The sequence below is a fragment of the Humulus lupulus genome, chromosome 6, assembly GCF_963169125.1.
Source record: "Humulus lupulus chromosome 6, drHumLupu1.1, whole genome shotgun sequence".
NCBI classification, from domain to species: Eukaryota; Viridiplantae; Streptophyta; class Magnoliopsida; order Rosales; family Cannabaceae; genus Humulus; species Humulus lupulus.
Window position 1 is genome coordinate 212756602 of NC_084798.1, and position 60948 is coordinate 212817549.

At 34.4% G+C, this 60948-nt stretch overlaps 2 protein-coding genes and 1 long non-coding RNA gene across 3 annotated transcripts; 2 read left to right on the plus strand and 1 right to left on the minus strand.

Annotated features, from left to right (window-relative positions):
• The first annotated feature begins 25259 nt into the window (after window positions 1-25259).
• LOC133785973 (secreted RxLR effector protein 161-like) lies at window positions 25260-25934 on the plus strand. The gene has a single exon (XM_062225184.1). It carries the CDS (start codon window positions 25260-25262, stop codon window positions 25932-25934), a length of 675 nt encoding a protein of 224 aa, XP_062081168.1.
• A 2030-nt stretch (window positions 25935-27964) lies between these two features.
• LOC133783167 (uncharacterized) lies at window positions 27965-38137 on the plus strand. The gene is made up of 3 exons (XR_009870783.1): window positions 27965-28169; window positions 30126-30230; window positions 37777-38137. It is a non-coding gene; the product is annotated as an uncharacterized LOC133783167 (long non-coding RNA).
• A 3052-nt stretch (window positions 38138-41189) lies between these two features.
• LOC133785974 (receptor-like protein 6) lies at window positions 41190-43883 on the minus strand. Its single transcript, XM_062225185.1, has one exon. It carries the CDS (start codon window positions 43881-43883, stop codon window positions 41190-41192), a length of 2694 nt encoding a protein of 897 aa, XP_062081169.1.
• Window positions 43884-60948: the final 17065 nt, after the last annotated feature.

A 60948-nucleotide genomic window follows, 5' to 3' on the forward strand; every position in this document is an offset into this window, starting at 1 on the left:
TTGTGCAAATCTAGCACAAAGAGACTTGAATTTCCTAAGCATGGAGGAATGTTCCCACTCAAATTGTTATTTGACAAATCAAAGAGATAAAGCCTACTGAGATTGCAAATCAAATGTGATATTTCCCCATCCAATGTATTATTTGAGACTGAAAAAAAATGTGTATAAGGTGGTGGGATTGGAAGATGACCTTGAAGTCGGTTGGAGTGGAGGTTAATGTATTCTAGATTCTTCCATGGAATCTGATCTATTTTCGTTAAAGAGTTGTGAGAAATATCTAGGAAATCCAATGAATCCTTACCCACATTCCACAACCATTGGGGAACACTGCCTTCAATTTGATTGTTGGAGAGATCCAAGTTTCTTAAATTTTCTAAGCTTCTTAAGGAGTACGGGAACTCACTTATACCACATGAAGACAAATATAAATAAAAAAGAGTATTGGGCAAAGTATCATTATTATTACTGTTAGATACTAGTGATAAGCAATTATTATAAAGATAAAGAGCTTGGAGCTTTTTTAACTTTGAAAATTGATCAAATTGAACAACACCACTCAAGTTATTTGAGGAAAGATCCAAACCCGTGAGATTGACTTGCTGAAAAATTGATCTTGGGAAAGAACCTTGTAAGTTATTAGAAGATAAAGAAAGATCCTCCAAAGAATTATGTTGGAATTCCTGAATGCTACCACTGAATTTGTTGGAACTTAGATCTAAATATTGTAAACATGGAAGGGAATATAACCAAGATGGTATTGTCCCATTAAGCTCATTATCAGATAAATGTAGATATTTTAAATTTAATGGAGGAGAACTCACAAATTGATGTTTTGAAGAGACACAAAAAAAAAAAATGAATTTTTTGTTGAGTTACTACAAATTTCTGGAATTGGGCCTATGAAATTATTCTCTCGAATATCTAAAAGGGTTAGTTGTTGTAGATTTAAAATGGATGACCATGGGAAATAACCATCAAAATTATTGGAAGAAAGGTCTAAGAAAGTGATTTGTGTGCAGTTGTCAAGCAACGCGGGAGATAGTCGTATGAAATTGGAATTAGAGAGAGACAAAACTTGTAAATACTTAAACCTTCGACAAAGGTAAGGATCTACCACGACTCCGGATTGAGAAAGATTCAATGCTTTAAGTGGGCTGCTCCAATTATATTGTGGAAAAGAACCATTGAGATATGAGTTGTAACTCAAATCAAGTTGTTGAAGGTTTGGCAAACTGAGAACATTTTCTGGAAGTTTCCCCTGCAAATAACTCTCACTAAGATTAAGAGATGTCAAAGAAGTTGACAGATTCATAAAGGAATCAGGTGAAGTAGAAGACATATCAACATCATTAAGAAACAATTCTTTGAGATTTGTTAGGTTTGCTAGAGTTCTTTTCCAGCTAGATGTCTCTAGTTTCAAATCATAATTCCTACTCAAGTCAAGTGTAACCAAGTTGGACAAGTGAGACAATTGGAGAGGGGCATGACCAGTGAAAGAGTTATAAGTTTAGTGACTATTTATGGTTTGATTTTTTTGACTTGTAATCTCGGTTGAAAGAGTTTGTTGGTTTTTTTAATTTTTATTTAACTTGTATAAGAAATTTTACCTCATTAATCTTATTTGTCTTTTAGGTGGTCTATAAGCCAATTTTTTGATCGCTCGTGCTTTTCTTGAAGGACTTTTTTGGGACTCAAGTGATTGATTGTGTCAAGTGGAAGCTCTTGCTTTGTTTTCTCAATTGTGTAATTTTTTTTCTAATTTTCTTGGGATAATTCTCTCTTTTGTTGGTTGCTTTCTTAAAAAGTAGCTAATAAATTTGTTTATATGTCTTTTGGCTAGACAATAAGTTAATTTGATGGAAATAATTCACCCATTTAGTTTGTTCTCTACAATTCTATCTATGGTGATTTAATTACTTTGTTTTTTTTTTTTTAGAAGTGTAAAAACTTGAATAAGAATGGATGACCTCAATGTATTAGATTGGAAACTAATATGGTATTTTATTCGTTATGTCTTCTTATTATCTATCATTAAGACACTATGGACCTCATTATTAAACATCTCAAAGTCTTCCATGTAAAACAAAAGTATACATAACATAACCACTTTAATAATTGTTTGTCTAAACTTTTTTTTTGGGGTTTGGAAATATTGATTCATCCTATCTTATTCTATGCTAGACTTTTTGACACATCTATTGATTGTAGTAATATTGCTATGGTCTAAGACGTGACTTGCATTAAAGACTTTGATGTAGAGTTTTTTCTTTCTAAAACTTGACTGTATGAAGTTTTGTTAGCTGAATTTTTTTAGCTCGTGATAGTTACTTTCACTCTATCCATCGAACTCACTGTTTACTTTATCAAAATTATTTGAATGGATTTTTTTTTACCTCTAATTAGCACTTTTTATTAAATAAAAATCGAATGAGAAATTTAGGGTTGTCATCATTTTAATTTGTGCATGTTCTTGTTAAGTAAGTATTGATTTATATATAAAATTTGGAGTAAACATATTAAAATTTGGCCGTCACATAGAATAATATATTAACAAAAAAAATTTATAAAATTACCTTTGAAGTAAGTTCTTTACTTTTTACTGCAGCAACTGATTTTCCAATTGGTTAAACACTTTGTTTAATAAGATTTTTGAATTTTGACATAAAATTTTACTTTCCAATTCCATTGCAAGGGCATATATATATAGACAAGTTCTTTGTTTTCTATTTTTTTTAAATAAATTTATATATATAAAAAAAAAGCATGAATTGTTTTCAAAAGGTTTCTTACCATTGATATCATATTTTGATATCATGATCACTTCAATTAGTAATCACTATTCTCGATAACCATTTTTTGTTGAAAGAATTTGGTCATTTTTTAATTTTTTTTATTTATGTGTGTTATTAAAGAAAATTGTTACAAGTATGATTAATAAGGATTGAATTTTCTTAGGCCACTTCAAACCTAACAATTTAATAATTTATGCTAGAAATGATAAGGCTCATCCAACCAAGTATTTGTTTCAAATGGTGACTCTTTTGGCATAATATGCACATCTATTAATTGGCTCTTTCAACATTTACTTTTGGGACTTTGAATTTTCATTTCATATTAATTAGTTATGAATTTGTCAAAGTCTTTTCAAGTAAAACAAAAGTATTATCATTGTGGAATGGGACATAACAATATGACTTGATCATATCATCAATTATATGAATCTTCTAACTTATATTTTGGGTTGGAAAATTCTTATGTGGACGAGTATTATGTGGTGTAGAAGTAATGAATTTGACATCCACATACATTTTAAGGCCTTGTTTGGACCATATTTTTGAAGCTGCAATTCACTAAGAATCAAGAGTAATTTGATTTGTCTTTTCTATTTTTAAGAAATCTTTTCCTCGTATAGAAAAGATAAAAAAAATGTGTATTTTTATAAAGACAATTATTTTTTTATGTGATTAATTATCTTATTTGCATATTTCATATATCTCACTAAACAGTGCAGTAATTAAGATTTTCGAAAATGAATATGGTTCTTATGGTGAATTAGATTCGTAATTGGTTTGTTGAGTCAACTGAGAGAGTTGCTCAGGCAAACATGTTTCCTTGAAATATTGTCTATTTTGATTGTCTTTGATTTTACATAATCAATTTGATTGCTGTGAAGGTTTTTGATTAGTTATTGAAAATGTATATTTAATGTTCTTAATATTTTGGTTAATATTTTTATGAACTTAATGTAATATATTTTATTATTGAAAATATTTGATTTGAATTGAGTTTATGTTTATTTTGCATAAATAATAATGCATTATGACAAATATGAAGAAAGAAATTAAAAAGAAATAAAGATGCAAGCTTTGAAAGAGAAATTGACATTTCTGAAAATTGAAGGCCCACAGAAATATGACATTTTTAGGGAAAGAAGCCAAAAAAATAGAAGTGACATTTGTACAATGGATCCTCATATTGATATTTAAGGCCAGTTTGGCATGAATTTCAAAATTTAGAGTTGTTTTAATATTTAATGAGTTTAATTTTATTTTATTTTTAACTTTTTTTAAAAAAAGCTCTTAAATTATTTAGTGGCGTATTTCTAAAGTTACAGTAAATGATATTTTCTATCAAAACTAAATCAATGTATGTTTTTGTTGGTTACAGTTCTTTTAAAAGTTTTAAATGGTATTTTTTTCCCTATATTGAGATAGTACTTTTTCTTACCTTTTTGATATGCATGGAAATGAAATATAAATCTTTTCAAAAAAGAAAAAAAGAAAAAGAATTATAAAAAATTCATTAAATGAAAAAGAAAACAAATTTTTTTAACGTAAATGGTGATTAGTTACTTACTCATATCACGAGAACCTCTTGTGATGAGTAAAACGATATAAATTGTTATATTATTTTATATAATATAATATTAGATTAAACAATGTGACATAATGTGATTTGTCACACTTTTTAATATAATATTGAGAATTACAAAATTTGACATATGTGTATGTCCAAATGTAACATATTTGGAGTTACAAAATCAGTTACAAATTTGTAATTCTGAAATGCTAGCCAATAATGTGTAGATTGAGAGTTATACATTTTGTTTGAATTTCACAAAGTCATAATGTGATATGATTGTTGACGATATGATTCTAACTCCCATTATGTGTATAGAGGTTACAAAATCAAGTAAGAAAGAATTTGAGACATTTTGGAAAAAGTGGAAAATTTGGAAGGCTGAAATAGCACGCTGGCCCCGGCCACCAGCATCCCAGACTACGAACTGAGAGTTAGGGACTAGCAGTCGCGGCCGTGAATGTCACTGGCTGCAGACGGGTGTGCTGACAGCCAAATCCCAATTTTTTGTTTTTCAATTTTGAACGGTTTTAACATCCCAAGTAACTCTCAAAACTTCATTTTAATTCCATAAATATCCAATTAAACATTGATAACAACCAAGCAGGTTAGTGGAATTTGAAATTCAAAGGATGTCTCAAAACTCTATAAATAGGAATAAAATGCTCACTTGCATGAGACACAATTTTCTATCCACAAAGTGTAACGACCCGACTTTTCTTAACTAGCCCCACCGAAATACGACTATGACTATCTGGGGTCAACTGGACCCTTACAGTCAACTTTGGTAAAAATCAAACATTAAGAACTAAATAAATTTTAAAGTAAACTTTAGAAAATTTTACATTGGAGTACTTTGAAATAAAATAGTGATTGGATGGGATCCCATAGTTTTAAAAACAAAACGTAGTTAAACGTAACTTAAGAAGTTGTCTGTGGCCATAGGGCCTTCTTTAAATAAAACTAGTAAACATGAAATTGATAAAACTGTTACTAGACTTAGCGGAAAACTTAAGAGAACCCTGACAACCCTGCAGGTCGGTTGTTTCACAGTATACATACTTCAGACGGAATCCCCTCCAGCTTATTGCGCCGCTCCTTAAGCTTTGCCCTTACCTACACACACAGAGTAACTGATGAGCTATAGCGCTCAGTAAGGAAGCTAGCTACAACTTATGATTCTACTAACCAAAACAAGCTTTGCATAACGAAAATGCACAACTGGAAATTGTAAACTGAGCAATATGTCTAGCATATTCACATAAGTCAAAGTATTGCATAACATACTGAAAACATATAACTGAGCCATCGTGTTATTTGTGGGGTCTTAATCCTCGTGTGGCCTCCGCGGCCCAGAGAATACTCACCTCCCGTGCCAAAGGGGTACACTCCGCTAAACACACGATGACTTTACTGACTTGGCAGCTAACCCTACTACACGACTGCATGGGATCCACCCTCACAAGGTTTCCCTTGTAACTGAGCCATCGAGTTATCTGTGGGGTCATGATCCCCGGGTGGCCTCCGTGGCCCATAGAATACTCACCTCCCGTGCCAAAGGGGTAGACTTCGCTAAAACACGATGACTTTACTGACAAGGCGGCTAACCCCACCACACGGCTGCATGGGGTCCACCCTCACAAGTTTTCCCTTGACAATCACAAATATTGCACATTTGCATTCATGATAACTTTATTGTACTAAGCACATTCAAACCTGATAGATGGGTACTATTATGCACATCCAGTCATATTATCACACACACACACACACACACATATATATATATATATATATGTGACGACCCTAAGGTAGGGTACGTCCGCCACATACTCGTAATTCGCCACATACTCGTAATTCTAGGGTTTACGAGTATGTTAGGCACTTGAACAAAATAATTAAATTAAATAATACGAAGAAATACAGACAAATTCAAAACTTTTATATAAACTTATTAATAGAAATTATTACTGTTAGGCTAAGTTTAGCCTACTTTTTTAGTGTCTTGATCATTGTCTTTTTAATGGTTTATGTGTTTTTGGAGCAGATTTATGCTTGTTTTGCTTGATTTCAGGTTTAAGCATATGTTTTGGGCATTTGGAGTGGATTGTGGAGAAAATATGCTAAACTGAAGGGTTATTCAAGTTTTGCTGAAATTGCATTAGGGCCGCGGCGCTAATGTGTATTAGAGTCGCGGCGAGCCCTTTTCCAGAAACTCAAGATTTCGAAATTTCCGAGTAGGGCCGCGGCGCAGGAATTGGCGCCGCGGCGCTGACGTCCGTACGCCTCAGAATTTTAAGGGCAATTTCGTCATTTTGGGAAAGATATAGAATGAGGTCTTCATTTTGAAAAGGGGATCGCGATTTTGACAGTGGAGACAGACAAAAGGAGAGAAAAGACAAGAGAAGACAGATTTTGGGACAAGCGTGGGCGATCTCCGACAACTCCCCATCTAGTTTCATCCTCTTTTTCTTTGATTTTTCCTATGTTTACATTCAGTTTGATTATGGATATGAATATTGAGATTATGAACTAAACTCTTATTAGGGATTTGATGGATATTGACTGAGATCACCCCATGGTTAATGTTATTTGATTATTTCTTCTTGCTTGTTTATGAAATTTGTTCATCTTTATGCTTAATGTATGTTTGAGATTGATCACCTTAAGCATGATTCATGATCCTAATGTGAAATCTGAAAAGTGAATATTAGGAATGCTCTAAATGAATGAACATATGTTTTGATGCGAAACGAAAGTATTCCCATAGCTTATGTGACTTATGGATTATTACTTAAAGCGAATTGATTGTTGTGCTATCTCAGAAATGCAATAGTTGACAATGCAATTTAGAACCTAAATGATCTGAAAAGAGTTTAGGTAATTTTATAATCTGTCATTTCATTGAAAGAAGAAGAATAGTCAACTAGCGTTAACAATTGGGTAATCGAAGCAATTGAAATCATATCCCTATCTTCACATCCATTGTTAAACCCTTAATTTCTTATTTGTTGATTTTGCTTGTTTAGTTTTCTGCATTTTTATTTAAACACCAAATTTTATTGTTGCCAAATAGAAATATAAATCCAATTTTGTTGGTACTTAGCTACAATTCCCTTGGGTTCGACCTCACCTGTGTGAGTACTACTTGTATGATACGTGCACTTGCGTGTATTAAAATTTAACCAACAATTACACGTATGAATACTTTAAATTTAATGTAGCCATATGAAAACTCTAAACCACTATTGTATTGCCACTGAGTCCGTGCTCCACAAGTTGCTCAACAGCTAAAGCCACACCTGGAAAAATGTTGGAAAATAACATAATGAGCTAACACTCAGTAAGCAAATCTCATGCATACACATACACATGAATGTCGTGAGTTTATAGTGCACATATACTAATATGCTGACTTATATACTTATGCATTTCATTTATTGCTCATGCACTTTCAAACTTTACTTTTATGCTCTTTCTTTTAGTTTCACATTTTTATGGGCCCGATTTCACTTGTGCACACTGTTTGATTCGGCCAATACCTGCAGGGCTTGTTACACATATCATATAGAATCTCATGGGTTCTCCTCCGGCTAGCCATCATCGCAGCTAAGCTCATCATAACACTCATTTCATCGTTGTCATAGCTGCCATACTTATTACACATATGGAGGAGAAAGACGGAAACGTGGCAAACATATCTGAATGGTCAACTCTGACCTAGCCCACACTAGGGGGCAGCCACTATAAGTCTTATAGACCTCCGTCTTCTTCATTTCACTTACTTAATTGCTTCATCAAAACAGTGGCACCCTTTTTAAACATCTTATTATCACTTTTCTTAAGCCTTGTGTCATTAAAATGCTCACTTCACATAAGACATTTCATAATTTTCCTCATATTTATATGCATGGTCTTATATCACATAATAATGTATCACATAACTGTACATGCCATGCATACATGCTGATGATGAAATGCCAATGTTCATGTTCATGATTCATGTTTGATGGTATTCAATCAAGGCATTGTATCACATCTCATATAACTCAAAACATCTTTAGTCATAATACACGAAGCTTTGGGTTGGTGGCATTGTTATACCTTAACGTAGAGCTATGGCTCAGGTCTAAGGTTTCCAGCCTAAAAACTTAAACGCTTCATATATCATAACATATAACAAAATCATGAACATAAAGTAATCCACATATCCATCAACATAAGAACACCTACTTGCACATAATTCATATCATTCTTAACCAAGTAAGGCATCTTTCACATATCACGAAATTCATCAATTACATATCACACAACACCATTATGATATTCATATAACCATTCTTCACATACGTATCATATGCATCATCATCATCCCATACTTAACTCATTAGATATACACAATCAATGTAGTCATACATCTTACACTTAAGCACAAAATGTGAGATTTACTTACCTTAGGTCCTTAGCTTATTTTAAAATTACTCAGCAAGAGTCAATCAATCAAATCCATACAAATTCTATTCAAGGCACATCATTTATTAAATTCTATCAAAATCGTAAATATACACTATTGATAGTGTATATTAACAATACCATAAACTATATGAATGATAATAATAATTATTATCAACGTAATACAAATAACTCTTTATATAAAACATTGCTCATTTAATAATGTACTCTCATGATGATAATAATAATAATAATAATAATAACAACAACAATAATAATTATCATCTATAAATAAACTTATTTTAATAATAATAACAAAATACCTCAATAACAATACATATATGAATGTATATATTCAAATAGTCATTTTATAAAAGAAATCATATTTTTAACATAAAATTGTAATAATCAATATAATGATAATAATATAAATATAATCAATATTATTATTAATTAGTCATAATATCAATTCCAGTGATATAATAAATATACTTTCTCCAAAATTCACCGGTCTTACAAATATCAATAACTGTAAGAAACTAATATTTGATATTATTTTAATATTCAAATATTAATATACAATAATAATGGTTAAATAATAGGTTTACTATAAATCACACTTTTCATATATATATTTATATATATATGTATTCTTGATTTACTTAACAAAATAATAACAATAATAATTAAAATTAATTAATCATAATAATTTACATATTAATGTAAAATCAATTAAATATGTATTTTTATAATTTATTTAATATTTAATATTTTCTAGAAAATTGGACAGCACAACGGCTATAAAGTGGACAATCCCAAAATCAAAACCTGTATAAAAAATACATATAATCCCAGACAGCCAGTATAATTACAGAAAAATATTCCATATATCAAGAATATATAATTATATACTATAAATACACATAATAGCAATTACTCTAATCAATCACAATTAAATCACAATATATAGGTCAAAGAAATTATACCAAAATGATCGGGTTCCACAACAAGTCAAACGATGGTTTTCTGAGACTCAAAACGTACTTCGAAACCTCGAACACTAAGTTTCGACCGTCGGTCTACGGTGGATCGCGGTGGCTCGTGGTGGGCCCACCTCCCAACTATGGTAGATGTAGGAAAAAGTTATTGGGTTTTGAAGCCCACAACACGAGGAACACGATGGTGGTGACGGATTGGCAAACGGATGCCTGAGGTGGCCGAATCGCAACTTTGAAGTCGCGGGGTGGCCGAACTTAAATCGACCAGTTGAGGTGTTTAATCGGCGAGTGAGCTCTAGATTCCCGCGTAGTTGATAGTTCGGAGGCCTCTGAATCCAACGGTCCGGCGTGTGGCTATAAACGGTGACCGCCGGTGGACGTTTGGTGGTCGGGCAGACGCACGCACGCGATAGAGAGAGAAAGAGAGAGAGAGAGAGAGAATAAAAATTTTCTGAGGAGAGAGAGAGAGGGGCTCGGGTAAAAATAAAGGCTGAAGCCTTTTATTTTTTTTTATTTTTTTTATTTTTTTTAAATTACACTTGGACCCAAAATACTAACATTCTTTTCAAATAAGCCATTTAGCAAAACTTTCTTAATTTTATAAAAATCCCCAATTAAAATTATATGACATTTAGGTCCAATACTTGACTACTCAAGTTTCTCTCTCTTTAATCTCATTAACAATATAAAACCATATTTTAAATACTATTTTTCCATTAGTATTTCTTAAATTTGTAAACTTTGTACATTTTACGTATTAAAACTCTGATTTATAATAAAAATTTGTATTATAAAAATGTTGGATATTACAATATATATAACAACTAGAATTTAACTGGCAGCATACAACCATGCAAACAATTCACTAAGATCACAACAAGCTAAGTTACTCTTGGTGTATACTTCCTTACCTCTTGTCCTTAGCTTTCGCGAATTATGTCTTTGTGAGTATTTCCGATCGCGTTTAGACTCTATAATCATATTGGGACAATATGTCTTAGTTTATGCTTACTAAGATTTTAAATGTATATAAGGGAATTTAAAAACAAGAACTGAAATTCCCAACCCTGGCCCAAACCCGAGCCCTTGGGGTAAAATGACCATAATACCCCTCTCAAAATCCTGAAATCAACTTAGAAAATTATTATTTTCCGATAATAATTTTATCTTAAACTATGTCCGAAATTTCAAGTCAAAACTCTAATTATTTCTTAAAATTATGTTTTCCGATGCTTGAGTCCAATTCACGAGCCCCGAGCCCACCTCTTGACCTTGAGACTTCAAATTGGTAATATTGTACTTCCTAAAATATTTTCTAAGTCCTTCAAAATATTTCGTAGGTTCTAAATCATCAAATCTAAACTTTGAAACTAACTCCCAAATTTAGAATTTTTCTTGAAGCTTACATAATAATTCCTGAGCCTAGCTTGTAATAAATTATTATACTTGGACAATTAGCTAGAGAATTTTTATCCTTAATTCTCAATAATAAGATTTTGATCTTAGAGTACCTGATCCCAAGCCTTGGAGTAACTTTCTAAAGTTTCGGGACCAAATACCACTTTTAGTCCCTTTTGGTTACAAATCTGTAACTATTTGTAACCAGTTGAACACATGCACACCACTACATGCACACGTGACCACCAATGGTCACCATCTTCACACACACCTTCGGCCTCTCCCCTCAAGTCTTGGCCGACCCCATGGTTCAACAAGAAGGCAATCATGGCTTCTCCTCTACACCACCACAACCATCCTCTCGGCCACCACAACCACCCCATCACCACCACCGGCCTTTCCTCCCTTCCCACGTCGACCATGGAGCCAAACTTCCATATCCGCCTCTACCACTCATCACCCATCACCAAAACACCCCCAAACTTCAAGCCTTATCATATTAAACCATTCACAACCCCTTAATGAAAGTTTCTAGTCCCTAAACACAGATTAAAACTATATAAAACACCCCACAAATTCATAGCCATCCTAAGAAATGAAAACAAAAAATCGGAACCGTAAACTACAAAGGAAATCTATGAATTTGTACCTCTTACTGTGGCCGGTTCTTGATGGTTCCTTCTTCTCCTCAACTTAGTCCACAACGCTATGAACAGAAAAAAACCATTTGACATGAATTTGGTACTCAGAATCTAAGAGAAAAATCAACGCAAAGTAGGTTCGGACTTACGTTTTTCTTCTAACTATTCTTGTACAGAACTTCCAATAACACTCCCTTCTTTCTCTTGCTTTCTTCTAAAATCAAAACAGAGGTTCTAAGGACGTTATTCATAGACTCTTAGTGAATAAGTCACAAAATCATAGTTTAAAATGATTCTAAGATTTTAGTGGATTCCAAACACATAGTCTAAAGCGATCAACTCACACTTTTTTAATTAAAATAATATTCACCAAATATTATTTTAATTATTTTTCATCTCTTAATAATAATAAAAAAAATTCACAGAATAATGTTTACATAAAACACAATAAATAAATAAAAATTTCGAGTTATTACACAAAAGACTTGGCTGGAAAATACACCAAAATACTTGATAATTCCAGAGAGCTATTTCCAAACTTGAGAGTCCCTTAGTGCTTAGAGAATATGAGAAAATAAGCTTTTGGACACTTTGGTGATCCCCACTACTCTACACTTTGGTTGTGTGTGTTAGAGTGTTCTTGTTATTTTTACTTTGTTTTCTATTTACTATTATTCTTATTTCTTTCTTCATGTTCTTCTTTGTTTTTTATATTTACATGTACTATTTTTCTTTGAGTTTGTAATCTTCTTCTCCTCTACTTCTTCTACACCCCTTCTATTTATTTTTATTTTTAGCAATTGGTGTGACAATCTAAGCTCAGTTATGCTTGCTGCGAACCTAGTCCTCCACACTCGAACCAAGCACATAGAAATTGATCTCTACTTTGTTAGGGACAAGGTGCTGCAGCATCAGCTTTTGCTCAAGCATGCTCGTGCACTTGATCAAGTTGCCGACTGTTTATCCAAGCCCATTTCCGGCCATCATTACTCAGATTTGAAAGAGAAACTCACTGTGGTTTCCTTATCCACACTAAGTTTATTTGAGGGGGTTGTTAAGGAGTAGCTATTGTGTTAGTTAGTTATTAGTGCTTGTCATGGTTTATTAAGTTGTTAGGTTCGTTATTGCTTTAGCTTAACAACTTCTTTAGTTTTAGTTGTAACCAACTCTACTGATTGTATATGAGGGGTTGATTCTTTTTTAATCAGCTAAGTCAATACAATACAATTCTTCAATTCATTCTTTTTGCGAGAAATCTAATACTATTGAATAATTAATTAAAGATTATTTGAGAAATGATGTTCATACTTTGAAGTTATAAACAGAAGAAAACGGAGAAAAACAGGACAAAGTTAAAAAAAACAGTTGAGTTAAGAGAAAAAACAATTAGTAGTCAAAACCCAATTTGGATTTTCCATCGGTCATGAGAGGATACAAAATGATGATATGAGGATGAGTGGGGATGATGGTGATAATGAACATTTGTTTACAAAAACTAACTAATTATTACTCTAACTTACACCAAAGAATTATTTTATAAATTAATTCCACCCATAAAGACAAACAGAAGAAAAAAAAAAAAGGAAAAACAGAGTAAAGTTGTAAAAACACAAAAACTACAGCTAGAACATGAACATTATTACAACATGAAACTAAATATATTGAAATCTAAATAAATAACATTGCTCTACTATGACCACTTCGCAAACAAAATTGCTCTTCCATTTGAGAAAAAATTAATATAACCTATGAAGATCCCAAACACAAAGCCACATCCATACCCTAATAGCACAACTTTCCAAGTAAATCTATTTGCATCCTCCGATTCATTTTCTTGCTCCATGGTTGATCCTTCATATTCCTCATTGCATGGTTTGGACAGTGGAAAACCACACAAATCTAAATTTCCTTTGAATGAATCACTGCTAAAAGTATTGAACTGCTTACCATTGGGTATTGGTCCCACAAGTTGGTTTTCTGAAAGGTTTAAGATTTGGAGCCATATTAAATCGGTCAACTGCAAAGGAATATTCCCACTTAGCTTGTTAGTAGAGAGGTCTAACCACTCAAGGTTAGTCAACTTTTCCAGCGATGATGATATGGTACTTCTTAACATATTATGAGAAATGTTGAGGCCCTTGAGCGACTTAAGCCTTTCAAGCAACCCTGGAATCTCTCCAATAAAATTGTTGCAGGAGAAATCAAGACTTACAAGGATAGTTTGGATATGCACCAACTCTAACTCATATCATTTCATGGTCACTGTTATAGAGTCTTGGTAATAATCATCTCCCATGTACTTCAGTTGGACATTCTCTGTATTCATCATAGCTTTGAACATGACAAAATATTTTGTTGGAAGAGCACTGTCAAACTCATTGTGGGATAAATCTATAATCCTTAAATCAGGAAAATGATATTTGGTTTTAGGTTTTCCTATGAGACCATAAAACCTATTAGATCTCAAGACTAGAACACGTAACATTGGGAGAGATTCTAGCCAGTGAGGAAATGAGTCATTAAAGATGTTATTTCAAAGATCTAGAACTTGAAGATTTCTACAATATTCCAATGATCTTGGCAATCGTCCTTCTAGATGATTTCCATTTAGATTGAGATTTCTCAAAGCACTTCCTTTCGAAAATGTGTCGGGTACAGTGCTATACAATTTGTTCCTAGCAAAATTCAAGACTGAAAGTTGTTTGCTAAATTTTCCATGCATTCAGGAATGATGCCACTCAAATTATTAGAAGATAAATCAAGCACCACAAGGGATGACTTGTTGCAAAAGGAAGTTGAGATCTCTCCCTCAAATTGATTTTTGGCTACTGAGAAGAACCATAGAATTGATGATGAAATAATTGGAAGAGGTAGTCTTGAAAACAAGTTGGAGCTAAGATCAATGTATCTTAGCCAATTCCATGGAAGTGGCTCTATGTGTGTTAACAAGTTGTGAGAGAGAGTCAAGTTGTTGAGAGAATTGTTTCCCACTTCCCATAACCATTTAGGAACACGTCCTTGAATATGATTATGGGAGAGGTCTAAGCTAGATAATATTTTTGAAGATTTTAAAATGTGTGGCAACTCAGTAATGTTGCAAGAGACAGGAGTAAATACTCAAGATTATCCAGACCATAGATTTTGGAGTTTCCAAAAGTCACTGAAATATTATTAGAGGAAAGGTCAAGATATGCTAACCTTTTGAAATTTAAAAGCTTTTCCAATTCCAGAGTACCACTCAACTTATTTGATGAAATATCCAAACGTTGAAGGTTTGGACTTTGAAAGCCACCAATTATCTCCCCAGTGAATTTATACACCCTTTTGCACAACTCCTAACCAACTTTCTTAACTAATTATAAAATTCAATATGAAATTGCTACTGCTCTAGAGAAAATTAGACATATTAGATGACTCAAAACACATATTAAAACAACAATTATTCTTAGTTCTCACGGTTTACAATTCAATGACTTCGATGTCAATTTGTGATCTAATACAACATTGCAAAAACAGCAATTAACAGCAGAAGTGTTTTCCTATTTTTCATAAACAAGTTCTTATCATTTTCCTCCATTTGCAGTTCCTATTTTTCATAGCTTTTAATAGTAATTTCTGTTCAAATTCAAATCAGAGCATTTGAAACCTCAAACAATAAAACATGTTAGTTTTCAGTACCAAAACAGTTGAAAAAACTAAAGACTAATATAGCACCATTAAATTTCAACTTCCTCAAATGAATAAAAGGGAAAAAAATAAAAAGAAGAAAAAACCACCTAAAGGAAAGTGAAAAGAAGTGTTCTTGCTAGCTCAACAGAATAGAATCACTGAAACACATATCTAAAACTTATCTAAAAAAGACAAAAAAGATCAAATCACTCCAGCCCCATGCCTCTTATGAATAAATCTGGATGCAAGTTGCAGTTAAATAGTAGAGTGGCATACAATTCTTACTAACAATATCCTAACAATTCTATCCTACAAGATTCAATTATTAATGAATCTAGAAAGAGATGTAGCCATAAGTTAAAACCAGCCAAAAAGCTACCTGCCTAGTTATATTCCAAATTTTCTAATGAATCACCAAATACTAAACCCCAAACTCTTAATAACTAAGTCATATGTTGGGGGAAAATAAAAAGAAATCATTACTAGTTCACAGCAAACTTTTGATGCTATTAGAAATTTGTTATTCATGAAATCAGAAAGTAAATGTACAGCTAAAAAAGCTGACTAAACAGAGCTTGGTGCAAACATGGAGGATATTAAATAAACAAAAAACATAATTTTTATTTCTCATATACGTACCCAAAAGATAGAAAACTCATCCATAAGCTTAATAACCTAAAAAACAAAAGCATCAAAGCTAGTAAAAATTGGTTGTTGCTGAAGTACTAGTATCAAGCTACATGAAAACGAAATTTTAAAAAATACAGTAAAGGTGTCTAATTTGTGTACCTGAGAATGAGTGAAACAGCTGGTGGGTTTGAGGTATTTCTCAGAATAGAAGAGGCTCCTCCATTGATAGAGCAAAGAGGAACTTGGTACAGAGAGGAAGAGGCTCTAACAGTGACCTTCATTGCCAGAAATAATGCAGATTAGAAAAAATGTATAAAATCACAGCTATCTCCTACTTCATGAAAATATCAAATAATATATGTCAAAAGAACTATAAAACACATACATATCATATTTTTACGGATCAAAATCGCCGTCCAAGGAGGTGAGGGCCGGTGTCGCAGGGAGGAGGAAGTAGAACTCCGGTTAGCTTGAGAAGAGGAATTTGCCGAAATGGATGGCCTTTATATATATATTTTTTATTTATTAATATTTTAAAATCTGATAATGTGGCATTCATTAATATTAGAGTAATATTAACTTAATACATATAACAAAACCTAAATACGAGGAACCCATTGTCTTCCTCCTCTCTCACGTCTCTTGACCATCCTCAACAACACAACGTATTTATTGATATTTATTTTCTTTTACTTATTTCTACAATAGTTTCACTTTCACTCGTTCTCTTACTCTCTTAATCTATTTGTTTTGAAAAAAATATAAATGAACCAATGGAAGAATCAACTGCATTTTGTCAGCCCTCATCAAATCGTATAACTAATATCATTTTTGACATTGAAAAATAGCACTAACATAAATTAGTCACTTAACCATATGTTCTTACTGTAATTTGATTTGGCCACTTATTCTTTTCTTTTTGGCAACATATATATTTTTGGCATGGAGGTTTCTTTAAAAAAAATCAAATTGGTGGAAATTGTTTGTTTTTGTTGCCATTTCCTTCGTGGGTTAGTGTTCTCATGTGTGTGTGAGTGTGTATATATTGTTGGGAATGCTAAAATTTTGAAAGGGATACCAAATTCCAGGCAGTATTGGTAGGATATTACATGTCGAATAGTTAATTTTTGGGGGTTAAAAGATTATAAATTGCTATCTAAAATTTTCAGTTACTAGCTTTTGTTGTTTTTGACTTACTTATCTAATTTATTTTTAGTTAAAATTTTCAGTTGAATTGGCAGAAGTAGGAGCTTCTGTAACACGGGGCCAAAGTTTTGGTGCTGTTGAAAATGGCTAGGCATCAAGTGATATTTATTCTCTCGTATCTGGAAAGGTGACTGAAGAGAACGAGGAGCTTAGGATCTCGCCTGTTTTGGTGAGTACATATCTTAATCTGCTTTATTCATTATACATTGTGTGGAGATCTTTCCTACGAATCCTAACTAACCCAACTGTATTAGCTGTCAACTAATCTTGGCAACCTATATATATGTGTGTTGTTGTCTTTCATTTTAAGGAGCGTGAAAAAGAGAGTGTGAAAGAAAGAGGAGAGAAGATGTATTGAATGAAAGAGAGAATACAGAGAAAGAGAATTTGAGCTTGTGTATTGTGAGGACTGAGAGAGAAACACAACTGTTAGAAAGTGTTTGAGATTAGAACCTTAGAGAGAGAAAGGTTCTTGGGAGTCCTGAAGTGCTTGTTCTCAACTGTAATTGTATTCAGAGATATTGATGATGATGATAGTGGATCAAACAGGATGTAGGCCAGATTGATCTGGTTCGAACCTGTATAAAAATTCTGGGTGTTCTTCCTTTATTTTTCTGCATTTATGTGATGCCCCACATCACTATGGCTGCTTTCTGGAATGACGACTGGCCTTACAAACCAAGACAAGTCTTTCCAGCGTGCTTTGTCCTCACTCGCACACTTCCACATCACTATGGCTGCTTTCTGGAATGACGACTGGCCTTACAAACCAAGACAAGTCTTTCTAGCGTGCTTTGTCCTCACTCACACACTTCCTGGGAAAACTTCCCAGGAGGTCACCCATCCCTAGATTACTCCAGGCCAAGCACGCTTAACCATGGAGTTCTCAAGTGATGGGCTACCGAAAAGAAGATGCATCTTCCTGATATAGGTAGTACCCATCAATCCATTTAAGCCCTCTTCAACTGTGTAGTCCCATACCTACATAGTCTTAGAATCATTACACTTGACCTTCCCCAGGCGGTGTGGGATTGCACAGCTTACCCGGTCTTTCCCCTTACGGATCACGGGATTCTGACTGTCACAATTTAACTTTTGATTACTAGCATTTCCTTATAACTAATCTGATATATTAGTTATTGCAATTGTTTATGTCATTGCTGATTAAATTCTAAGAGTCTTGATCACAGAAAACATAAGAGTTTTCCTACAATATCAAAGCCAGGTTTCACGATCAAGAGGAGAGATCAAGATTCAAAGATTCCGCATAAAGAATTGTTCAAGAACAGAATCAAGAAAGTATGTCAACAATGGCAAAGTTTGAACTGGAGAAATTCGATGGCACCAATGATTTTGCCTTATGGAGAGAGAGTTTAAAAGGTATCTTAGTGCATCAAAAGGTGGCTAAAGTGCTCGGAGATCAAATGTAACGACCTGACTTTTCTTAACTAGACCCACCGAACACGACTATGACTATCCGGGGTCAACTGGACCCTTACGGTAAACTTTGGTAAAAATCGGACGTTAAAAAGTAAATAAACTTTAGAGTAAACTTTAGAAAATTTTACATTGGAGTACTTTGAAATAAAATAGTATTTGGATGGGATCCCATAGTTTTAAAAAAAACAAAATGTAGTTTAAACATAACTTAAGAAATAGTCTGTGGCCATAGGGCCTTCTTTAAGTAGAACTAGTAAACATGAAATTGATAAAATTGTTATTAGACTTAGCAGAAAACTTAAGAGAACCCTGACAACCCTGCAGATCGGCTGTTTCACAGTATGCATACTTCATACAGAATCCCCTCCAGCTCATTGCACTGCTCCTTAAGCCTTGCCCTTACCTACACACACAGAGTAACTGATGAGCTATAACACTCAGTAAGGAAGCTAGCTACAACTCATGATTCTACTATTCTAAACAAACTTTTCATAACAAAAATGCATATCTCGAAACTGCAAACTGAGCAACACGTCTAGCATATTCACATAAGTCAAAGTGTTGCGTAACACACTGAAAACATATAACCGAGCCATCGTGTTATCTGTGGGTTTTTAATCCTAGTGTGGCCTCCACGGCCCAGAGCAACCTCACCTCCCATACCAAAGGGGTACACTCCGCTAAAACACGATGACTCTACTGACTTGGCGGATAACCCCACTGTACGGCTGCATGGGGAATCCGCCCTCACAAGGCCTTGTACTGAGCCATCGAGCTATCTGTGGGGTCATGATCCCCGGGTGGCCTCCGTAGCCTAGAGAATACTCACATCCCGTGCCAAAAGGGTAAACTCTGCTAAAACTCGATGACTTTACGGACTGGACGGCGAACCCCACTACACGGCTGCATGGGATCCACCCTCACAAGGTTTCCCTTGACAGTCATAAACATTGCACATACATTCATGATAACTCTACTGCACTAAGCACATTCAAACACGATAGATGGGTACTATCATGCGCATCCAGTCATATAATCACACACATATATAACATCTAGAATTTAACCAGCAATATACAAACATGCAAAAAATTCACTAAGATCACAACAAGCTAAGTTACTCTTGGTGTATACTTCCTTACCTCTTGTCCTTAGCTTTCGCGAATTATATCTTTGTGAGTATTTCCGATCGCGTTTAGACCCTATAATCATATTGGGACAATATGTCTTAGTTTATTCTTACTAAGATTCTAAAATATATAAGGGAAATTAAAAAAAACAAAACTGAAATTCCCAACCCTGGCCCAAACTCGAGCCCTTGAGGTAAAATGACCATAATACCCCTCTCAGAATCCCAAACTCAAATTAGAAAATTATTATTTCCAATAATAATTTTATCCTAGGCCATCTTCAAAATTGCAAGTCAAAACTCCAATTATTTCTTAAAATTCTGTTTTCCGATGCTCGAGTCCAATTCACGAGCCCCGAGCCCACCTCTTGACCTTGAGACTTAAAATCGGTAATATTGTACTTTCTAAAATATTTTCTAAGTTCTTGAAAATATTTCGTAGATTCTAAGTCATCAAATCTAAACTTTAAAACTAACTCCCGAACCTAGAATTTTTCTTGAAGCTTACATAATAATTCCTGAGTCTAACTTGTAAATTATTATACTTGGACAATTAACTAGAGAATTTTTATCCTTAATTCTCAATAATCAGATTTTTGGTCTTAAAGTACCTAATCCCAAGTCTTGCAGTAACTTTCCAAATTTTGGGACCAAATACCACATTTTGTCCCATTTGGTTACAAATCTGTAACCATTTGTAACCAGTTGAACACATGCACCCTACTACATGCACGTGACCACCCCAACTTCCATCATCCTCACACACGTTCACCACCATGGCCAGCCGAACCTTGCTTGGACCCAAGGTTCCCCACCATGGCAGCCACGGCTTCAATCCCTACACCACCATGCCCATCCCTCGGCCACCACTACCTCCACCATCACCACCACCGGTCTACCTCCGTGACCACCAAAGTGGTATCCTCCCACGCACGGCCAGCCACACTACCATCTCTAACCATCACCAAAACATCCCAAACCTCAAGATCACTCATTTTAAAACTATCCCCAATGCCTTGATGAATGTTTCTAGTAAACACTAATTAAATCCATACAAAACAGCCAACAAATTCATAGCCAACCTAATAACATACACAGAAAATAATCGGTACCGTAAACTACGAAGGAAGTTCACGGATTTGTACCTCTTACTGTGGCTGGTTTCTTGGGGTTCCTTCTTCTCCCCACTTTAGTCCACAATGCTATGAACATAACCAAACCATTTCACATGGATTTAGTATTCAGAATCTAAGAGAAAAATCAACGAAAAGGTAGGTTCGGACTTACGTTTTTCTTCTGATTATTATTGTACCGAACTTCCTATAACACCCCCTTCTTTCTCTTGCTTTCTTCTACAATCAAAACAGAGGCTCTAAGGATGTGTCTAAAGCCTGTAACCCAAAGAAAACCAAAGAAAAACTCACCTTGACTTCTCCTTCTTGGACCCGAAATGGTCGTGCACTATAAGAATACAATGTTCTCTTTCTCCTATATCTTTCTCAGTTTCTTCTCTCAAGTTCGACAATGGCTGAAAGAGATAAGGAAGAAAGTGATTCTAATTCCCACCCTTCTAACCTCTAATAACTGCCTTGAATATTCAAAAAAATTCCCACCAGCCGAACCTATGCATTTGTTCAGAAAATGCATTTAACTATATCTAAAAATAATTAAATAAAAAACTATAGTGTAAATACCAAAATGTGACTTTAGCTTAAATTTATGCTTATGATTTCATGTGAATCCTTTCATCATAAAATGACCACTTTAATCCCATAAAATTCTTCTTGAATTGTTCATAGACTCTTTCTTAGCGAATAAGTCACAAAATCATAGTCTAAAATGATTCTATGATTTTATGTGGATTCCAAATACATAAAATCATATACTAAAACTCTTTGAACAAGATGTCAATTTTAGATCTAAATCCCCACACTATGGTCTAAAGCGATCAACTCACATTTCTTTAATTAAAATAATATTCCCCATATATTATTTTAATTATTATTCCTACTCTTGAAACAAAATTCACATAATAATGTTTACATAAAACACAATAAACAAATAAATAATAAAAAAAAATTCCGGGTTATTACATCAAAAGCTTTTGGCAGAGAAGAAACCAGAATAAATTGCTGAAATGGAGGAGATGGCTTATTACACGATCATCATGTATCTTTCCAATGGAGTAAGAAGGAAATTAACTTCAGAAAAGACTGCAAAGGGTCTTTGGGACAAGCTGGAACAATTGTACCTGAAGCCATCCATTTCAAACAAAATAAATCTTCTTGAAAGATTATATGGTTTTAGAATGAACTTCTCTATCTCTTTAGATGAAAATATTGATAAATTTAATGAGATTATTGTTGGTTTGGCTAATATTGAACATAAGGTAGATGAAGAAAGTCAAGCAATTATCTTGCTCAGATCATTACCAATTGCCTATCAAGAAGTCAAAGCAGCAATAAAGTATGGCAGAGATGTGATTGCTTTGGAGGATGTTCTTGGAGCTTTAAAGTCGAAGGAGTTTGAGTTACAACTTGAGAAAGAAACCAGGAAAGATGAGGCTTACTTTGTTCGAGGAAGAAATCTAAAGAGAGGCTCATCTAGAGGAAATCAATCACACCATTCAAGGTCGAAGTCAAGAGGGAAAGACTCAAGACAGTGTTATCACTGTGGGAAAACTGGACATATTAGGAGATTTTGCAATCTGTTAAGAAATCAACAAGGGTCCAGATCAAACCAGGACCAGAGAAGACCAATCTACAATCAATTTCATAATGAAAACAAACACCAGCAAGGAATGAAGTCTCATAATGATTTTGCAGCTATGGCAGAAACCAAAGATGACTGCTCATCAGGAGGAGAACTTTTCTCAATATCTGAGAAATCAGATATCAAAGAGTGGATCCTTGATTCGGGATGCACTTACCATATGTGTCCTAACTTAGATTCATTTTTTGATTATAAAGAAACTGATGGTGGTAGAGTACTAATGGGGAATGATGTTTCTTGCAGGGTAATTGGTCTAGGAAAGGTGGCAATTCGACAGTTTAATGGAGAGGTGAAAGTGCTCAACAATGTGAGACACATACCCGAATTGAGAAGGAATTTGATATCCTTGGGAGCTCTTGAAGAAGAAGGATATGGCTACAAGTCTTTGAATGGGAACCTAAAGATCACAAAAGGATCTTTACTGGTCATGAAAGGAAAGATAGTCAATGGACTGTATGTACTAGAAGGAGAAACTGTAGCCATTGCTGAAACATCTGTAGTTAAGACTCAGGAAACTGAGATGCATCTGTGGCACCAACGAATGGGGCATATTAGTGAGCAGGGGCTGAGAGAGCTTCACAAGCAAGGGAGCATAGACAAGTTGAAGACTTGTGCATTACCTTTCTGTGAAGCATGTGTATTTGGAAAGCAACACAAGATTAAATTCACAACTGCTACACACAATACAAAGAAGGTTTTGGAGTATGTTCATGCGGATTTGTGGGGGCCAAGTAGAGTTCCGACTCATTCTGGTAAGTTTGATTTCTTATCCATTATAGATGATTTTAGTAGATGTGTTTGGACATATTTGCTTAAGACTAAAGATGAGTGTCTAGAGAAGTTTAAAATTTGGAAAAACCAAGTAGAAAATCAAACAAATCTTAAACTTAAGACACTTAGAATTGAAAATGGATTAGAATTTATAAATAATGAGTTTGATGATCTATGTAATGAGTATGGAATCACAAGGCACAGAACTGTAGTTAGAACCCCACAACAGAATGGAGTGGCTGAACGCATGAATAGGACCTTATTGAATAAAGTGAGATGTTTGCTTATTAGTTCTGGTCTAGGGAAGTCATATTGGGGAGAGGCTTTAGCAACTGCCAGTTATCTTATAAATAGAAGCCCAAATCGTGTTATACAACTTAAGACCCCATATGAAATGTGGTATGGAAAGCCTCCTAGTCTTAAACACTTGAGAGTTTTTGGTTGTGCAGCATATGCACACCAAACAGAGGACAAACTAGATGCTAGATCCATTAAGGGAATTTTTCTTGGATACCCTTTAGGCACAAAAGGATATAGAATTTGTTTGAATCAAAATGGTAGACCTAAGGTCATAATTTCAAGAAATGTAGTGTTTAATGAATATGATTTTCCTCACTTGAAAGCCGAGAAAGGTTGTGATGTTTATGGTGCAGGTGCATTGAAAAAGAATGATGACTTGACTGAGTTTGAGATAAAAGTGAAAGGATATGAACCAGAAAATGAGCAAAGCAATGCACCAGGTGAAGATTATACTGAAGATCAATCAGACCAGTCCACAGATTTAACAGGATATCAGCTAGCAAGGGATCGTGTGAGAAGTGAAATTCACCCACCTGCAAGATATGTTGAGGCAGATCTAATAGCCTATGCTTTGGCTATAGTCCAAACATGTGACATACCAGAACCATTAAGCATAGAAGAAGCTACTTCAGGAAAATACAAGAAGGAGTGGAATCAAGTATAAAAGAAGAGACGGACTCTCTGAACAGAAATGACACATGGGAATTGGTGGAAAAACCAGATAACAAGAAGGTGATAGCTTGCAAGTGGATTTTTAAAGTAAAGGAAGGAGTAACACAGGAAGAACCAGTGAGATTTAAGGTCAGGTTAGTGGCTAAAGGCTTTACTCAGGTGGAAGGAATTGATTACACTGATGTGTTCTCACCTGTAGTAAAGTATAAAACCATAAGACTGATGTTATCTATGGCTACTCAACAAGATCTGGAGGTAGAGCAGCTAGATGTAAAAACAACATTTCTAAATGGTTATTTGGAAGAAGAGGTCTACATGCATCAACCACCTGGATTTCAGGTGGAACAAGAGGGAAAGGAGCTTGTATGCAAACTGAAAAGGTCCTTGTATGGCCTTAAACAATCTCCACGGCAATGGAACAAGAGATTCAACAATTATGTCCAGGAAATTGGTTTCACAAGATCAAAGTTTGATCACTGCTTGTACTATAAGCATCTTGAGGAATCAACAAGAGTATATTTGCTGTTGTATGTAGATGATATGCTCATCATGGGCAAAGACAAAACAGTGATAAAGGGAATCAAAGACAAGCTTAAAGAGGAATTTGAAATGAAAGAGCTCGGGCATGTTAAAAAGATACTTGGGATAGAAGTGACAAGAAACAGAAAAGATGGGATTCTGAATCTTAAACAAGCAAGTTATATTCAGAGGGTACTTCAGAGATTCAACATGTAGGATTCAAAGAGTGTTTCAGTACCTCTAGGAGGACAATTTGTACTTTCAAAAGATCAAAGTCCAAAGACAATCGATGAGACAAAGGAAATGGCAAAAGTCCCTTATGCTATGGCACTAGGGTGTTTAATGTACATCATGGTCAGCACTAGACCAGACATAGCACATGATCTAAGCATTCTTAGCAGGTTTATGTCCAACCCCGGATTAGAGCATTGGAATGCTCTTAAGTGGCTACTTAGATATCTAAAGGGAACTACTGAGATAGGACTGAGATACAGACAAATGGATCAGAAAGTTACACTTGAAGGTTTTGTAGATGCAGACTATGCAGCAAGTAAGGATACAAGGAGGTCAACTACTTCATATGTATTCACAACAAATGGAGATTGCATATGTTGGAAGTCCCAACAACAGTCAGTGGTGTCACTATCAACAACTGAAGCTGAGTTCATGGCCACCACCGAAGCATTCAAAGAGGCAATATGGTTACAAGGAATCTTAAAGGAGCTGAAACTTCTCAAAGGCAAAGTTACTGTGTACTCAGATAGTCAATCATCGATTCATCTATGCAAGAACCCGGTTTACCATGAGAAAACCAAGCACATCGATATTAGACTATTTTGGATTAGAGAGAAGATTGAAGAGGAAGTAGTTGAGCTGGAAAAGGTGAAGACAGAAGAAAATCCTGCTGACATTGGTACTAAGGTGTTATCTGTAGGCAAATTCAGGCATTGCTTGGATTTGCTTAACCTTAGTAACTAAGCAAGGATTTTATGGTCCACTATTGGAGTCAAAGACAACTTTGCTGAAGCTAGGATTTGAAGAAAAGAGGTGGAATTTGTGGAGATCTTTCCTACGAATCCTAACTAACCCAACTGTATTAGCTGTCAACTAATCTTGGCAGCCTATATATATGTGTGTGTTGTTGTCTTTCATTTTAAGAAGCGTGAAAAAGAGAGTGTGAAAGAAAGAGGAGAGAAGTTGTATTGAGAGAAAGAGAGAATACAGAGAAAGAGAATTTGAGCTTGTGTATTGTGAGGACTGAGAGAGAAACACAACTGTTAGAAAGTGTTTGAGATTAGAACCTTAGAGAGAGAAATGTTCTTGGGAGTCCTGAAGTGCTTGTTCTCAACTGTAATTGTATTCAGAGATATTGATGATGATGATAGTGGATCAAACAGGATGTAGGCCAGATTGATCTGGTTCGAACCTGTATAAAAATTCTGGGTGTTCTTCCTTTATTTTTCTGCATTTAACTTTTGATTACTAGCATTTCCTTATAACTAATCTGATATATTAGTTATTGCAATTATTTTTGTCATTGCTGATTAAATTCTAAGAGTCTTGATCACAGAAAACTTAAGAGTTTTCCTACACATTGTTGTGAGTATTACATGATGAGAATGTGGTTGAGTGAATGAATTTACGTTTCTCCATTGTTCTTGTTGTTTTTGTTTATGAAACTCGAAAAAAATCTCATATGAAATTAATGGAGCTAAATTGAGCTAAATTACAATGGAACATTGAATGATTTTATGAAATTAATTTGTTCGAGTAATATAAATGATCCACTTGCCACATTGGTACTATTTAATCGTGTTGAAAAGGTTTTTAATTGTATGGCTCTGAGTAGTTTTAGACCTTGCAGGAGCATCATATAGAATTTTTCCCTCTTCTTTTGGTTTTTAGTTTTTGTGTGTTCGTCTCAACCGGATAAAATTAAGTTTTTTATTCCTTCTGCTTTGATTGTCTCTTCATGTCCAGAGCATATGATTTAGCTGAATGTCTTCTTTATGGATTCAGCTTACAACTTAAACATCTTATGGAGCTTTTGTCTATGTTTTCTTACTGACCACGATTAAGAATAAATTGAGTCATGTTTTTTTTTTGTCTTCTGGCTCTGTATATGGTGGATTAACTTCTTAGATATAGTTATATAATGCTTCAAATAATTTTATTTGAATGGTTTAGAGACTTCATATTCCCCCAATTCGATACACTCGTAATATCGAAACTTCCCAAATGGTTGACTCAGTCTTTTACGCAATCAGTGACAAAATAATAATTTGGATATCAACTAAGTTGTCAATATTTTCTCTTCTTTAAACATGTGTATTTTACGAGCAACTTCAACTAAACTTTACCAAGTGTAGTCTGAATATTTCATTAATTATGTATGTTCTACTACACACCAATTATTTTTTTTAACAAAAATCCAAAAGATTAATCATCAAATAAATCCTAATTTCCAAATTCACCAACAAAAATTTGACGAACAAACTAAAGAAATATATGGGAAACAAACAATTTCCCTAATCCACAAAAATAAAATAATAAAAGAAAATTATTACAAATTTAGCATAAAATATTTCACAAACAAGTAAGAAAAGAAAGACACCTAATACATCAACCATCTAGTTTATTGATCACTCTAATACAATATAAAACCAAATATAAAAAAAATGATAATAACGCAACAAAAAATAAATGCAAGTTACTACTAATTCCACAAAAACAAATAACAATAAAAAATTGTAAATGAAAATAATGACTCTTGATTATTCAACCATTTACTTAATATACTCTGTTACTATATTCTGCTTATGCTCCACTAATCCAATTTTTTTTTAAAATTTTGACTGTGAGGGACTGCAGAAATGACATTCTTTATTTATTATTTTATTTTTGCCATTGGATTTAGTTTTATTTATTTATTAAACATTAGATCAAATGGAAAAAGGAATATTTAAAGGGCATAAACAAACAAAAATAAAAATTGGGTCAGTAAGACTGTCTACTCTTTCACACGCACTTCACTCACTCCTCTTGTTCCAAAATTGAATCTTTGAAAAAACCCAGAACTCGGATTAATCAAATGAGGCTTAGAATCATCATCACCATCGCCATGAACTGAGGAAGTTTTATGGTTCAAGCAAAATGCCAATGGATTCTTTGCTTCTGGGCTCCTTTACCACTCCTTCTATATATTAGCAAAAGGTTTGTTTTTCCCACTTCTGTCCATTTGTTGATGCACTACTTTATTTGGTTTTAGCCTCTATTTATTTATTTTGGACTCATAGATTTATATCTCTACTGTTCTTTGATTGATTTTTGTTTTGTGTGTTTTGGGTTACTTGTAACTTTACTCAGAAGTTGTTCTTTATATTTTTAATGTCAAAAACTTGAATTTGTTCATATGTTTCATCTAAGACTTTTTTGTCTATTATTGCACTGCATTTTTTTTTTATTTCACCCTTTCTTCTTATTTTGAGCATTTGACAAGGCTGAGGGACACTAAGTTTAGTCTGTTTAATGCACAAATTTGGGGTTTTCAGTTTATGATTTTAACATTTCTGTAGATATTAGGACCTGCCTTTTTGGTATGTTTAGTCTAATGCTTGGTATATATATTCACATGTGAGAATAATTGGAGAAGGTACAATCTAAATAATGTTGACTTTTCAGGTAGGATTTATGACTCATGTTATGCTAACATTTTATATGATTGTTTTTCGTAAATTTACTTGTGTTTGGTTCTAGTTTTATATGATTATTATAGCCCTTTGTTAGTTTATCTTGTTTTATATATATATATATATATATATATGTATATATATATATTTTAAGCATTAGTTAGTTTCTAGTATAATAGAATGTCATATTTGTTTTTTCCTTCTTGTCTTTTTTTTCTTCCTTTTCTTGGAAGATCTTTATCCAATCACTTAATTTTCTCCCTTTAAGTGCCTCATTTAGCCAAATGAAATAAAATTGGATGAGTTGCCCTGTTTAGTACTCACATATATTCTTAACTATGATTGATGTTGAAGTGTAACTTCTTTGTTGCTTTTGTGCTTGTGTTGCATCAACAGATTTTCCTGTTGGTTAAATACTTGGTTTAATAAGATTTTTAACATAAAACCTTACCTCTCACTGCTCATTACTTTTTTATATAACCTTGTTTTAGGCATTACTTTTTTTTTTTGAAGCTTTCTTACCATTGGTTTTAATATATGTTTGTCTTTGCTCTTGAAAGAAAAGTTCTGTTCATTGGGATAGTTTATTGGGTTTAAATTAACAATTTCCAATGTACTGCTTGTATAGTCTACTGTGAGAATTTTTGTTTCTATTTTTGAGAAAACAGGTTCATATGTGGCAAACAATGTATCAGAGAAAAGCATTGCTTTGTTGGGTTCCAACCCAGTTTGTTGAAGAATTGCACAAAAAGTACTGAAACATCTATAATAGCTAAATATATTAGTCATTACAGTGATCATGTAAACTATATTAGATATGTGGTAAGATCAAATGCACTTTCAAATTTCAAAGGTTTTCCAAGTACTGAAATATGGATTGCTTTTCAGAGACCAGCTGCTTTATGAGACCAGCTGCTTTCTCAATGCCTATCATCTTTGCAACTTCATTTATGAGCTTCTTCTCAGTTGTTGTTATAACATTATTTAAAGTATCAACTTCTTTTTCTCCATTTCTATTGAACTTTTAAGTTGTTTGCTTTCCAAATCTGTTTGTGCTTTTGGTTGGGCACATGCAACTCTGTCATAAATAAAATAGCTTATTTTTATTTGTTGGTGAATAATGTATAGGATATACCTGATATTGATGGAGATAGGATATATACGACATCCTATCATTTACCGTGCGCTTAGGTCAAAAGCGGGTTAGGCTTAAATTGGAAACCTTGTTTTGTTTCCACACTAAATCATATTTGTGTAGGTGTTTTGGATATGCATTTCACTACTTGAAATTGCTTATACATTTGCACTTTTAGAGGGAGCACCATCCGGCTTCCTGTGGAGCAAAGTTGTTACATATTAATATTTGAGTCACATAAATATCACTATCCTTGTTGTTTTTTCTGCTTGCTACAATGTTAAGGGCTCAATAGTGATAGGTTGTATGAATGTTGACTTATTATATGTATGTTTCCTTGTTTAGGTATTGGGACACACAATTTTGGTTTCAATACTTTGGACTAATGCCAAGTTAGTTGATTTGAGCAGCAAAGCTGCAATAACATCTTTTTACATCTTCATATGGAAGGTAAGTAACTATGGTGCCAAACTTACTTTGTTCAACACTTATTCTTGGGCATCCCCTAAATTTTTGTGTCTTCACTCGAATTGCATTGATTCAAAATTCAAATCTCTTGTTCCCATTGAATGATATTTCTTTTTATTTATTTTTACATGTGCATTGATTGTCATTTTAAATGAGTTGGCTGCTATTGAGTAGTGGGATATAGAGGAGACCAAAAATATGATTAGAAATATGAATCCATTGATTCAAGCATTTGACCACTTGCAAAAGTGATAAATACTTAATATTTCGATGTTATTTTAACTATGAATAATGCTAAAGATCTCGACCTTTAATAACAATTGATGCAACAGATGAGTTTGTCATACATTCATTCGATGAATCATGAATGCTATAAATCCACCAATTCTAATGTTGCAACTAATATGCCACATCAATTGACATTAAAATATTAAAGAGTTAAAATTTCTAGCATATCCTTTCTTTTAACATGAATAGATATCTCAACATAAGCCTTTAATCATCCTTCAAAACGAAACTAGATTGCAAATAGTTTTCTTGAAAATTATGTTACAAATTAATTTTCTCTTTAAAGTTATTTCTACAAATCATTTTCCTCAAAGAGTAATGCTATTCATTATGAATTCATGATTCATATGTAAAATATTTATTGTTTGCTAAAAATTATTATTATATAAAATTATTTATTGGCATGTTTTGTGCTATTATGTAGGCATCATGAATTGTAACATGTAATGAATTAAAAAAAAAAGTGACAGGACCTCCCTCTTACTCTATCTCTTAGTTGTGTTTGTGATTATAAATTGTCATTTATCTTTGGGGCATTACAATAACACCCCAAAATTTGATTAAGACACCCTATTTTTATTAAAAATTAATATAAAATATATCTTCTTTTTTTTATTATTAACCCATGATTGTATTTTTTTTAGAAAAATCTTCTTTTGCATATTCTAAAAATACATATAAATAAAATACAATTTCAATATTTAGACATAAAAAATTAAAACAAAAAAAATATATATGAATTAAAGTAAAAGTTTTAAAAAATAGTGAACATTATTTTTAAAAAAAATTATGAAAATAAGAAAATAAAGTGATTGAAATTAACACAAAAAAAAAGAAATTAAAAATTAAAGAATTTAAAAAAATTAAGAAAAATATGTTAAGAATAAATTATAAAAATATTATTTATTTTAATTCTTTTTAATATATGAAGTGCCTATATTGATTATTGGGGTGTAAATATCATTGCTCTTTCATATTGAGTGATTATATTTGCACCCCAAAATTTGATTCACACACTATTTTTTTTTTTTTTTTTGGAGAATCAGAAGAAATTGTATTGAACACAAAAACAAGTTACAACTTAGACAAGAACAACCAACTAATTACAATATTTGTATAATGGCTCCACCCAATCCTTATCTATTCTATTGAATTTGTTAGTGTTCATCAATTGAATTCTATGACACAGAGTATTTTATGTTATGAACAGTAACTTGGACCATAGGGAGTTTATGCTCCCATAGAACACTATTCCTACTTTGCCAGATGAAGTAGACTAAGGCAGCAATAGTACTCATGAAAACTTTCTTTCTTCCTTGAGACACTTTCCTCTTCTTTAGGTGCTTAACCAAACAAAACAAGTCCTGACTCCTCATATTCCAGTCAAGCCATTTACTTATTTCATCCTTAACTTTCCTATTGTAACAGCAGGAAAAGAAAAGGTGAGAGTGTGATTCCTCATAGTCTTCACAAAGCATACAAGCACTAGAACTCACCACTGCAAATCGAATAAGCTTATCCTTCGTTGGAAGCCGAAGTCTCAAAGCTAACCAATATATAACTCTATGCTTTGGGGTACAGAAAGAATCCCAAATCAGAGCAAAAGGCCACAACCCACCTGATTTCGACCTTATTTTTGAGTAAGTCTCAACAACAGTGTAACAAAAGGTCTGGAACTCTAATTCAGTAAAGACTTGCTTAAGTTTGTTTTTAGTCTGCATTATTTTTTTCCAATACCAGCTAGCATCAGCAGGGGCTTCATAATTCCACCAACTACACTGTTTAATGTAGACTGCATTAACCCATTTCACCCACAGATTGTCTTTCTTATTAGAGATAACCCAAACATGTTTCCCCATAGCACAAAGATTCCATAAAGCAATACTTTTCAAAAGATAAGCATGACATAGCTGATTAATTTTCTGAACAACACCCTTAGGTAGGATAACAATCTGAGACCAAAAGGAGTTTATGGAAAGAAGAACTGAGTTTATGAGTACTGTAAGGAATATGATTGAATGAGTAAAATGATGTAATTCTCATTGAATTAAACAGTAAATTACAGAGCAATTATATACAAGGGTTAGTTAGATGCTAGCTGTACAAATCAGTTACAAGAACTGTACAATAACAGAATGGTTGTTAGAACAGTGTTAACTAACTAATGCTAACTAATCCTAACATCCCCCCTCAAACTTAGAGGGGATAGAATAGACACTCTAAGTTTGTGTCGAAGAGATTCAAAACGAGCAGCGGTAAGAGGCTTTGTGAGCACATCAGCAACTTGGTCAGATGAAGAGATATGCTTGATAATGAGTTGTTTGTTGGACACCCTTTCACGAACAAAATAGAGATCCAACTCAATGTGTTTAGTCCGAGCATGCTGTATTGGATTTGCAGCCATGAGAACCGTGCTTAAATTGTCACACCAAACAAGTGGTGTTGTTGGAAGAGGAAACTGCAACTCAGAAAGTAAGGACTGAAGCCAGAGCATCTCAGCAGTAAGATGAGCAAGACTTCTATATTCAGCCTCCGTGCTAGAACGTGATACTGTATGCTGTTTCTTAGAAGCCCACGACACCAAATTCTGACCAAAAAAATTACACAATACCCAGATGTAGATCGCCTGTCATCCAGATCTGATGCCCAATCAGCATCACAAAACCCAACAAGATCAAGGCAAGTGCTGGAGTGAAAGGTGAGACCATGATCCAAAGTGCCCCGAATATATCTAAGTATTTTTCTTAGAGCTTTCCAGTGAGATAGCAAGGGCGCCTGCATGAATTGAGACACCTTGTTAACAGCAAAAGATAACTCAGGACGAGTTATAGTAGCATACTGCAAGGCACCAACCAAACTCCTGTAAGTAGAGACATCATCAAAAATCTCACTGCCTTGAGCAGTTAACTTTTCTCCAGCTGTCATAGGAGTTGGTAAAGGATTGGCATGTTCCATTTTGGCCCGATGAAGTATATCAATGAGATATTTTCGCTGAGAGAGATGAATACCAGTAGGAGTCTTGAGGAGTTCAATGCCAAGGAAGTATTGAGCTTCTCCAAGATCTTTGAGAGAGAAGGCTGCATTAAGCTCAGCAACAATTATGTCAATCTCAGTAAAGGAACTTCCAAGAAGCAAAATATCATCCACATAAACAAGGATGAAAGTTGTATGAAATGGAGTAACACGAATGAACAGAGATTGGTCTGACTTGGCACCCGTGAATCCAAAGGTAAGCAATGTATGTTTGAGCCTATCAAACCAGGCCCTAGGTGCCTGTTTTAAACCATAAAGAGCCTTATGAAGTCTGCATACCCGTGATGGATAGTCCTTATCAATGAAGCCTGGTGGTTTAAAAACACCTACCTTGGACCTTGTAACCATTTTGTGGATGTTGGTAGTTTCTGTGGTAGGTAAAGTTGGTATGGCTGCAGATACAATGTCATTCACAGAATTGAGATTAGAGTTAGATGGAGGAGGAAGTGAGCTGGATGGGACATGCGGAGTGGAGTTTTGAGATAGAGTAGGAGAGGAAGTGGGAGTCGGGTGAATAGAAGATGGAGTAATGGAAGAAGTATGTAAAGGGAGAGATTGAGACACTGTCTCAGGAAGTAATATAGTGGTAGTAGAAGATGGAGTAGAGTGCACTTTATTAGTTGTAGGGATGGATCCCGAAGTTGATTTTGAAGAGTTAGGAGTAGAAGAAGCATGAGGAGTAGAACTGGCCGAGGCAAAAGGAAAAAGATGTTCATTGAAGATGACATCTCTAGAAATAAAGATTCGACCAGTAGGTGCAAGACATTTAAATCCCTTATGCTTCAAAGAGTAACCCAAAAAAGTGCATTCAATAGATCTATATTGTAGCTTATGTGCATTATATGGTCTAGTGTTAGGAAAACATGAGCAGCCAAACACTTTTAGTTGAGTGTAATCTGGGAGTTTGTTAAACAACATTTGAAAAGGACTGTGATTAGCTAAGACATGAGAAGGTAATCGATTAATAAGAAAAGCAGAAGTCCTTACAGCTTCATCCCAATATTTCATAGGCATGGATGCATTTGCTAAAAGTGTCAAGGCTGTTTCTACAAGATGTCTATGCTTCCTCTCAGCAACACCATTTTGTTGGTGTGTAGTTGGACATGAGAGTCTATGACTAATGCCCTGCTGAGTTAGATATGACGAGAATGCACGATACTCACCTCCCCAGTCGGATTGAAACGATTTTAGTTTACAATTAAACTCATTTTCAACTTGAGTTTTAAAATTGATAAATGTTTGTAAGGCTTCAGATTTGGTTTTTAAAAGATAAACCCAAGTGTACCGGGAGTAGGCATCAATGAAATGAATATAGTATTTATATCCATTTGAAGAGGTGATGGGAGCAGGACCCCAAAGGTCCGAGTGAATGAGCTGCAGGGGAGAATCATAAACAGTTTCTGAAATTGGAAATGGAAACTTATGTATTTTACCCAAACAACATGCATTGCAAAAATCAGAGACTGTTTTATTAGAAGATGGCAAATTGCACAATGACAAAACAGTTCTTACAGTTTTGGCTGCAGGATGACCCAGCCTGCTATGCCACAAATGAAATTCAGACTTGGAAGAAACACAATCAACATTACAAGAGGTAGAAGCAGAAGCAGAAGCATTATTTTGAACAGACAAAACAGTAGAAAAAGACACATTAGAACGACAAGAAGTTGAAGAAGCAGTGGAACCAAACAATTTTGATGTTGTAGGGAAAGCATAGAGGCCATTACTGAGGTTGCCTTGCATCAGGACCTCCTTGGAATCCTGATCTTTCACAAGACAAAAGTCAGGATGAAATTCAAAGAATACTTTGTTTTCTTTTGTGAATTGAGATACTGAAATTAGATTCTTTGTGATATATGGGACATGAAGAACATTATTGAGGACAAAAAATTTAGGAGATGAAGGAGATTGTATAAAAGCCTTACCAACATTAGACACCATCAGACCATTACCATCACCCACATGTAATTTGTCAGGTCCAAGATATTCCTGTTTCTGAGCCAAATGCGAATCATCATTGGTGCAGTGATTTGTTGCTCCAGAATCAGGGTACCAGCATGGATCATTCACCATATCAGCCGTGGCCACCATAGCTGACATCTGAGACTGTTGTCTATCAGTAGGACCAGCACCAAATCCAGGGAAATCAGGATTAAATCGCATGTAGCATTTAGAAGCAAAATGACCCTGCTTAGAACAAAGTTGACAAATAGGTCGTGATGCGCCTGATGTATGGAAGCCTCCTCGTGAGGAACCACCAGATTGAGAAGGCATGCTGGGAATCAACCCTCGACCTCCGGTAGCATAGGGATTCCAGAAAGGTCGATTTGGAGCAGTAGGAACATGAGAACGGCCAGATCCAGATGAAGGGATAAACGACTGAGAATTTGCAAATGGATTATGAAACATCGATCTCTTCTTTAAATTGTTACTATTCACAAGATTCGCCATGGCTGGTGCAGAATCAAGCTCAAGATTGTGCTTCTCCAGTCGCGTCTCTTGAGCAAGCAACAGAGATTCGATTTCAGCAACCGTGTACGCTTGTGTCCGAGATTGAATCGATATGATGAACACATCATAGTCAGCTGGTAGACCATTGAAAATTGCACTTATATGTTCTTTTGGAGAAATAGACTGGCCAACAGATTCCAGTTTATCAACTAGAGTTTTGATACGAAGAAGATACTCATTCAAAGACAGCGAACCTTTCTTGATGTTTTTGAGTTGAGTTTGATATTGATCTACCTTAGCTGAGGTTTGAGTTGTATAGTATGTATCAAGAATCGCCCAAACTTGTGCAGATGTCTTGCCACCAATTACACGAGTAAGAATCCCTTCCGTCATTGAAGATAATAACCACGAGTATAGGAGCTGATCTTGCTGCTCCCATTTGAGATACTCTGGATTGACCTTGCTTGCAAATCGATCAATCTCAGTCAGGTACTTTTCTGGCACAGGGAAGTCTGGATCAATAAAATCTTGAAGAGAATGGCCACGAATTGCTGCATACACTTGAGGTCGCCAAAGCAAAAAATTATGAAGATCAAGTTTGACAGAGAGATTGTGTGAAAACACGACTGGAGAAAACGATGGAGTCGAAGAACCAGTAGGATTCGCCATGAATTAGAGAACAAATTGAGAAATCAGAGTTCGCGGAAACGGAAAGAAAAAAAAAACGAGAAGAAAATTGAGAGAATCAGATCGGCTCTGAAACCATGTAAGGAATATGATTGAATGAGTAAAATGATGTAATTCTCATTGAATTAAACAGTAAATTACAGAGCAATTATATACAAGGGTTAGTTAGATGCTAGCTGTACAAATCAGTTACAAGAACTGTACAATAACAGAATGGTTGTTAGAACAGTGTTAACTAACTAATGCTAACTAATCCTAACAAGTACCATACGCCCAGCATAAGACAGATTTCTACTACTCTAAGTTCTAATCCTGCTAGTCATTCAATCCACTAAAAATCACAATCAGCTGAAGATAACCTTTTGGAGCAAATTTTCATTCCAAGATATTTAAAAGGAAGGCAACTTCTCTAAAAACCAGAAGTTAATTCAATACGATTTAGAGTGAAAGTGTCCAAACCTGCCCCATATCTAATATAGTTACCACAAACTTATCATTTTGTATTTGCAGCCTATTTAATGCACAATATATTAGATATGTGGTAAGGTCAATGCACTTTCAAATTTCAATGGTTTTTCAACTACTGAAATATGGATTGCTTTTCAGACCCATGTCTTTATGAGACCAGATGCTTTCTCAGTTGTTGTTATAACATTATTTAAAGTATCAACTTCTTTTTCTCTATTTCTATTGAACTTTTAAGTGGTTTGCTTTCCAAATCTATTTATACTTTTGGTTTGGGCACATGTAACTCTGTCGTAAATAAAATAGCTTATTTTTATTTGTTGGTGAATAATGTATAAGATATACCTGATATTGATGGAGATAGGATATACGACATCCTATCATTTTGTTTCCATACTAAATCATATTGTGTAGGTGTTTTGGATATGCATTTCACTACTTGAAATTGCTTATACATTTGCACTTTTAGAGGGAGCATCATCCGGCTTCCTGTGGAGCAAAGTTGAAATTGCTTGTTGTTTTTTCTGCTTGCTACAATGTTAAGGGGTCAATAGTGATAGGTTGTATGAATGTTGACTTATTATATGTATGTTTCCTTGTCTAGGTATTGGGACACAATTTTGGCTTCAATACTTTGGACTAATGCTAAGTCACTTGATTTGAGTAGCAAAGTTGCAATAACGTCTTTTTACATGTTCATATGGAAGGTAAGTAACTATGGTGCCAAACTTACTTTGTTTAACACTTATTCTTGGGCATCCCCTAAGTTTTTGTGTCTTGACTCGAATTGCATTGATTCAAAATTCAAATCTCTTGTTCCCATTTTCTCATCCCTTTTATGTTGGATCATAGAATAACAATTAACTCATTAAAGTGGTAATTCTTTTTTATTTACTTTCACATGTGCATTGATTGTCACTTTAAATGAGTTGGCTGCTATTGAGTGGTGGGATATAGAGGAGACAAAAAATGGGATAAGGCATATGAATCCATTGATTCAAACATTTGACCACTTACAAAAGTGAAAAATACTTAATGTTTCGATGTTATTTTAACTACGAATAATGCTAAAGATCTCGACCTTTAATAACAATTGATGCAACAAATGAGTTTGTCATACATTCATTCGATGAATCATGAATGCTATAAATCCACCAATTCTACTGTTGCAACTAATATGCCACATCAATTGAAATTAAAATGTTAAAGAGCATATCCTTTCTTTTAACATGAATAGATATCTCATGAAATCTTTATAGGACTTTTAGAAATCTGAATTATAATCTATTTGTCATAGAAATAGGAACTTTAGGACTCTTTATTGTTAAGGGATTGTCATGATGTGTAGTGTTTTTCAGTTAGCTTTAGGAAACTTTACTTTTTGTTATAACAGACATTTAAATTGACTTAATGATGTGAGAAAGTGAAATTAGCATAATAATCTCGTTTTTATATTGAATGATGTGTAGGGTTGCTTAATCGATCTTGAAAATTATTCTGTAATGGCAAAAAAGAAAAAAACATTTGGTGAAATTATTTTGTAATCTTTGGTGTTGTTGAGAAAATTACTATGCAAATGATATATCAACATAAGCCTTTAAGCATCCTTAAATAAAACTAGTTTACAAATAGTTTTCTTGAAAATTATTTTACAAATAAATTTTCTCATTAATTAATGTTATTTCTACAAAGCATTCTCCTCAAAGAGTAATGCTATTCGTTATGAATTCATGATTCATTTGTATAAGTATTTATTGTTTGCTAAAATTTATTATTATATCAAATTATTCATTGACATGTTTTGTGCTATATACATCATGAATTTTAACATGTAATGAATTAAAAAAAAATTATGGTACCTCCATCTTACTCTATCTCTTAGTTGTGTTTGTGATTATAAATTGTCATTTATCTTTTCAATTTCATCTAGGGGCATTATATTAACACCCCAAAATTTGATTAAAATACCCTATTTTTATTAAAAATTGATATAAAATATATCCTTTTTTTTAACTTATGCTTATTTTTTTTAAAAAAATTCTTCTTTTGCATATTCTAAAAATACATATAAATAAAATATAATTTAAATATTTAGACATAAAAAATCAAAACAATAAAATATTTGAATAAAAGTAAAAAGTTGTAAAAAAATATTGAACATTATTTTCTAAAATATTATGAAAATAAGAAAATAAAGTGGATTAAATTAACACAAAAATAAAATAAAAAATCAAAGAATATAAAAAAAATTAAGAAAATAATTTATTTTAAGTTTTTTTAATATATGGGGTGCCTATATAGATTATTAAAGTGTAAATATCATTGGCCTTTCATGTTTTGGAGAAAATTTCTATGAAATGACAATGATACCCTTAAAGGTTGATACTAGTCATTGTCATTGTTGTGTACATGAGAGGAGGTTGTTGATTTTAGGATATTTTTTTTAACAAAATTTCATTGGATTTTTTTTTTGACAAAATTATCAGGTTGGATTTGGTTGTCAGTTGTGAGTAAATTTTATTTTTATTTTTTGTCACAAAGATATTAATTTGATAAATGAATTTACACTTATGTAAACTCTTCCTCAATCCATGTTGTCATTTTCGATTTTTTTTTTTCTTTTCTTTATTTTGAAGTGGTCATTTTTGAATTGGGTTGATACATCCTAATTTATTAAAACTTTTAAATGATAGTTTCAATAATATATAATTAACAATATAATTTTTTTATATAATGAATAAATTTATTATTACTCACTTGTGTTTTTTTATAATTATTTTATGTTGAGTATTTAAAAATTATTTCTTGGCGGATATAAATTGATTAATCTATAAAATGATGTATAATGAAATCTTGTTTAGTGCTCAGTGTTTTATATATTAACAAATCTTGTTTAAAGATCCTTATATGTAATGCATCAATAAAAAGAGATCTATGGTCTGCCATTTTATTTGTAATTTTGTTAAAGTAGAAATAAAAACTTTTATTGATAATACTAATAATAGTTCAATAGTACAGTGTGAGATAATGATAAAATTTATTCGACCCAAATCTTATATCACGTGGTCTAGTATGCATAAAATAGTATTGGTCTTATTATGTTTGTTTTGTTTTTGTTTTTTTATTTTTTACACTTTTCAAAAAACACAATCATTTACTTAATTTATGCAAAAAAAAAAAAAAAAAACTTCCTTAAAAGGTGAGCATATAGATATATTATGATTAACATGAACACAAACCAAACATTTGTATTATTATTTGGATGAATTAATCAAGTAATTAATATGGCTTTTTTCTTTTCTTATCCTAGTTTCTTACCAAAGAAATTAAAAAGAAAAATTCTCTATCTTATTGTAATGCACATCATCTCTTTATTTTTAGTTTTATTTTTCATTCAAGTAAAGTATTTTTATTGAAAACAAAAAAGAGGAATATATTGCAATGGGAAGAAATGTATGTCCAAACCATAAATTAATTTTGTAATTGTATTTGAGTTATACATTTTCTTGTCTTATTTAAGAAACAACCATTTTTATCATCATTTGGGAAACTTTATAAGTGTATAGATAAAAATGAAACAAAAAAAAAAGTTCATTTAAACAACACAGTTTTGTAAAGTTGACTAAAATTCATTTAAACACAAACTTGCATAATAACGAGCTACAATAACAAACAACATACATTTAAACAAAATGAAACACAATATACTAAAAATGTAAACTAATGTCTTCTCTCAATTCCAACATTTTGACGAGTCCTCCTCTGCTTTGATCTTTTTGCCAAAAGATGTCATTATTCTCCTTTCACTGTTTTGACAAGCCCATCAATGATTTTATCTGAAAGGAACATGTATCCCATCGAAATTCCAATAATCATTCCACTTCCAAATCCCATTAACACAATTTTCCAATCAAATCCATTCACATGTTCCTCATCGTCTTCTTGCCGAAATTGGTGTGTGGTGGTCTCGTTGCATGATTCTGAAATTGGAAACCCACATAAGCCCAAATTCTTTTTTTATGAATCGTTTGTGAATGTATCAAATTGTCGACTGCGAGGTATAAGCCCATCCAATTCGTTCACAGAAAGATTTAAAAATTGGAGTTGATTTAGATTTACTGCCAATTGCCATGGAATCTTCCCCACAAGCTTGTTTGAGGAGAGATCTAACCATTCTAGATTGGTCAAATTTCCCAAAGATGGTGGAATACTACCAGAGATCTTGTTATGTGAAAAATTGAGCCCTTTGAGTGAGTTGAGCTTACCAAGTAATTCTGGGATCTCTCCTGTGAAGTTATTTCTTGAGAAGTCAATGACTATAAGCATGGTTTGAATTTTCTCCAACTCAGCATAATATCCTTTTATTGTCAACGAACTAATTTCGTAATAATTACCACCACCAAAATCTGCTTGCATGTAGCTCAAGTAATGTGAAGTAGCATTCATCATTCCCAAAAAATTCTTAAAATACTTTTGCGGCAAATGACCAGTGAATTCATTGCCAGAGAGATCCATAATTCTCAAATTGTGAAAGGGATGTCTCACCTTGGGATTGCCTATTGGACCTTGAAATCTATTAGATCTCAAGATAAGAACTTGGAGATTCAGAAGAGATTCCAACCACCAGGGAAATGATCCATTTATCTTGTTGTTTCCAATATCTAAAAATTCCAACTCTTTACAATTGAACAAAGACTTTGGTAAGGACCCTTCCAATTGATTTTCATTGAGATTCAAAACACCTAGGTAGTTTCTCTTTGCAAAATGTGAAGGAATGATGCCATGAAGCTTATTCTTGTGCAAATCTAGCACATAGAGACTTGAATTTCCTAAGCATGGAGGAATGTTCCCACTCAAATTGTTATTTGACAAATCAAGGACTTCAAGCCAACTGAAATTGCAAATCAAATGTGATATTTCCCCATCCAATGTATTGTTTGAGATTGAAAAAAACGATGTATAAGGTGGTGGGATTGGAAGATGACCTTGAAGTCGGTTGGAGCGGAGGTTAATGTATTGTAGATTCTTCCATGGAATCTGATCTATTTGCGTTAAAAAGTTGTGAGAAATATCTAGGAATTGCAATGAATCCTTACCCACATTCCACAGCCATTTGGGAACACTGCCTTCAATTTGATTGTTGGAGATATCCAAGACTCCTAAATTTTCTAAGCTTCTTAAGGAGTACGGGAACTCACTTATACCACATGCTGACAAATATAATTCAGAAAGAGTATTGGGCAAAGTATCATTATTATTATTGTTAGATACCAATGATAAGCTATTATTAGAAAGATGAAGATAGTAGAGCTTTTTTAACTTTGAAAATTGATCAAATTGAACGACACCACTCAAGTTATTTGAGGAGAGAAGCAAATCCGTGAGATTGACTTGCTGAAAAATTGATCTTGGGAAAGAACCTTGTAAGTTATTATACTCTAAATAAAGAGATATCAAAGAATTATGTTGGAATTCCTGAATGCTACCACTGAATTTGTTGGAACTTAGATATAAATATTGTAAAGATGGAAGGGAATATAACCAAGATGGTATTGTCCCATTAAGCTCATTTCCATATAAATATAGAGATTTAAAATTCAATGGAGGAGAGCCCACTAGTTGATGTTTTGAAGAGACACACGAAAATGAATGTTTTGTTGAGTTATTACAAATTTCTGGAATTGGGCCTACAAAATTATTCCCTGAAAGATCCAAAAAGGTTAGTTGTTGTAGATTGAAAATGGATGACCATGGGATATAACCACCAAAATTATTACTAGAAAGGTCTAAGGAAGTGATTTGTGTGCAGTTGTCAAGCAATGTGGGAGAAAGTTTCAAGAAATTGTAATTCCTTAGAGACAAAATGTGTAAGTACTTCAACTTTCTACAAAGATGAGGTTGATCTACCACGACTCCAGATTCAGAAAGATTCAATACTTTAAGTGGGCTGCTCAAATTATATTGTGGAAAAGAACCATTGAGATATGAGTTGTAACTCAAATCAAGTTGCTGAAGGTTTGGCAAACTGAGAACATTTTCTGGAAGTTTCCCCTGCAATTGACTCCTACTGAGATCAAGAGATGTCAAAGAAGTTGACAGATTCATAAAGGAATCAGGTGAAGTAGAAGACATATCAACATATCTAAGAAACAATTCTTTGAGATTTGTTAGGTTTGCTAGAGTTCTTTTCCAGCTAGATGTCTCTAGTTTCAAATCATTATTCCTGCTCAAGTCAAGTGTAACCAAGTTGGACAAGTGAGACAATTCGAGAGGGGCATGGCCAGTGAAACCAGAGTAAGAAAGGTCAAGGTGAACCATATTTGAATCATCAAAAAGATTGTGAGAGAGAATAAGAGATTGGAGATGAGCAAGAGAGAAAAGAGAGTTGTTGGAGTGAAGAATGCCTTGAAGGCCACTGCATGTAAGGTCAAGACGGATGACATGAGCTGTGACCTCATCACATGTGACTCCACTCCATTTGCAGCAATCCATGTTTTTGTTCCATGAAATTGTATTATTAGGATTATTAATCCCATAGAACTCCATACATAACCATGTATCGTTATAGAAGGTGAAAGAGTTTCTAAAGTGGAGCAAAGCAGAGCTTTCATGGGGATGACACAATGGAGGTGGAGAAGGAGAAGACAAAGAAGTAACAAAGAAGAAAAAGAAGAGAATGATGAGAGAGTAGAGCCATGAAAACTGACCCATCATTTTCACTATAATGGAAGAGAAGCAGAAATTCAAATATTAATGTTGGATGAGTTATATGCTATATATTGTGGCTGATCATCCATATATATAGGCAAGAGAGTTAATTAGTTAAAATAATAAAACTTTGTTTAGTCCCAACGTTTGCTTGATTAAATTTCACTTAGCTGATGACATGTATTTATTATAGTCAAGAAAATAATGTTGAAAAAAAAAATTATATTAGAAAATACCTACAGATCTCATTCTCCTGGTTTTGAAAAAAAAAACAGAAATTAAATAATTCTAGGACATCAGTCCTTATGTGCAGTGTTATTTCTCTTATTTTTATATTTTAATTGACTGTAATATATATAATTATGAAATATCAGACTAAATTATATTTTTATATTTTAATTGACTGTAATATATATAATTGACTAAATTATATTATGAAATATCAGACTAAATTATATTGTTGATTGATATCAGTCTTCCACGAGCACAATACATCAACGACGTGATTTTTTTTTAAAAAAAATCTACTTTATGTTGAAAATTTTAAATTATTAAATTATAATTATTACACTTTGTTAAACTCACTATTTTTAGGGATAAGGTTTCCAAATAACAAAAAATTATAAAATAAAATTTAAGAGGTATTTATGTACACATTTATAAAATTGTAACAAATTTCTCTTTAAAACAATCCCATACTATTTAATTTATTAAATAATAACTTACAAAAAATTCCTATAATTTAGCAATCTAATGCTATTTCACTTTCTAAACATCACCTATCACAATAATAATAAAAAAAAATAGACAGAAAAAGAATCTTAACTTCAATACAATTTCAAAAAAAAAAAAAAACTAACCTTCAATAATAATAATAATAGGTCACCTCAACTTGTATTTTGGGTTGGTCCTATAGTGTGTGTGGTATAGAATATAAGTAATAAATAATTGAAGAATTATTCAAGTCAACAAATTGATTCATGCCATTTTAATCAACAAAGTGAAATGTATTGATTTTATACTTAGGGAAAGATTTTGACTCAAATAACTCAACTTGTGTTTTGGGTTAGAAATCTTGTAATTTTATCTCCGTTATATATATATATTTATACTAATTATCTCGAATTCAAGTGATACAATCTATTAAAATATATATTGGATGAGTTAAATCACTCCTCTATTTTAGCTCATCGTATTTTCAACTCCGCATATAGCTAAGATTTATCTCTCTTTCAAATATTTTTTATTATTATTTTAGTCATTTTTGTTCTCTCTTTCTAAATTAATTATTTGTTTATTCTTTATCTCATTTTTCTATTATTTTAATTAATAAAGATATTTAAATAATGTAGAGAGAAAATATAAAAAAATTCATGTATGGTGTAATGTAAAAATTTGAGGTAAAATATAAAACGTAAGTTTTAATGAGGTAGTTTGAAGGATAATAAAACACCTGTTGGAAGTGCTCTTATTTTAATATTACTCATGCAAGTTCCTACACTTATTTGTCAAGAAAATAATGTTGACTTATAAATAAGATAAAAAAAAGTACTAAATTATCATAAAAATTATTAAAACATAATTATTACACTTTGTAAAAGCAAAATCGTGAGGGATAAGGTTTCGAAATAACAAAAAAATTATAAAATTAAATTTAAGAGGTAAATTTATAAAATTGTAACATTTATAACTCACAAAAAAATCATATAATTCAACAATCTAATGCTATTCCACTTTTGAAACATGACCTATCAGAATAATAATATAAAAAATAGACAGAAAAAGAATCTCAACTTCAATACAATATAATAAAAAAAATTCAACTTCAATAATAATAATAATAATATTGGGTCACCTCAACTTGTGTTTTGGGTTGGTCCTATAGTGTGTAATAAATATGTGACAGTTAGAGTCTCGTGATCCGTAAGGGGAAAGATCGGGTAAGCTGTGCAATCCCACACCGCCTGGGGAAGGTCAAGTGTGATGATTCTAAGACTGTATAAGTATGGGACTACACAGTTGAAAATGGCTTAAATAGATTAATAGGTACTACCTATATCAACAAGATGCATCTTCTTTTTGGTAGCCCATCACTTGAGAACTCCAAAGTTAAGCGTGCTTGACCTGGGGTAATCTAGGGATGGGTGACCTCGTGGGAAGTTTTCCCAGGAAGCGTGCAAGTGAGGACAAAGCACGCTGGAAAGACTCGTGTTGGTTTGTAGGGCCAGTCGTCATTCCAGAAAGCAGCCATAGTGACGTGGGGCGTCACAAATGGTATCAGAGCCTTAACCCAGCCAGAAGTGTGGCCGACGGGGATGTCGGGCCCGTAAGGGGGGGTGATTATGACAGTTTGAATCTCGTGATCCGCAAGGGGAAAGATCGGGTAAGCTGTGCAATCCCACACCGCCTGGGGAATGTCAAGTGTGATGATTCTAAGACTGTGTAGGTATGGGACTACACAGTTGAAAATGACTTAAATAGATTGATAGGTACTACCTATATCAACAAGATGCATTTTCTTTTTGGTAGCCCATCACTTGAGAACTCCAAAGTTAAGCGTGCTTGACCTGTGGTAATCTAGGGATGGGTGACCTCGTGGGAAGTTTTCCCAGGAAGCATGCAAGTGAGGACAAAGCACGCTGGAAAGACTCGTGTTAGTTTGTAGGGCCAGTCGTCATTCCAGAAAGCAGTCATAGTGACGTGGGGCGTCACAAATGGTATCAGAGCCATAGTGACGTGGGGCGTCACAAAATAATTGAAGAATTATTAATCCAAGTCAACAAACACATGTCAAGTCAACAAATTTTCTACAACTCACAATTCTATTTCAGCAAGTAGGAATGTGTATTGACTTTATAATTAAATGAAATCAAATATAATTTGAGGAAAGATTTTGATTCAAATAATAATAATATTGGGTCATCTCAACTTGTGTTTCAGGTTCGAATAAATCTTGTAATTCTATCTTCGTCCTATATATATATTATATATATATATAGCTAAAACTATAAAATTGAGCTCAAAATTATCAAAAATACACTCCATTGGAAGAGTTAAATCACTCCTCTATTTTGGCTTACTATATTTTTCAACTCTACATGTAGTTAAGACTTACCTCTCTTTCAAACATTTTTTTATTATTATTTTAGTTCTTTTTAGTCTCTCTTTCTAAATTAAATATTTGTTTATTTTTTATCTCCTTTGTCTATTATTTTAATTAATAAGGATATTTAAAAATATAATATTTAAATAATTTAGAGGTAAAATATAATTTGCAATCCTCGGATTTCAGCCTCCTTCCATCGGATTGTCAGATTTCTGCCTTCACGTCAGATCTAAGTGTTGTCGAACCTCTGCAGTCCTTAGATCTAGATCTCCTTCTGACAACGATTTCACTACAGGATTCGACTTTGGCCTGATCTCCTTCCACCAGTTTGTCTCGCACCGACGACTTCAGCTATGTGACTTTGCAATGCACCCCTCCGACAACAACACCTGAAGAAGATGAAGCAATACAGGAGACCAAGGATTCAACTTGGGTTACTTTGTTTAATTACTTTTTATTTTAAAATGAATTTATATAATTTTTATTTAAGATGTATTTTTAATTATATAAATAATTCATGAATTGAATCTCAAGGGTATTTTGGTCATATTTTAAAAAAAATTGACCAAAATCAGACTCAGGTTATTCTTTTGTTTCATTTTGCAAAATACAGAGTCAAAATTGTCATTTAACAAAATAGAATGTCCAATTAGTAACTTTTGCAAAACACATAGTTCAAAATGATATTTGAGGTAAAAATATGAATCTCATGCAAGTTCCTACACTTATTTTGCCACCTCTGTAGTTTATTGCTTTTTTGATATGTATATCCATCCTTTTCAAAATAAATAAGTCAATTAGATAAAAAAAAAATCGTCCAGAACTCATTTCTCGCTCCATTAATAGTATATGAATTTTGAATGAAATCTAATTAAACCTATCCAATTGTGAGGAGTTAACATGGAGAGCTTTTCAATGGTAATATAAATTATAAACTTAAAATAATATATCTCGTAATTGTAATAAAAGAAAGCAGTTCAATAAGCAAACAAAATTTCTTAGTAAAAGAAGACATTTTTTATTTAACAAACTTTTTCTCATTTCACAATTAATTACCTATAAGGACTAACTGCACAATAAGAAATAAACAAAATTATAATGATAAAAATAGATAAATGAAGAAATCTCAAAGTCTTTCAAGTAAAATAAATAAAAGTGAAATCTTGGTGCTAATTTGGTTTTAGCTTTGTCTTGTGCCAATTTTAATTTAGTTTTATCTTTGTGTCAACTTTATTTTTGGTTTGTTTTGTGTCAATATTTATTTGACTTTGTTATGTTATTAGTATTTTTTTTTTAAAAATTGATGTTATAAGTTTAGTGACTATTTATGGTTTGATTTTTTTGCTATATTTTTTTGACTTGTAATCTCGGTTGAAAGAGTTTGTTGGTTTTTTTAATTTTTATTTAACTTGTATAAGAAATTTTACCTCATTAATCTTATTTGTCTTTTAGGTGGTCTATAAGCCAATTTTTTGATCGCTCGTGCTTTTCTTGAAGGACTTTTTTGGGACTCAAGTGATTGATTGTGTCAAGTGGAAGCTATTGCTTTGTTTTCTCAATTGTGTAATTTTTTTTCTAATTTTCTTGGGATAATTCTCTCATTTGTTGGTTGCTTTCTTAAAAAGTAGCTAATAAATTTGTTTATATGTCTTTTGGCTAGACAATAAGTTAATTTGATGGAAATAATTCACCCATTTAGTTTGTTCTCTACAATTCTATCTATGGTGATTTAATTACTTTGTTTTTTTTTTTTTAAAAAGTGTAAAAACTTGAATAAGAATGGATGACCTCAATGTATTAGATTGGAAACTAATATGGTATTTTATTCGTTACGTCTTCTTATTATCTATCATTAAGACACTATGGACCTCATTATTAAACATCTTAAAGTCTTCCATGTAAAACAAAAGTATACATAACATAACCACTTTAATAATTGTTTGTCTAAACTTTTTTTTGGGGGTTTGGAAATATTGATTCATCCTATCTTATTCTATGCTAGACTTTTTGACACTTCTATTGATTGTAGAAATATTGCTATATGATCTAAGACGTGACTTGCATTAAAGACTTTGATGTAGAGTTTTTTCTTTCCAAAACTTGACTGTATGAAGTTTTGTTAGCTGAATTTTTTTAGCTCGTGATAGTTACTTTCATTCTATCAATCGATCTCACTGTTTACTTTATCAAAATTATTTGAATGTATTTTTTTTTACCTCTAATTAGCACTTTTTTATTAAATAAAAATCAAATGAGAAATTTGGGGTTGTCATCATTTTAATTTGTGCATGTTCTTGTTAAGTAAGTATTGATTTATATATAAAATTTGGAGTAAACATATTAAAATTTGGCCGTCACATAGAATAATAGATTAACAAAAAAAATTATAAAATTACCTTTGAAGTAAGTTCTTTACTTTTTGCTACAGCAACTGATTTTCCAGTTGGTTAAACACTTTGTTTAATAAAATTTTTTAATTTTGACATAAAATTTTACTTTCCAATTCCATTGCAAGGGCATATATACAGACAAGTTCTTTGTTTTCTGTTTTTTTTTTTAAAATAAATTTATATGTATATAAAAAAAGCATGAATTGTTTTCAAAAGGATTCTTACCATTGATATCATATTTTTATATCATGATCACTTCAATTAGTAATCACTATTCTCGATAACCATTTTTTGTTGAAAGAATTTGGTCATTTTTTAATTTTTTTTTTATTTATGTGTGTTATTAAAGAAAATTATTACAAGTATGATTAATAAAGATTGAATTTTCTTAGGCCACTTCAAACCTAACAATTTAATAATTTATGCTAGAAATGATAAGGCTCATCCAACCAAGTATTTGTTTCAAATGGCGACTCTTTTGGCATAATATGCACATCTATTAATTGGCTCTTTCAACATTTACTTTTGGGACTTTGAATTTTCATTTCATATTAATTAGTTATGAATTTGTCAAAGTCTTTTCAAGTAAAACAAAAGTATTATTATTGTGGATTGGGACATAACAATATGACTTGATCATATCACCAATTATATGAATCTTCTAACCTTATATTTTGGGTTGGAAAATTCTTGTGTCTGAATGCTAATTTGGACAAGTATTATGTGGTGTAGAAGTAATGAATTTGACATCCACATACATTTTAAGGCCTTGTTTGGACCATATTTTTGTAGCTGCAATTCATTGAGAATCAAGAGTAATTTGATTTGTTTTTTCTATTTTTAAGAAATATTTTCCTCGTATAGAAAAGATAAAAAAAAATGTGTATTTTTATAAAGACAATTATTTTTTTATGTGATTAATTATCTGATTTGCATATTTCATATATCTCACTAAACAGTGCAGTAATTAAGATTTTCGAAAATGAATATGGTTCTTATGGTGAATTAGATTCGTAATTGGTTTGTTGAGTCAACTGAGTGAGTTGCTCAGGCAAATCATGTTTCCTTGAAATATTGCCTATTTTGATTGTCTTTGATTTTACATAATCAATTTGATTGTTGTGAAGGTTCTTGATTAGTTCTTGAAAATGTATATTTAATGTTCTTAATGTTTTAGTTAATATTTTTATGAACTTAATGTTGTAGAGGTGATTTTCTACAATTGATTAGATGGGCACCAACAACCTGTCAAGAACAAAGAGAAGAGAGACGAGAGTTCAATTGGGAGCACCAGTGGGGTGTCAGCCAAAGGGACTCTGACGCTCAAGTCAGTCGGGTTGTAATGAGAGCTAATAGAAAGCAATAAAATTAAGATATAAATAATTGAAATGATGATGGATGGAGGAGTCGTAAAATGGTCAGAGTGACGGTGGCGATGACGGAGGGGTCAAGCGACTAGGTCAGGTCCAATCAGACTGACTAATTAGTCTTGCTTGACTATATTGCTCAGAAATAGAGTAGCCTTCGTTTCAATTAGAGAGTAAAGAAAGTTCAGTGATTATCTGATCCCTTTTCTCAACCTCTGATGGTCTTATTTATTGTCCTCCTTCTCATTCTGATTCGTTTGACTCGCTCCAAGTGGTTTCGTTCTGAGATTCTTGGCGAGCGCGATGGGAGCCTTGACTGTTTCAAGGTCCCTGGCTGACTGAGTATATCCGAATTCGGGTCCGGGTATGGTTTTGGGTATTTGGATGGTACTTTGTATATGCGAGCCTATTTTACATGGGCTTGGGCCTTATTGGCTAGTTAGATAGCTTATTGGGCTGACTGACTGCTTGTTGGACTATTATTTATCAAGTATATAGATTTTGTCCACTACAGTTTGTCCCTCACTCTTTGGTATAGAATTCATTCTTTATCAAAGAGTAAAAAAGAAATTAATTCTATCAGAATTTATCCATCTCCCCAATAGTTAGAGAAAATTGTTAGAATATGCCTTGACTCAATTTACCCCTTTCAGCAATTATTTACGTGGTTTAAATTGTTTCCCGGACCCATGTCCGAATGTCCGAGTACGTGGCCTTATGCGGTCACGTCACGTGCATGTGGCCGAGTGTCCGGTTGGCTGTGGGTGCATGCAGACCTTGCTGGCCGAGTGACACGCACTCGCGCGCGGCTGGTTGTCCGAGCGTCCGAGAGGTTTGACGCGCACGCTGGCTGACTGATTGTCCGAGTGTCCGATTGGCTGTGGATGCATGCAGACCTCGCTAGCCGAGTGACACGAACTCTCGCACAGCTGGATGTCCGAGCGGCCGATAGGTTTATTGACGCGCGCGGCTGGCTGACCGGTTGTCCGAGTGGTCGAGGGGCTTACTGATGCGCGCGGGCCTAGTTGGCTGGTTGTCCGAGTTGCCGAGGGACATGCTGATGCGCGCGGGCCTTGGCCGAGTGGCATGTGCCCGTGAGTTAGGTAGTCCGACTGTCCGGTCAATATGTTTACTAGCCAGGTCTATACACGGCCAAGTGGTCGATTGTCCGAATGCCTTGCGGACTAGAGTGCATATTGTTTGGTACGAACTGTGCGCATGAGGGGAGCCAGGTCCGATTGGAGCTCATAAATTTTATCAATCTTTATATGATTTTTCCTGGGTTTATATTTTACTAAGTATGTCCAAACCCAAAGATGCTTTTTGGTGAGTTTGTTTGTAGGTGTACTATTTTCCCCATTGGATGGTTGACACTTGTCATCCATCCAAGGTCCCTTTGAGCCTATAAAAGTGAGCATTGTTTACAAGCTTTTCACATTTGGTGGAGCATTTGGTGGGGCTTATCTTAAAGGCTTGGAGGAAAGCTCTCTAGAGGTTGGTTTCCTTTTCCTTTCTTTCTTTGAATTTTCTTATGTCGTTCTTCGTGTTCTTCTTTGATCTTCAAGTCGTTTTGTATGGGTTGTAGTTGTAACTTTAGTTTGATTCACTTTTTACTGCTGTTTGCATTTGATCTTTGTTGATAGTAGGAACACGTTTTTTTTACTGTTTGCCATGTATTATGATAGTTTTGCCTTTGTGAGTACATTCTCTTAGGACGAGTGACCCTATGTCCGACCGTCTGGATGGTTAGATGAGAACTAGTTGTTTGTCTTTCTGTTAGTCAATAATTTTTTTTTTCTATATTGTCTTGCTGTCTGGTAGGCCGATAGTGTTTATAATTACTTTTACGTCCACTCGAACTTAGATAGTGCATTTGTTCTAGGTGGTCTTTCGAGCATGTCATCCAGTAATCGAGGCAGTCTTGCTGGGTCTTCTGGTAGGATGACCTGTTCATCTAGTGATGATGGTAGCTGCACCAATCCTAATATTCCTATTGGCATTGTCGGCATTGGTGTGGATAGTGATGGGCCTATAGTTGGTGGTCTCTCTAGTCGCATGCTTCTGGGCTATAACCCGAAGTCAAAGATTACTTTAGAGGATTTGCCTTGGCTTCGTCGGGCTTACGATATACCTAGTTATGCTAGTCTGCATGCCCCGTCTGGTGGGGAGCGGGCTAATTGGAATTTACCTGGCTGGGTGTGCATGTATGAGCTTCCTTTCAAGGAAGGGTTCAGATTTCCTCTTCCTAGGTTAGTGAAAGAAGTATGTGAGTATCATACTGTATCACCCAGCCAGCTGATGCCGAATGTCTGGCGTGTTCTGATGGCCATGGAAGTTTTTAGTGAGAAACATGGCATTGAGTTTTCTGTCGAAGAGGCGTTACTTGCATACTCTTTAAAGGAGCATCATACGGAAAAGGGTAGATACCAATTCTTGTCTCAATCGAAGAGTTCCCTTATTGTAGATCTGAAAGATTGTGACAAACGTTGGAAGGATCGATATTTTTTTGTCTCTCATAATGTGTTGGGGTTGCCGGCTGACTGTAAGATTCCTCATGCATGGTCTTCAGCCAGTGAGTGCTTGCGTAAATGAGTAATTTCTTTATGTAGTTTTTGTTGACATTCTCCTGACTGGTTGTTTTGTTTAATTTGTAGGCAGAGTGAACATCCCCTTTGCCTGGGTGTGTCGAGGAGCTCAAGGAAGGGTTGATCGATTTGCTGAGTTTCGAGAAGAAGATCGTAGGTGGCAAGTGATCTTGTCTGAGGAGAATCTTCGTGGTAGCTCTTTGTGGAGTCAGGTTCCTCGTCATCCTGAAGGTATTACCCTTCCTATGAGTCGTATTCAATCTCGCATTATACTTATCACACGAAGTCTTGAGATTTTGGGGTATGAATCGTCTTTGCTGCCTGAACTAACGCTAGGCGAACGAAATTTTGCAGACCTTCTTATGGCTGGAGAAACGTTTCGCCTAAATCTGACAGGCTCTGGGGCTATGGAACGCCTACGAGCACGTAAGAAGCAGGCAATTGCATCTTCAAGTGCTGAGAAGGATGTTGTCAATGAAGTTCCTCCTCCTCTTCCTCTTCCTACTGCTGGAAAGACTCGGAAGAACAAGAAGAAGCGAACTTCTCCAACTGATTCGTCTGACTGGTTTGCTGAGAAGATAGAGCTTTCTTTTCCGTCATCCGCCTCAGCACATTCTGAGTTTGGTCCTCACCTTGAGGAGGTTAATAAGCTACTATGGCCCGAGGACAAATACAGGTTTGATCAGCTTGGATCAAAGTCATCGCTTTCTGCTTCCATTTCCCACGTCTTTCAGGTTTGTTTGATTTGTCAATTTTATTTCATAATGATGGGTAGTCAGACTGACTGATTGATTGATTGTTTTGTTATTTTTTTTCTTTATCATGTTAGGGTATGCAAGGCCTTATGTGGGCAAATGAAAAGGTTCAAGAACTGGAAAAACAAGTGAAGACATTGAAGAGTCAAAATGTTGATCTGCGGTCTGAGGTCAAGGGATTGAAGACTTGTAAACAAGACCTTGAGAAACTTAATGGGGATCTCAAGACCCAATTGGATGCCAAGGAGCTAGATGCTAGTCGACTACAACCTACTTTGGATACCTTGGCCAATGTTCGAACCAAGGTTGATATGTTAGAAGGTCGTTTGACTGATATTGCCTTAGAGGCCGAGATTCAGTGTCGTGGTCAGATGGCGATTGACTTTCGTGATGGGAAGACTGATTCCTGGAATGTAACTTAGTTTATAGCCGATTATGAATTTACACAGTCAACACATAAGAATTTACATGGTATACTAATTTGATTGGAGTTTGCATTGACTTCACAGACCTCAACAAGGCGTGTCCAAAAGACTCATTCCCATTACCACACATAGACATGCTAGTAGACGCCACAGCCGGTCATGAACTCCTAAGCTTCATGGACGCATACTCAGGATACAACCAGATCCTGATGCATCCAGACGACCAGGAAAAGACAGCCTTCATGACCAACTTAGGCATATTTTGCTACAAGGTCATGCCATTCGGATTGAAGAACGCAGGAGCAACATATCAGAGACTAGTCAACAAGATGTTTGTCAGCTTGCTGGGGAAGACGATGGAAGTCTACATTGACGACATGCTCGTCAAATACCTCATTGCAAATGACCATATCAGCCATTTAAAACAATCTTTTGACATTCTTAGGAAATATAATATGAAACTGAATCCAACTAAATGTTCTTTTGGTGTGACTGCAGGAAAGTTCCTTGGGTACCTAGTAACCCAAAGGGGAATTGAGGCAAACCCAGCACAGATAGAGTCAATCCAAAGGATTCCTTCCCCAAAGTGCGTAAAAGACGTACAGAAACTAACTGGACGCATTGCAGCACTCATCCGATTCATCTCAAAATCTTCAGAACGATGTCACCTCTTCTTCAACACACTAAGGAAGTCAAAAACCTTCGAGTGGACAGCTGAATGTGAAGAGGCACTGGGCCAGCTAAAAAAGTACCTGACCAGCCCGCCTCTCCTCTCAAAGCCAAAAGACAATGAGACATCATTCATCTATCTAGCGGTATCCGAGACGGCAGTTAGCGCAGTCCTAGTCCGGGAAGAGGAAGGCAAGCAGTCTCCAGTCTACTATGTAAGCAAAGCTTTGCTTAAAGCAGAAACCCGATATAGCCAGCTGGAGAAGCTTGCACTAGCACTCATCCACGCAGCAAGGAAGCTACGCCCATACTTCCAGTGCCATCCAATAAAGGTCTTGACCACCTTTCCACTCAAAACAATCCTCCACAAACCAGAACTATCAGGCAGACTAACCAAGTGGGCGGTAGAGTTCAGCGAGTACGAAGTAACATACAAGCCCCAAACTTCCCTCAAATCTCAGGTATTAGCTGACTTCATTGCAGATTTTACACCTAATATGCATGTGCAGGCAGAAAAAGAACTTTGTTGTCTGACCGAGGGACAGTCAGTCGGAATCTGGAAGTTGCAAGTAGACGGCTCAAGTAACACCAGAGGAAGTGGACTCGGACTCGTCCTGACTTCACCCCAAGGTGACGTAATCGAACAAGCAGTCCGATGCGGGTTCAAAGCTACCAACAATGAAGCTGAATACGAAGCAATGATAGCTGGACTCGGACTAGCCAAAGACATGGGAGTAAAAAAGATCGTGGTCTTCAGTGATTCTCAATTGGTAGTCAACCAAATGCAAGGTAGCTATCATGCCCGAGATAACAAAATGACAGCCTACCTCAACAAGACTAAAGAGTTGCAGTCAGTCTTCGACGAGTTCACTATCAACCAAGTACCAAGAGGGGAGAACAGTCATGCAGATGCATTAGCAAACCTTGGATCCTCCATCCAAACAACCGACCCCAAGACAATACCTGTAGTATATCTCAAATGGCCAGCTGTCTGGAAAGATGAAGAAGAGCAAGTTAATGACATCTCCAACAACCGAACATGGATGTCTCCAATAGTCGAGTACTTGGAACAGGACATACTTCCCGAAGATAAGAACGAAGCACGTCGGGTCAAGGCTCAGTCAGCCCGCTTCACTATTATACGAGGTAAACTCTATAAACGCTCATTTTCTGGTCCATATTTGAAATGCATTAACCCTGCACAGGCCAAATACGTACTGGCTGAGTTGCATGAAGGAGAGTGCGGAAACCACTCTGGAGGACGAAGCTTGGCGCACCGTGCCCTAACACAAGGCTACTACTGGCCAACTATGCGGGCTGATTCCTCTGACTATGCAAGACGATGCGACAAATGCCAACGGTTCGCTCAAATATCCCACCAACCTCCGGAGCGTCTCATCTCAATCACATCCCCTTGGCCATTCATGAAATGGGGGATGGATATAGTAGGCAAGCTTCCAACCGCACCAGGACAGAAAATGTACATGCTTGCAGTGACCGACTACTTCAGCAAGTGGATCGAAGCAGACTCATTCCACCAAGTCCGAGACAAAGAAGTAAAGGGTTTCATTTGGAAGACTGTGATCTGTAGGTACGGAGTACCAAAAGAAATTGTGACAGACAATGGCTCTCAATTCATCAGTTTCGACTTCCAAGACTTCTGCAAATTCTGGAACATCAAGCTCAGCTTCTCCACACCAAGGTATCCCCAAGGAAATGGACATGCAGAGTCATCCAACAAGACCATCATGAACAACATCAAGAAGCGCCTTGAAAAAGCTAAGGGAAGATGGGCTGACGAGTAGCCGGGAGTCCTATGGTCCTATCGAACCACAACCAGGACTGCGACAGGGGAGACACCATTCTCACTGGCTTATGGGATGGAGGCAGTCATCCCTACTGAGAGCGAAGTTCAGACAACCAGATATGAGCTGATGACAGACGGAGAAAATTGGGAAAACATGTGCCATGAACTCGACACCATCGATGAAAGAAGGGACAAAGCACTCTTAAGAGTCTCGACCTATCAACAGAGCATAGCCAGACATTACAACAAGAACATCCGCACTCGGACATTCAAAGTAGGAGATTGGGTTCTACGAAGAGTCTTCCAGAACACTAAAGAAGCGGGAGCAGGTAAGCTCGCCCCGACATGGGAAGGTCCCTACCTGATCACAAAGGTAGTCGGACATGGAGCATACATGTAATGACCCACTACTCTAGACTATTTGGACCATTAACGAAACTATACTTAAACTTACATTTTTACGAAAATACCATAATTTTATTGAGTAACTTGTAAAATAAGAGTTACTTACAACTAAATAGAATACTAATAAGGATATGGGATCCCATTGTCTTTAAAAAAACAAAACATGATTTAAATAAAAAGAATTACATAAGAAATGCGGAAAATACATATAAAACCATAAAAAGGTAAAATGAGACTACATCCTCGAATCGAATAACGCTCGGCCCCTTGACTCCATTCACCATCAATACACATCCTCTAAGCGTCACGAATCTTACAGCCTCTAAAGCTTATTTCCTGCACATAAAACAAAAAGGAATGAGCCTAATGCTCAGCAAGGAAAATCTAACACATAGTCATACACATAAATTTCATAATAAACGTAAAGACATATCATAACACATAATACACTTATTATAATGGCCATTATTACTTGGGGTCCCATAGACTAAACAAGCTTATGCCCATGAGATTAGTGGGGTCCTACCAGCTAAATAGGCTTATACCCACAATCTTTTTGGGGTCTTGTTAGTCAAATAGGGCATAAGCCCAAGCCTACAAACATACACATTCATAACATATTCATAACATATCATAACATAACACATAAGATAACATAAACATATAGATTCTAGCCTATTTTCCTTACCAAAGTTACCGGGATATAATGGACTGAGTTGGGACTTTTGGAACACTCCTAAAACCATATGAGAAAGAGTGAGTCTTAAGAAGAAGAAAAAATGAAAAGGATGGAAAGACTAAATCATTGAAAAATATGCTTACCACAACTTATGTGCTTAAGAACTTGGATTCCCTAACCAAAATAAGAATGAGGTTAGGGGACTGAGTAGAAGGTTTTGAGAAAGAAAATAACATGAAATAAATGAAATAGAGTTTCGGTTTTACCTCAAAGACTTGCAAGATCAATCTAACCACAACCGAAATACTAACGAACCTCACTTCCCAAAGTGTTTGATAAGCTTATGATGTTTAATCTTATGATTTTCCCAAACCAGGTGTTTACACTCTCACACTCACTTAGCACTAGCAGCTTCTGAACTTAGAGTAAAAGGTGAAGAAATGGTTGGGTACTAGGTCCTATTTATAGAGTTTGGGAATGAAAGTATCTTGATTTTACTTGAATAAAAATAATAGCTTTTTAGGTGAAAATCATTTGAATAATCATTCAGCAGAGGCTGGAGACTCGTTCAAAAGATGCTGGACTGTTGAAGGAGTTTGAATGGCTGAAAGGAAATGAATTCAAAAGAGTTTGAATTTATGTTGGAGGAGGCGATATATCGCCCCCTGTAGGCGATATATCGCCTGGGCCAGTATGCCCGAGGCGACCGTGCATCGATTCGTGTTTTCCGTATCTACGTGCTGCGATATATCGCCCCCTATAGCTGCGATATATCGGCACACGCTGAATAATTAAACACGAAATTACACATTTTTAGCTAAGTTTGAATGGAGTAAACAGCCTTGACTAAGCCCTCAACGTATTCAAAGTTGCTGACTGACCCTATAACATTCAAACTTTACTCCTTATTAAATTTAATCCTAAAAAAATACTTAATCCTTAATCACCATTCATAACATGTGCTTAAAATCCTATTGGTTGATGTCTAAACCTTATAATATAATAAATATAATCCTTAATATCAGTCACATTAATCAAACCTTAGGTTATACTTAATATTCTTAAACTATAGATTAAACTTAGAAAATCTATAAGTACTACTATGAGTGTCCAAATAATTCCCGGTCTGAACCAAAAATCCACAGTTACAAAGATAATACTAAACATACTATAATACTACTAAATAACTAGTTAAGTAAAGTTCTTGGACTCTACAATACAAGCTACAAACTAAAGATGGACGTGAGATCAACAACAGCTGGAACGCTGTCCACTTAAAACAGTATCACTTTTAACTCAACCCAGTCTTCTTTCATTTTCTTTCATCATTGATCTCACGGGATCTTCATTCAAGCAACATACTGACACTATCATGCAGGAAGTGTCAGAACTACATTTGGGCTTGATCCCTGACAAGGGTATGTAGGCAGCTCTATGGAGTGCAGCCCCAAATTACATACAATGTTTTCTTTTTACCTAAAGATTGGTCGTCCAGCAAGTTAGTCAAGAAAGTGAACTAGCCTGACTATAATTTATCCGAGGACAAATGCCCGAGTTAACACAAAAAAGAAAACCAATAGTCTAAGTCTAAAATTCCAAGTATATTACACTTAGACTGGGGACAAAGTGTAGAGTCCAAGAACTTTACTTAGCTAATTGTTTAGTAGTATTATAGTATGTTTAGTGTTATCATTGTTACTTTGGATTTTTGGTTCAGACCGGGAGTTATTTGGACACTCATAGTAGTACTTATAGATTTTCTAAGTTTAACCTATAGTTTAAGAATATTAAGTATAACCTAAGGATTGATTAATGTGTCTGATATTAAGGATTATATTATTATATTATAAGGTTTAGACATCAACCAATAGGATTTTAAGCACATGTTTTGAATGGTAATTAAGGATTAAGTATTTTTGAGGATTAAATTAAATAAGGGTAAAAAGTTTGAATGTATAGGGTCAGTCAGCAGCTTTGAGCACGTTGAGGGCTTAGTCAAGGCTGTTTAGTTCATTCAAACTTAGCTAAAAATGTGTAAATTCGTGTTTAAATATTCTGCGTATGCCGATATATCGCAGCTATAGGGGGCGATATGTCGCAGCACGTAGATACGGAAAACACGAATCGATGCACGGTCGCCTCGGGAACAAAGGTCCAGGCGATATATCGCCTATAGGGGGGCGATATATCGCCTCCACCAGCATGTTTTCAAATTCATTTGAATTCTTTTCCCTTCAGCCATTCAAACTCCTTCAAAAGTCCAGCATCTTCTGAACGAGTCTTCAGCCTCTGCTGAACGATTATTCAAATGATTTTCACCTAAAAAGCCATTATTTTTATTCAAGTAAAATCAAGATATTTTCATTCCCAAACTCTATAAATAGGACCTAGTACCCAGCCATTATTCACCATTTGCTCTAAGTTCAGAGGCTGCTAGTGTTAAGTGAGTGTGAGAGTGTAAACACTTGGTTTGGGGAAAAAAACTATAAGCTTAAACATCATAAGCTTATCAAACACTTTGGGAAGTGAGTTCTATAGTATTTCGGTGAAGGTTAGATTGATCTTGCAATCTTTGAGGTAAACCCAAAACTCTAGTTCTTTTCTGTATTTTTATGTTATTTCCTTTCTCAAAACCTTCTACTCAGTTCCCTAACCTTATTCTTATTTTGGTTAGGGAATCCAAGCTTTTAAGCATATAAGTCGGTAAGTGGGTTTTCTATGGTTTAGTCTTTCCATCTCTTTCATTTCATCTCCTTTCTTAGACTCACTCTTTCTTATGGTTTTAGGAGTGTTCCAACAATCCCAACTCATTCCATAATCTCGGTAACTTTGGTAAGGAAAATAGGCTAGAATTAATATGTTATGTGCTTATGTTATCTA

Bases quoted from the DNA above. Each gene is read 5' to 3' on its own strand.
- LOC133785973 (XM_062225184.1), top strand. From the start codon at position 25,260: ATGGCAAAAGTCCCTTATGCTATGGCACTAGGGTGTTTAATGTACATC.
- LOC133785974 (XM_062225185.1), bottom strand. From the start codon at position 43,883: ATGGGTCAGTTTTCATGGCTCTACTCTCTCATCATTCTCTTCTTTTTC.